Here is a 72,089-nt window from a genome sequence, read left to right as displayed (position 1 = left end):
GTTTCCAACAAGTTACTCGTAAAATAAATTTGTAAGATAGCTCAAGAATAATAAGAATTTATTTTATACACACTAGTATAAGTATAAGAATAATGAGATATAAATAATTATAGTATAAGCGTCGGTATGATATCTGAGATTGAGATTTTATCTGGTTTATAATAATGATATTTGTAATGATTTCTATCTGTCTGTCTGGTAGTTGTTTTCGTAGTAATAAGATAATATAATAATAATCTTGTAAGTGAGAATGAACTAATCATCCCTTGCTAGCGGCGTATATATACCTCTGGGCTACCCCCAGATTACGGAAAACAGGCGGTTACAATATCTCCACGTGTCTCCGAATGATAGGGTCTCGCTAGAGAGTTTGAATATAATAACCGTTTTAGTATATTTGCACAGCAACATTTGTATATCTATTTTTGGTCGAGATGTTATTATCGCTGTTTTTATAATGTATGTTCTTTTAATATTTGTACTTGTCAAATAATAGGTGTTTTTATATTGAGTAAATAAAGAATACATTGATTTCAAATTTTCCTGCGTTTTGATGTTGTTGTTTTAAATGCCCTTGATTTTATATAGTTTCAGAAAGATATATATATGTATATATGTAATTATTATTATAGAATTTAATATATATATATAATGTATATATATATGTATATATATAATGTATATATATATGTATATATATAATGTATATATATATGTATATATATAATGTATATATATATGTATATATATACATATATTGTGACGTGACAATTTTTTTATTTTAAAATTAGTCCGTCACAAGGGTCGGATGACCCGACCGGGAAGGATTTTTGGGGCCTCTGCTTTCTTTAGGATAAGAAAGAGAGAGAGAGAGCGATCAGAGCGCGGAATCGGACGCGATTCCGCCGCCTCGCGTTTTTGGTGCGTACGACCATAAATAGTAGAGATTTCTTTTGTAACAATATTTTTGTGAGAATATATCCTACGCACGGCAGCAAATTAAAGTATTAGCGGAGGTCACGGGAGGACAGCGACATCTCATCCGGAGGAGGATTCGCAGAGAGAAAGTTACAGGACAAGGGGAGGTCACGCCAGGAGTACGGAACACGCTGGGTGAGATAGCCTTTCAGTCGTAACGATCCTTATTACATCTCGGGACCGTAGATGCCGCGTAAAAGTTTAAAAAAAAATCCTCTTTCCCAGGAACCGAGAGCGGATGAAAGGGGATGGCCACTCCGCGCGAGAATTGCGCCGGAGCCTCGCCACGGAGTTACGGCAAGGAACCCGATAGCATGCCCGGACCCGGATGCGATCCACGATCGACTCAGGAATCGAGGCGGATGACATCCGGTGTCCTGGGAGGCCAGAGTCGGATCCCCCGTACGCTGCCGAGTACGAGTCAAGCCGGTACCCTGAGGGAACGGAAAAGGGACCCCGCTATCGGGAAGAAAAAGAGAAAATTATAAATAGCAACGGCCCAGGACCACCCAGGCCGCGTCACGGCCCTGATCTCATGAGCGCTCCGCGCGGCTTGTTTCGGCAATTCGGCGCCAGCGTGTCTCCAACTTTCGCTCGTCACTGTCGGACGAGCCTAGAACGAGAGCAGAGGTCCTACCTGCGAGCGAACGAGGATCAAAGACTTGTAGAAGCGAGAGTTTGAGATCACGAAGGACGGGAGCCCGGTGAGACGTCGTCGTCATACCTGACCAAAAATTAGAGGTAGTCGGTTCGAATGAGTCGCTCCGAGAGAATAAGGGCCATAAATAAAAATTAGCTGCCGATATGATGGCAGACGTAACGTCATAGCATTCCGCGATATCTTGTGGAGACCGAAGGTGCGCCTTCGAACCCTTTATTTTTCGCGAACAATCTCTCTCTCTATAATAGCCCGCAGTCCGAGCTCTATGTATTTAATATTGTCCGGTTCTTTTGTGTGTGTGACGCGATTTATTGCAAAGAACATAGCTGCCGCTATGACATAATTGATCGGTGTGCTCGTAATTCCGATATTGAGTGTTTTTTTTTCGAATAGTTTCCTTTGCGTATTTTTACGCGAAGGGCCTGATGAGAAATTGGCCCGAACCTTCGTTTTAATGTAATTACCGAGCGTAAGGATTCCTCAGTTCGATATTCTTACGTGTAGCGTGTTCCGTACGGATCACGTGCGCGGCGCGTGTAAGTTGATATCCCGGCGCGTGGAAGTTTTTTTCGTGGTATCGAATTCCGGGCGTTGCGCGCGGCTTACACGTGTCTCTATAATGGCGATATACACGACTATTTCGGTGTGATTCGATTACTGACTGCATAATTAAGATCTGTCGAAGGTCGTCTAACTCGTACGGTGTTACAGTGGCTAACGAGCGCCCGTCCTCTCTCGTGTCAGGGAAAATTGTCGCGGAGAAAACAAGGCGATTGCCGACGTTGAAACGTCGATCTTAGCTGCCGGGGCCCGGTTAAGCCTCGGGGGGCGAAAACTTTGTTGTCAAGGAATCGTCTTCGAAAACTACCGTTTTCGAATTCGTTGTTTTTCTGCCCCGACTTCGACCTTGGACACAAGTAGAGAAAACCGTCGTCAACTGCGAGCGACCGGCGAAACGACCGCCGAATTCTTGTCGTATCTATGATTATATCGCGATTTATATAATTTTTTTTTTTCTTTATTGTTATTCATATTCTAAACTCTTTTTTTTTGTTTGTCTGTTTAAATATATTCTTTAAAAATCTAAAACTATTGTCCCCGTTATTCTCGCTCTCCCTCTGTCGCAAAACAAACCCTTTCCTCCGGTCGAGCTGCCGTGCACTTAATCGTCGCGATCTCTTAGAGCGGGTAATCGATCGAGCTGTTGCCAGATTCGAGACGTACGCGTCGATCTCGCCGCGGGTTAGACATATGTGGAGCGTTACGGTTCTCCGTACCTGGCCCAATAAAATTCAGTTAACGGTAGAGTCCCGATTCGAGATTTTGGACCTTCGATTATTAAAGGCCACTTAAGAGATCGTGCCGGAGAAAAAATAAGCGAAATTAATTATAAGTATCGGTTACAATATATTGTGACGTTGTCGTCACGACGCGCGTCCCCCCCCCCCCGCCGAAACCGCGGGCAAGGGGCAGAGCGGTCACGCCACGCGAGAGAGAGAGTACGAGAGCCATACCGATTTTCCCCGGAGAGATGGCTTGCGATCGCGTCAATATTCTAGATTTTAATTCGCGTTTATTTTATCTTTTTTTACATCGTACCGGGAGCCTTATCGAGAGGACGTAACCTAATGACAACAACGAGATAGAGAAAACAAAAACACCGTCGACCAACTTGGAGGAACCTAAAAACAGTCCGGAACAGCATTGTTTACAACGTTTGGAAATTCGGCCGATCCAAGGACGCAGCCGTTACCGCGCGGAACGCGCAAATCCTTGCGGCGACGCAATGACGCACTCAAAGGGGGCGGTAATGGTAACCCACCCGCACCGCCGAAAATAAAAATTATTTGGCGGCAATTCAGCGAAGCCGGAAAAACGAGATCAGCTACGTCCCTGGATGTCACGAAGCCCAAGAACCGGCAAGGCTACCGAAAACGTAGCATAATTAGCGCCTAGGACAATTGTCGCGGATTACCGATAAGGGCGCTGTTGCCCTAAGTACGGCCGTGCGTAGACTGCGCGACAACGATAAGTCGTGCTTGTCGGCGCGCAAATTGGCCGATCTTTTTAAATTAATTTCTTATTAATTATTCCGAATTTCGCAAAATGATACAGGACTTTTCTATTCGGTTTAACCCACTCTATCTGCCCACGACAGGTGAAACGCGAACCACCGGACATCCTGTATATATATGAAACCGATATTTTTCTTGCTTACATCTCAATAGGGGGGTCAGGGGAAAACACAGGAATTAAATAATCTCGAACCAAGAAATACAATTCCTACTAAAGCAAAAATTCGTGCCTTATGCACAACTGTTTGTTATAGCGAAAAATTAATTCTCGCTATAACCCATTGGATGCATTCATCCGCGTGTGGCCGATTTACATATTCTCTCGCCGTGCAAGATCATTCACTAATACTACGCTCCGACACAGCCCGTCGCAGAAGAGTGCTTCGACAATTGCTTTGATAATTACTTCAACATTTACTTCAACGATTATTTCGACACTTTCTTCAACATTTAAGTACAAATAACACAACAACTTTTACCAAAGAAATGTTTTTGCAGATATTTAAGGCAAAAACGAACATGATCTTGAAATTCTCAACAATTATATTATATATAATTTTAATAACATGTTTCGATGGTAAAAATACAAGGCACAATCAATTTAACTGTTTTTGTAATTTGTCGTCAAATTGTGAAATAATGCCACTTTACTATAGTATAGGTTTAAAATTAATGCACTTTAATAACTTCTATGATGAGATGAATGCGACGGTTTATATTAATTGTACAAACTATAACTTTAATAAAAACTATAACTTTACGTCTATCTACTAATTTAAATATAACGAATATAAAGTTAAAAACGGTTAATAGAGATATAATCTATACGCCAAAAAATATATATCTTTATGGAGAGGAAACTCTTATTCTCAATTTTGACGAGCAACTTGAGTGTGAAAATAATTTAAAATGTTAAATGTACACTCTGTACATACAATATGCCATATGGAATTTCACACTTGGATTACCTGAACATATAAATAAGATTTCACCAATTACATACGCAGATGAGAAAGGACATATCAAATAAGTAAATATAAGAATACATATATTAAAAATAAATATGATATATAAAGGATGTTTCAGGTCAGGTTATCAAAACTTCGAGATCTTATAGGAAATTGAATTTGGAACAAAAAGTTTTTATAAACATAGGTCCGGAAACGCTTATAAAGTTATAGAATAAACTTTAAACAATTCCAATTCTGAATGATCATGTTAGAAATGTAAAAAGTGCCTATGTGACCTACGAACGCTACAAATGTAGTATTTACATAAAGACCATCGACAGGTTGTTTTCTCAGTTTCTGCTTTTTTTTGTTGTTTTGAGCTTATTTTATTTTGAACGCCTTATCAAAATTACATAAATAAAAATGATGCAATTTAGTTTGTTATTTGAAATTATATATCAGATTTATTTCATTATGTACTTTTTTCAAATGAAAAAAGATTTTGAAGTTACTTTTAAAAATCAAATAAACGTGATTTTTTAAGTTTATTAGTTATAACTTTTTAACTTTTAACAAGAGTTTCCGGACCTATGTTTATCAGAACTTTTTTGTTCCAAATTCAATTTCCTATAAGATCCCGAAGTTTTGATAACCTGAAACACCTTGTATATGTACGTAATTATTATATGTGTGGCGTCTAAGCGCCACACACACGAGCACCTACGAGGCAGCATACCGCCAGGCAGGCTGTACTCTCCCGTGAGTACTTAGTTCCGCCCCACGCTCGTTCGCGCCTACTAGGCAGCACACCCCCAAGCAGGTCAGGTTCTCCCGTGAGTACTCGACTCCGTTCACGCTCGTTCCCGTCTTCGCCGCTACGCGGCGACTGTCTCCCGATGGCGAAATCCGCCTCAGGCGGGTATATAAGTCGGAGTGCATCGAGCCAAAAACTAGTCGCGGCTCACGTTACAGAGGGTACACCTATCCTCATCTTTTGACGAGAGTCAGTGACGACTGATGGTAGCCAACCCGCCAGCTTTACCGCTTGCCTTGTCGAGCGTATCCAATTGAGGAATAGACTATCCACGTCGGTTGCCGCCGCCCAGATCACCCGGGCTAGGATTGCGGCCAGGAGACGAGGGTTTTCCAGTTTGCTTGCGGAAGCGCGTCCAGTGGAGCCTCCTCGAGTAGAAACTGAGGCCACTTGATCTTGTCGCCGGTGCGTTTCACGAGGCCGCTCCCGCAGTCTCCTCACGACGTGGGACGTCCGGATAAGGAGATACACATCGCCCAGCGACTTCTGACAAATACCGCCGCTTTTGTCGCCGTTGCCAGAGTCGCCACAGCACCGCAGCTGCACCGCGGACACGCAGACCTACCCGGCAGCTGAGTGCACAGGGGCACCCAGTATCAACTAAAGTGCAGCGACGCTGCGACACAATACGTGGCAGTCTCTACCACAGACCAGGCAACACAGTCGGATCTTTCCGAATGGGAGACCACGTCGCAGCCATCTGATAAGATCGACGTTTCGCCGCTGTCTGAGGAAGAGTTACACTCCCCCGGGGACTCCGCCGGCACTCTGATCCAAGTGGGGACCTCCCCGCTACACAAAAACGGAACCGCGTATCCAGTGGCGTGAGCGGAGGCTTTAGCGTTTAACACGCAACGCACAATCGGCCCTTTTCAGAGCCACATAAATAAATCCAAAAATAATCCGTTGTATATATGTAAATACTTGTACAGAATAAACTAGTGTTAAGAGAAGAGCAGACTCGTGATTGGTGGAACCACCTCTCCACAGCGTACCACCTCTGCGATTACCTTGGTGTCTAGAATATAAGCACGCATGTATATCTCAGCGCTATACAGGGTGTTCTAAAAAGGTGCGGCGGAACTTTAGGGGGATATTTCTCACACCTAAAGGATGAAAAAATGTTACATAAACATGAGTGCGGAAATGCTTATTTCAGGAGTTATGTTGAAAATACTGTTGACTGTATTATTTACAAGAAACAATTTAGGATTAATCATTGTGGACGACAATCGTTTAATCAGTAGGTTTATTTATATTTTTTTTAAGTGACCTTGAGTTCGGTTACAACAAATGTTGAAAATGTCCACCATTCGCCTGAATACACGCTGGTATAAACGCTGCGCGTTCCGGCCACTACCATCTGCCAAGCCATAAATGAAATGCATGTCCGCAAGTTCCGCATTTGTGTACATAACCATGGCTGTGATTTTGTACAATTACAATAAACCTTCTTATATAGCACAAAACCAAAATATGTCTAAAATCGGGACATAAGACGTCTTTAAGATGTCTTTTAAACATTGTCATAAAATGTCTTAATAACGTTAAAGGTCAATATTTTTCTGATTTTTATCTGGTAGATAAGGTCATTACCTCATTAGCCGTAACGTTGCATATTCCGAAAAGAAGCTCTAATTCCTAAAATAAGCATTTCCGCACCTATGTTCATATAACATTTTTCATCCTTTAGGTGTGAGAAATATCTCCCTAAAGTTTGGCCGCACCTTTTTAGAACACCCTGTATATGTATATGTTACATAATAATATAAATATATTATATAATACACTCACTCCAAAAAAAGCGGTACACTTAAAATTTGGGAAAAAATTATCAAATTTCAAATGACAATAATTTCGTAAATAATAAAGATAGAAAGGTTTATAAAAAACGAAAATAAAGCTTGGAATCTCTACTTTAAGAATCAATTTATTTCAATGTTGCGAGATAAATTTATTGAAAATGGCGGATGACAAAACGAGAGCATGCAAAATTGAAAAATAATGGTCCGAGTTTGCCACGGCACATGGCGTGAGTCAGATGTCGCAACTTAATGGGATGAATAGCATATGATAGTACAGAGTCTCCTCTTTAAAATGTTTTTTTAATCATCTCGATACGATGATTTTTCGCTGAGATATTCACATTTGAATAAAAAAGCAACTTTTTACTTTAAATGTGAATAACTCTGCGAAAAATCATCGTATCGAGATGATTAAAAAACCATTTTAAAGAGGAGACTCTGTACTATCATATGCTTTTTATCCCATTAAGTTACGACATTTCATTCACGCCATGTGTCGTGGCGAACTCGGACTATTATTTTCCAATTTTGCATGCACTCATTTTGTCATCCGCCATTTTCAATAAATTCATCTCGCAACATTAAAATAAATAGATTCTTAAAGTAGAGATTCCAAGCTTTATTTTCGTTTTTTATAAACCTTTCTATCTTTATTATTTACGAAGTTATTATCATTTGAAATTTGATAATTTTTTCCCAAATTTTAAGTGTACCGCTTTTTTTTGGAGTGATTGTATATAATAATATAATATGACCTAAATACAGGTCGAAACGTTCGCTTTTTTACGGACAATTTTAGCAATTTTAAGTTTTTTTTTTTTTTTTAATGTTGCTAATAATAATGAGATTTTTGTAATATATTTTTGAAATAATTATATAATTTGCGCTTTAACAACTGCGTTGGCTCTTTCTAGCCTTCTATTGTTTTATTGATTTATTATCTTCGAGAGCCTTATTCAATTTGTTTTGAGTATAATAATATAAATTAATAATAAAATATGCCAAATATATTTTTCAAATATCTGTATATTGCATTGGTACAAATTCTGCAACCCTTAAAATTTCTGTACCATCAATGTTATTAAATAGTTGTGATTGTGTTAAGCATGTCGTTAAAATGTTGCAGATGATTATTTTCAAACATGAACCAGCCGAGAAGAAGCAGAAAATTATTTTCTTCCTTTGACGAGAAATTTCAAACCAATTTTGACATATCTGTATCACATGACACACATTACAAAGCTTTGTTGAATATGCCGGTTCGAGAATACGTACATATAAATAATTTCGAGACACGTACAGTGTTTCACACTTCACCTGCAATGTCGCCAAACGACATCGCATTTATCGTATTTGAAGAATTGTATCATGTTCTTAACTGTTCTTCGATAGAGAATATAATCAATATCTGGTACACAGATCGCACTTGATATCACATATGAAATTCGCTCAACATGTTGCTGGAAATGTGATGACGTATTTAAAAGATTTGCGCAGTCGTAATGTATCTTAATATTGAAATTTATTTGCTTTGAAAATCGAAATAATTTGTCTCTTATTATTATTTCTTCTTGATTTAGCACGATTCAGTGACTTTGCCCTAATATTTTTCTAGTCTGTGTTGGAAAAATCACTACACCCCTAAGCGACCTCTTTCATATTCGTTCTCGCTCCCACTCACCCGCTATCACTCGATCTCTCCTTCTCTCTCTCTCTCTCTCTCTCTCTCTCTCTCTCTCTCTCTCTCTCTCTCTCTCTCTCTCTCTCTCTCTCTCTCTCTCTGAACGCTACTGCCTTCTCACGCATTTTTTCTCCCCTTTTCTCACGGCCGTGACCCACAAATCACGGGCTATCTCCCTGAGGTAACTAGACCAATCAAGGAGCCAGTCCTCAATATTCATTGCGCGCACATGTCGCCTCGGAAAGGATCTCGCTATCATCGGCCAGTTCTTCGTTTCCGGTTACCACGAGCGGTTCTCTCTAGGATACACGTGTGAATACGAAAGCGAAACGAGCAAAAGGTGTGAAAATCAGGAACTGTAAGACGGACTGTGTGCAACTCTCGGACTCTCTCTATTTCCAAGGAACAGCTATCGGTTTTATCTTCTCAACTGCGGACTGCTACAAGTGAATCTTATGGACAACTTAAGTGCGGTGTGATACTCTGTGCGGCCATAACCGATCCCGTTGATCGGCACGTGTCTCAATATCCCTCGGGGATTCTCAAATACGACTTTCTCTTTACTAAGACCAAAGACAGTTATTGTTCTTACATTTATTATTTTTGTGTTTAATTGGCCGAAGGCCATTTTTATTAATTATTTAGTTAAAATAAATTAGTTTTTTTTGTGTTAATTGAATCGTCGCTTTTGATTTTTGTTGTCTCAGTACATCTTTCCGCCTCACTCCAACCACCAGAATCTCACCGGACTCTTATTCAAACACTATGCTTATTTAATAAGATATGGCAATATTAACAAAAAATATCAGATTTGAGATTATATTTAAGCGTTTGATATCGAACATAATAGAATTTGTTTTCTGAAAACAGAACTTTGTTTAAAAAAAATAATTTTGCACAGTTTACGTCTGGCTCTTAATGATTTGAAGAATAAATTGTGTTTCTCTTATAATCATATAAATTTTCTTTACTTTGTAAAAAGCTGAATTTTGCAGTCTTGTTCTCGTTGGTACAGGGTATTTCTGCGACATACACATCAGTATGTCGGGTTGTCTATCTGCTTACCGACAGGTGCATGCTTTACTGGGCTCGCAGAATAAAATCAAAATGCAAGTCCGGGAAGTGAGAAAAGGGAAATCGGTTTTTATGACTCTAGCATACAGTAAACAATTATAAAATTTAATAATATAGATAAAATACATATACTTACTAACAAAAGTTAAGAAACAAAGTAATTAGTTGTGGTAACTATTTTATATCTTTATTTTCTGAGATACATATGTTGAGAGCAAAAATACTATAAAGAAATAACATATACATCAACATACAAGTTTTTTCGATTATATTAACACAAAGTCAACAAATAAAATTGAGTTGAAAAAATCGAAAAAAGTTTCGTGACATTAAGAAACATAGTTTATTTTAATTATATTATCACTTTTTACAAAACTAACGGTTTGTAAACATCTTTAATTTTCATAATAATTTGGTAAAATGTTGGTTTACGTTGGACGTCAATTAGGAGGTCATTCTTTTACTAATAAAATAGAATTAATGCAAAAGATCACGAAAATATAGTTTGAAATACAGGCTGAGTTTTGTACTCAATTAATCAAATTAATGCCACGCAAATGTTATGCAGTCATCAAATTCAAGGGTTATCCAACATCTTACTAAATTATTATGAAAATTAAAGACGCTTACAACTCGTTATTTTTATTAAAAGTGATTATATTAATTTAAATAAACTATGTTTCTTAACTTTTGTTACGAAAATTTTTCCGATTTTTTCGACATAATTTAATTTATTGACTTTGTTAATATAATCGAAAAAGTTTGTAGTTTATTGATGTAGGATGTGTTATCTCTTTATAGTAGTTTTTCTCAAACTATGTACCTAAAAAAATAAAGAATATAAAATAGTTATCAAATGATTACTTTTTGTTTCTTAACTTTTGTTAGTAAGTGTATTTAATAATATAGCTGACATAACATAAATAATATACAAATTTGAACAAAAATATTTTTAATTTTTAAATTACAATAAATGTTCAATATGTCCACCATTTTCCTCTAAACATAATGCAATTCTACGCATAAAATTTTCTCTTACTCGTTTTAATATGAGAGGAGTAATTTCTGCACACGCGTTTTTAATTTTATTTTTTAACATTTCCGCATTTTTCGGCAGAGTTTTGTATACTTTATTTTTTAAGAAACCCCACACAAAAAAATCCAAGGGTGTGAGATCCGAAGAACGTGGTGGTCATTCCCGAGGACCATGAAGTCCGATCCATCTCTCGGGAAATTTTTGATTTAAAATTGTTCTTGCCAAAATAGAAGTGTGGGCAGGATGTCCGTCTTGTTGGAACATTATTTCCATTCTATTAGCCAGTGGCACATCCTCAAGAAGTTCATTTAGCCGATGGAGTAAAAAATTTGAATAATAATGTGCATCTACATTGCCTTGAATAAATTCGAGAGCGATGATATGATCCCCTATTATTCCTATCCACACGTTCACAGTCCATCTGCCTTGAACATTTGTTTGTTTCATGCAATGTGGATTGTGCTCCGCATAATGATGCTCGTTATGCCTGTTTATGGATCCATCGCTTCCAAAAACTGCTTTATCAGACCAAAGAATTTTTTTGTTAAATATGTCGTTTCCGGCATCATTGAAATTCACCTGCATAAATTAGTATGACGACAATTAACAAATAAATGACAACGTCTGGTATGTTGCTAAAGAATAGAAATAAATTTTTAAATAAACTTACGTGTTCAATAAGCCATTCACAAAAATTTGAACGACGTGGCATATCACCAAGTATCAGCCTTTGTGTTGTATGCCGTTTAAATGGATGCCAACCCAAAGAATGTTTAATAAGTCTATGCACAGTAACATGGTTCATGTTTAAATATGTGGCAATTGCTCTTGTACTTGTATAAGGATTTTCCATAAGAGCCTCTTGAACAGCATCAATTTCCTCCTGTTTTCTTTGCGGAACATGGATAGGTCTGGTGGATTTATAAAACCGTCCATTTCTTTTTAATCTTTCGCAAGGACGGTGAAAGAAACCATGATCCACATGTCGTCTATCCGGAAATCTTTGAGCGTAAAGTGCAGCCGCTTGCCTTTGATTCTTTCGACACTCGTCATATGTAAATAAGAATCATGTCTGTTAATTCTTCAAACGAATAATGATTTCTTTCAGGTTCCATCGTAATCACTCAATATGACTTTCACGCCATTAACTTTTGTTAAACAGAAGATCGGGAAACTATAGAAACAGAAGCGCATTCCAGATACTCTAACAGTGTTCTGTTTTTCTTTTTTCATCATCTTTGCAAAAGATTGAAAAGAAATAGACAATTTTATAAATCCACTAGATTCATTCACGTTTCGCAAAGGAAACAGGAGATAATTGATGTTGTTGATGAGGCTCATATGGAAAATCTTCATACAAGCACAAGAGAAATTGCCGCAGATTTGAACATGAGATCCGTTCATAAAATTATTAAACATTCTCTGGATTGGCATTCATTTAAACAGTATACAGGGTGTAACTAAACAAACGTATACGAAGTATACCATCAGGTGCAGGACAACAAACTAAATCGAAAAGCTCTGAGCCATTTTTTTATCTGAGCTTTATTTTTTACGCTATAAATTGTTAAAGTTTGCCAATCAGCGCGTGGCTACAACGGAAGGCAGCGTAGGCGCCGCCTACTGGGTGGGGAGCGCGGGATCGGAGAGTAGCGAGACAAAGTGGGGCGAAGCGAATGTAGCATGTCTCTGCTCTTTTTTGTACGTTTTGCGTAGCTCTTAAAATTTGATTATTCTCGATACTCTCGACAGTGTGGAATATTTAATTTTTCCATCTCGTTAGCTGTCTCCATATTTGTGTTTAGAAATACTTTTTCTTTGAATAGAAAGATTACATGAGTTGTAGTCCGGAGATCGAGCAGGTCACGGACTAGTACTGAATCCTTCCCATCCTTGAGGAAAATTTTTATCGAAGTAATGGCGGATGATACTTTTGAATAAGATTCATTGAAATTAATATTAAAAGTGGTTCCGATAATTGGACTTAAATATTACATTTATTTTAAGCGCAAAGTATGTTTTTATTTTTGACATATTTAACAAAAAAAAACTTTCTTGATGTATGAAAACATTATAATACATATGTATGTAGTAATGATTACTTTTATTAAGATTTTTAGTCTTGATGTGTGAACATGATATAAAAATTAAGCCCTGAGAGTAGAATACAGTATTGAAACTGAGATAGCGATCTTCACAATTTCGATAGATTCTATTAAACTACGCAATAAAATAATAATTATAAACATTTTTATAATACTAAATAAAAATAAATAATAATATAAATATAATAATAAAATAAGAGTAAAGATATATTATACATATTAAAAATAAATATTTTTATATAATAATAAAAATAATTCTTACGTGCAGAATGGGCAAGTGCGTCATCGTGCATGAATATCGTAGTTCATCTATTTAATGTTATCTCTTCTAAATTATTCTCTGCCGGAACTAACAAATCTGGCAGATCATTTTGTAAGAAATCGAGACTACTTTTGAGAGTTCAAGCGTGATAATATAAAAAGTTCGATCTAAGTCCTGTCAATAAGTTTATATCAATAGGAAAAATAATTCAATAGGAACAATACTAGTAATAAAAGTAAACAGTAATATAACGATTACACATTATTTTTCTAGAAAGAAAATGTTTATTGCATTGATTAAATAAAAAAATAATTCAAATCGATAGACAGACGAAAGATAATAAAATAAGTTATATTAGAGAAATGATTAAAAAGGAAACAAAAATAGTTTCAATTTAATTAATTTAAATTACAATTAAATTTTAATTTTATTTCAGTTTAAAATACCTACTTACGATTTGATTTCTCGGCAATCCATACCAAATATTTACGGAATTCGATGTTGAAAAGATCTCTCTCGAGTAAGAAATAGATTTCCAAATGGCTGCAGTAATGATAATGATAAGAGAATGTGGATATTAAACATTCCTAAAATGTTTCTTGTAAATGTACATTTATCGATATACAAAATCCGACTTCTATAATTTGGTTTTTACTAGATTTAAATAATATTCAGCGAAAATCATGCGAGGCTAATAATATCGTGGAACTAAATGTTGTACTTTTGTATAATAATACGAATGCTGCTCATTTTCTTTAAGCATTCAGTAAACATTCATATACGATATACTAAACTGACGAGCAATAGATCTTGTATTTAATGTGGGATTATTGCGGAAGACAATTATAATAGCATCTTCCATCACAAGATTGTGTACCTCTATCTCTATTATTCGGTAAAACGCTACCAGTTTCTCGTAGTCGTCGAACAGCACCAACTATTACGTTCAAATTTGGATGATGTCAATTCGGATATAAATTAACATTTTCTACTGCAGAGAGAGAGAGAGAGAGAGAGAGAGAGAGAGAGAGAGAGAGAGAGAGAGAGAGAGAGAGAGAGAGAGAGAGAGAGAGAGAGAGAGAGAGAGAGAGAGAGCGCAGGGGCAGCCTGTTCTCCACTTGTCAAATATAAACGAATCATATCGCAATAATCTTATGTATAATAAACGAGCATGAGATTATTAAATAATCTTATAAAGGCGTAACAACGAATAGTTGAAATGTTAAAAAAAAAGATCAGATTTATATTTTTTCTTTCTTTAATATTTTTGTTATTTATAAAGAATCTTCGGTAGTGCTTTGTTTTCATACGTATGTATGTATGTATGTATGTTCATCTTTATGTATTATGTATGTATGAAAACAAAGCACAAGCGCGAAGGTTCTTATAAACAAAATCTTCTGATCATTTCAATTATTCATTGTTATGCTTTTATAAGTGAACAATCTTTTATAAGTGACAGACCATTTAATAATCCTCATCATGCCCGTTTATTACGCACAAGATTATTACGAAATGATTCGTTTGTATTTTATAAACGGAGAACAGGCTGCACCTGCCGCAGTGCAATATGCTAATTTATACCCGAATCGACATCATCCAAGTCCAAATGTAATAGCTGATGCTGTTCGACGACTACGAGAAACTGGCAATGTTTTACCGAATAATAGAAACGGAGGTCGTCCACGTCAAATACGCAATCTTGTGATGGAAGATGCTGTTATGGCTGTCTTTCGCAATGATCCCACATTAAGTACAAGATCTGTTGCTCGTCAGTTGCATAAACACTCATATGCGATATATCAAAATATATCGCATATGAGTGTTTATAGAGTGCTTAAAGAAAATGAGCGGCACCCGTATCACTATACAAAAGTACAACATTTACTTCCACGAAATTATCCATTTCGTGTGAATTTTGCTGAATATTATTTAAATCAAATGAATTTGAGACCTAATTACGGAAGTCGGATTTTGTATACTGATGAATGTACATTTACGAGAAACGGAATGTTTAATACCCACAATTATCATTACTGCAGGTCGATTCTGTAACTCGTTAAATGTAGTTAACGATAGATGTCGTTTCGTTAATTTATCGAAGCGATGCCATAACGAAAAAAGATATTCTGTAAGATCCATTAACGATTTTTCTTGTTAAAATAATCGTAAACTTAACGACATTCAACGGTTTCGATTAAAATAAAGACGAGAGTCCGGGACCCCTCGTTAACGCATAACGTCTATCGTTAGCTATGAGCAGACTCGAGACTCAAGTGGTGCTTCATATTTATTATCAGTTTTCTGGTGATCAACTGTCCTAATTTTTTGGGACATCTCAATTTTATTTTATTTTGTATATATTTTTTTATTTACATACGTTAATATCACAAACTATTTTAATTGGTAAGTATTTTCAGTATTTTGTAATAGATACGTATTTATAGTAAAATCCCGATTTTCTTTGATTGCGTCTCACTCTTATAAAAAATTAATTTTCCGAATTGGCTGATCAACTTTTTTGTCATTAAAACATTTATTATTTATAGAATAATATGTTAAAAGTGACAATTTTTTCTATACACGCATTTAAAAGATTAAATTAGAGGTTATGTTATATTTATTTAATTATTTTTAATGATAGTTTTATATTTACAGAGTTCTATGTAAAGTTTTCACTTTTTTAATTCAAAGACATCGGTATTATGGCAGTGGGATTTCTGGCTTGGGAATTTATGGTTTTACAAGAACGAATACATCATCAAGAAAGGCGTTTAGAACGAATAATATTAAGAGATGTATTAAATCCATTTCATCTTCCACATAATGAATTCATAAAGTGCTTTCGAGTTAGTCCTCATTTGACAATGGATCTGATTAATTTATTACGACCCGACTTGCAACAGCAGCGTTTAACTGCAATTTCGCCTGAAATAAAAGTAATGCCATTTTAATAATATTTTCTTTATACACAGTTATTTAAAAAAAGTTCAATCGATTATGTCAACATAGTTATATATATATGTGTTTACTGTGTTTACCTTTAAACGAAAAATATATTTAAATTGTTTTAAAAGAAACTGTATATATTTATTTCTAATTTAGGTTTTAGCGACAATAGAATTTTATGCACATGGCAGTTATCAGAGACCAACAGGAAATCAATTTAATCTGAATATAAGTCAATCAACACTGAGTCGATGTCTCCATGAAGTTACCGATTTGATTAATCAACGATTACTACGGCAGTGGTTACAGTTTCCTATGACACTAGAAGAACGTCAGATAGCCCGTGCAAAATTTATGAATGCACCACAGCCATTTGAAGGAGCAATTGGGGCAATCGATTGCACATTTGTGAATATTTTAGGCCCTAAAAGACACGAGGAAGCATTTGTCAACCACCATGGGATGCATTCATTAAATGTACAAGCTGTTAGTAACTTAATATTTTAATATTTAGTTTGAGTTTTTTAAATAATTTTATATAAGGATATATAAACATATTTCTACATGATTTTAGATAGTAGATCCAGATATGAAAATATTAAACATTAATGCGCGTTATCCCGGAGCCAGAAATGATGCTTTTATATGGAGCGGTTCCCCAATACGTCGCGCTATGGAATATCACTATAATAGGGGTGAACGTCATACTTGGCTTATTGGTAAATCTGAATTTATTATTCTAAGAATTCTTATTGTTTTGCGCGTACATATGTTTAGTTATTATGAGATAATATTATTAATGGTATTATAGGTGATGCTGGATATCCTTTGGAGCCTTGGCTCATGACGCCATTACCGCATTACCCAGAAGGAATACGGCAATTCCAGTACACAGAACAGTTATGTAAGGCACGAAATGTCGTAGAACGTTTTTTCGGAGTTTTCAAGGCAGTATGGAGATGTCTCTCATATCAACGAATATTGATGTATGAACCAGCTTTTGCTGGACGAATAGTAAATGCATGTGCAGTTTTGCACAATATGCGAATTCATCACCATCTTCTTATACCTGATTATGATGAAGCAGATAATCAAATCATTGCCAATGATCATGACAATAGGCATGAAAGAGACGTGCTTGTGAGACAAGGTCCTCGTGCTGTAGCTCGACGCATACAGCAGCAAATAATGAGGGAACGCTTTCCACAATTCCGTGATGTAGACGAAGATTAATCACGAAGATTATTTAATAATTTTAGGAGTCTATTTCACGCTCCTACATCATTATCTTATACATTTATATATAGGTATATATTGCTGTGTGTATATATATACTATTATGCATATATTTTTTAATTAAAATATTAGGTAAATATTGACAAAAGGGGACCCAGCCCTTTTTAAATTACCTTGACCTTGACATATGTTGTCAAGGTCATAGGCCTGAGTAACTTCCAACAAATTTGTCCCCTTTTGTCAATATTTACCTTTTATAACATATTATCTTCCAATTATACAATATAACAATGTACTTTCCAAATATATATATATTAACATATGCTTACTGTTCTATTGTGTTTGCACTTTATCATATAAGTCCCTTTCTCTCATATTGTTTATATTATCCTCTTATTTAGAACCTTTGGTTTGTATTTTTTTATTTAAACTTAAAAAACTTATAATACTATTTTCAAACTTAAGGGTGAAAGTTCTTAGCAAAGATTTCTAAAATTCTAGTTAGATTCAACAAAATAATATTTCTCTCCTTGTCGTTTTCTGTCATTTTATTCAAAATATCGTTTCTTCGATTATCGGTTTCAGCCATAATCATAGCCACATCTGCAAGCTTAGACGTTGCATCAGCCTGTTGTTGAACACTGCGTGCGAAAATCTGAAAAATAAAAAAGATAAAATTATAGGTTTGAAATTTTACTCAGGTGTGCTTCAATTTTAGTATAGTATCTCTACCAATTTTATTTACAAAAGACAACTTTCAAATTCCTAATATATTACTCACTTCCATGACTTTGCTATTTTGTTCTTCTATTTTTGTGAATGTGTCCCGGGCCTCTAAAAACTGATTTCCGAGTCGCTTTACATTCATTCCTTGAATTCGAAAAAATATATACATTAACACGTACATTTAAAATTATATCATTTATTTTATTTATTTTATTTATTTATTTGTGCTCAATGTTTGATTGTGCTCACTTTTTTGTCGATTTGTTGCCTGCCTTGTTTCTGCTCCACTCGATGATGATGCCAAGGGGACTGAAAGTTCCGTATTGATATTTTCTTCTTGCAGTACATGTATGATCGGTTCTGCGTTATTGTTCTCTGGATAATATAAAAAATATTATTTATTATCAATATCATGCATTTAAAACATTATTTAAGATTATATTATATTTTATTAACAATTATAAGAGACATTTTTTAGAAAAATTAATAAACAAATGCGCTATATAGAAAATTCTAAGAACAATTACTGACCTATAATGTTTGTGTTCAGATCTACTAATGCGTTAGGCATATTGTTTATGTTCTCCAAAAAATCAACAGCATCAGAATTTCTAGACAGTGGTCGACAAGATATAGGCACTGGTACTGCGTTTAAAATTGATTTATCACCAGCAGCTAATAATTCCACTGCATCCATCTGTTATAATAATAAATTTAATTACATAGAAAGTCACAATCCATAAAATATGTGTATTAAAATTATATAAAACATATTAGCTGAAAAATAAATTACAGCAATACCTGCTCTTCTGGAAAACTATCCGGACACTCAGTGAGTCCTTCGGCATAATCATAACCCAGGATTCCCATAATTTTCTTATCTGTTTCCGTTAATTGGATATCGATTGCCTCATTTCCTGTTTTTGCACGAGCTGCACGAAGTTTAACTATCTTCTCTGTAGTTCTAGTTTTATTATCCCTCCAAGTCTACGATAAAAAATATATACATTTCAATCAAGATTCTGTTCATTGAGATTACACTGTTATACCACATTTTTGTTACAAAGCACTTACAGTTTTCCATGAATTCACATCTTTTATTTTTCCATTTTTTGACATTGCATTAAGTTGAGCAGCAAGCTCTTCCCAGCTTCCCTGTAAGTTTTCTTTCCCATGTAACGAGATGAATTTCCCACTCGCTACATGGGGATGTGCAACTAAATAATCAATCATCGCTTCGGTTTGCTGCTTGTTTGCTCTTCCTTGTCTTATTTTTTTTGCTGGTATTTCCCTACATACAAAACATTATATTTATATATATATATATTATATCTATAGAGGCAAACACCAAAATCTAATTTTAGGTTATGTTTTATAAGCATATCATTCATTAATTAGTAATAATAATATACTCACATATTCATTCAATAATTAGTAATAATAATGTACTCACATGTTTATATATAAATTTATAACAGTATATACACAAATAACACTTGAACCTTAACTTGTCACAACACGACTTTCACCTTATCTCACACGAGAATTTCTATAGCTCGAAGGGAAAGCTTTGATTCTCATTGGTTGAGAATCAGATTTTCATGAGAACAGACCCTTCTATCGTTATCGTTACGTTACGTCTCATGTAACGAAAAACAATCGTTAACATGATTTACAGAATACTATTTTCCCTAGACTGTCGCTAGAACAAGCTACGAAACTCGTTAACGAATATTTATCGATGGTTGTCGTTATCTGTTTTAACGAGTTACAGAATCGCTTTGCTGGAGCCATGGAAATCCATTTCTCACTAGGTTATTCTTTTCAATACCGATATTCCGTAAATGTTTGGTGTGGATTGCTGGGAGATCAAATCGTAAGTATTTTAAGATTATAATTTAATTGAAATTTAAATTAATTGAATTAAAACTATTTTTATTCAGTCCTTTTTAATCTTTTTTTTCAATGAAACTTATTTTTTAATATCTCTGACATATCTTGACATATCTTTTTTATTTATAATCAATACAATAAACATTTTCTTTATAGAATTCTAATTTGTAATCGTTAATTATACTACTGTTTTGTTACTAATATTGTTCCTATTATTAAATAACTTTATTAATTGAGCTTAGATTGGACCTTTTATACTACCAGAACGTTTAAATGCTCAAGAATATCTCAATTTCTTGCGAAATAATCTGCCAGATTTATTAATTCCGGCAGAGAATAATTTGGAAGATGTAGCATTAAATAGACGAGCTATGATATTCATGCATGATGGCGCACCTGCCCATTCTGCACGTAAGAAATTTTTACTATAAAAATGTTTATTGAATACAGTTTAGAAGAATCTATCAAAATTAGTTAAGATTGCTATCTCAGATTCAATATTATAGTCTACCCTTAAAGGTTAATTTTTATATCGTGCTTTATCAACACTAAAAATTTTAATAACAGTATTTATTACATACATGTGTATTGTGTATAATTTGTTTTCATAAAGAAAGTTTTATTAAATATGTTAAAAGTAAAAACATACACTTTGCACTTAGAAGTTAGCATTTAAGTCTAATTATCTATTGAACCACTTTTAGTATTCATATCAATGAATCTTATTCAAAGGTATCGTCCGCCGTTATCTTAATGAAAATTTTCCACAAGGATGGTTTGGAAAAGGTTCAATAACTCCGTGGCCTGCTCAATCTCCGGACTTCAACCCATGTGATTTTTATCTTTGGGGAGCGATTAAAGAAAAAGTGTTTTTAAATAATAACAACATCGAAACCACAGACGAAATGGAAGAATTGGTATTCCACACTGTTCAAAGAATTGAAAATCATCATATACAAAAAGCTACGTACAAAAAAGAGCAGAAATATGAATCGAAGTGGGAGGAACTCATTTCGAACAATTTCTTTAATTTTAGTTAAATAATTATTTTGTTAACACATAAGAATTATTTTTATTATGAAAATATTTATTTTTATTATAAATTAATTTTTTATTATAAATTTATATTTATTATAAATTAAATATTTATTTTTAAATCTTTATTTTTATTTTATTACATTTATATTATTATTTATTTCTATTTTATTGGGCTTCCGGTTCCGGAAAGTGTGAGAGTGACAGGTGTGAGAACGTGTGGTCAGAATTTTGTGAGAGGGTGACGGTTAGAGTGAGAGGAGAGTGAGAGAGTTGTGTGTGGGCTGTAAGAGAGGAAGAGGGGAGTAGATATTGATAAGGGGGAGAGGTGAGAAGTGGAGGCTACGGAGTTAGAAGAGGGAGTTTCAGTGGAGGTTAAGTGCCAGAGAGGCACGTGGCGGTGGGAGTGTAGCGGAAAAGTGTAGTAGGTAGCAGACAGGTGTAAAGTCACTAGGCTAGGGACATAGTGACAGCGCGGAAGAAGTTTAAGGCATAGAACACAGGGGAAGATAGACGGGATAAAGAGTAAAGAATCGGAAAAACAGAGAGTAGGTAGATATGAGTGAGGTAGACAGGGAGGAAAAGCTAATGGAGGGTGAGGAGATGAAGAAGCGCAGGGAAGAGGGTAGGAAAAAAGTAGGAAGGCCGAAAAAAGTAGAAGAATTGGGCAAAGAGAGGAGGAGTAGCATGGGGTGCATAGAGGACTATGTGAAGAGGAAGAGGGAAGGGGCAGGGGAGGAGGAAGGAGAGGAGGAGGAATGGGCTCTGAGAAGAAGTAAAAAGGTAGATAGGTTACAAGAAGGGGGGCAGGGGAGGAAAGGGAGGGGCTCTATATCATGATAAGGGGGATGGGGGAACAAATCATGGAGAGGCTCAGTGAGGAGCTAGGGAAGATGAGAGTAGAGATAAGGCAGAGGGATGAGAAATGGAAAGAGGAAAAGAGAGAGATAGATCAAAGAATTCAAAGTTTAGAAAAGAGATTGTTAGAGATGGAAGCCAAGTTAGAAAAGGTGGAAGAGAAAAGAGGGGGGGAGGAGGTAGAGAGAAAGGGTGGGGGAGGATATAGAGAGTTGGAAGAGGCGGTAGTGGACACAATGAAGGGGTTAGGTAGAAAGATGGAGCTAAAAGAGAGAGAAGAAAGAAGGAACATTGTGATCTGTAGGTTGGAGGGAGGGGAAGGGGGGTTAAGAGAGAGAATAGATAGAGTAATGAAAGAGATAGGAGTGAAAGTAGATTTAGAGTGGGTTAGAAGAGTGGGAGGAAGAGAGGGGAGAGAGGGGGAAATGGTGATAGCGAGACTAGGAAATAGAGAACAGAAAAGACAAGTAATGGAGAGAAAGAAAGGTCTGAGGGGAAAGATGACTAGAATAGAGGATGACCTAACGTGGGGAGAAAGAAGGATGAGGTAGAAAATAGGAGAAATTGCGGAAGAGGAAAGAGGGAAAGGAAATAGAGTGTGGATGGGATATGGAAGAATTAGGATAAATGGGATATGGTGGAAATGGGATGAGGAGGAAGGCTAAAGAATTGGAAAGGAGAATGTAGGGGAGGAACGGTAGAAAAGGGGGAAGAAGAGACCGGAAAAGTGAGAGCCTAGAGAAAGCAATTAAGGGAAAAAAGATAAAAGGAACAAAAGGAGGGAAGGGAGAGAAAAATGGAAGGAGAGGGAGAGTAGAGGAGAAGATAGAGGTGGGTAATAGAGAGAGGGGTTGGAAAGGGAGAGAAGAGTGGAGGGGGTGGAAAGTGGGTTTCTGGAATGTGGCGGGGATCAGGAATAAAGGAGAAGGTTTCTGGAGAGAGGTGAAAAAATGGGAGGTAGTTATTATGGTGGAAACCTGGGTGGATGAGAAGGGCTGGGATAAAGTTAAGAGGGTTCTGCCGAGAGGATACAGGTGGGAGAAGCAGTATGCGAAGAGGAGGAATAAAAAAGGAAGAGCGATGGGGGGGATGATTATTGGAATTAAGAATGAGGGAAAGGTTGACGAAGTAATGAGGGTAGAAGAGAGAGGAGAAGGGGTAATGGCGGTAGAGGTGAGGGTGGGAGGAGAGAGGTGGAGAATAGTGGGGGTATACGTGAATGGGGATATGGAGAGGAAAATGGAGATAATGAAAGATTGGTTAGAAGATCAGGAGGAAGAAGGACGGACAATGATAGGTGGAGATTTTAACGCGAGTACGGGCACACTAGGAGGTAGGAGGGAAGGGGGTGAGGAGGAGGAGGAGGAGGAAAGGAAGTCAAAAGACAGGAAATGGAATAAGGAGGGAAAGATGCTAGTGGAAGGGCTGGAGAAGGTAGGGTGAGGAATCCTAAATGGAAGCATAAGGGGGGATGAAGGTGGCGAGTTCACCTATACGGGTGGGAGGGGAGAATCAGTGATGGACTACGTGATAGGGGAGGAAAAGGTGAGGGATAGAGTGTTAAAAATGGAAGTAGGGGAAGGTGTGGAATCGGATCACCATCCGCTGATTGTGACGCTAAAAAGGAAAGAGAAAGGTAGGAAAAAGAGAGAAAGAGGAAAGAGGGGGGAAATGGACAGAAAGAGGAGGGGAAAGAATTAGGAGTAGGATGGATTGGGGGAAAAGGGGGGACGAGGATATGGATGAAGAGTTGGAGAAAAGAGGGAGACAGATAAGAGAGGATTTAAAGGAGGGAGAAAAGGAGAATGGGGAAAGGAGGAAGAGGGGGTGGTGAGGAGTGTGAGGAAAAAAGAAAAGAGGTAAGAAGAATCCTGAGAAGATGGAGAAGTTTAGGAGGGGGTGGAGAAAACTACAGGAAGATAAGGGCGGAATACAAGCTGTTGTGTAGAAAGAAAAGATTAGAGGAAAATGAGGTGTGGGTTAGGGAGGCGAAGAAGGCGAGGACGGAGGGAGAGATATGGAAGATAGTGAATAGGGAAAGGAAGAGGTAGAAGAAGGTGAATGAAGGAATAGAGGAGGTGGAATGGAGGGAGTATTTTATGAGGTTGTTGGGAGGAGTAGATGGTAGAATAGTGAAAGGAATGAAAGGTAGGGTGAGGGAAGATGAGGAGAGGGATATAAGGAGGGAGGAGGTAAGGAAGGTGGTGGAGAAGTTGAAAAAAGGAAAGGCAACAGGGGCAGACGGGATTCCGAATGAGGTGTGGAAGTATGATGGGGATAGGGTGGAGGAATGGATGTGGGAGTTCTGCAACAAGGTTTGGAGGGGGGAAGGGTGGCCAGAGAAGTGGAAGGAAGGAATAATAGTGCCGTTGGTTAAAAAGGGAGCGGGGGATAAAGTGGAGGATTATAAGGGAATAACCTTGATGCCGACGCTGTATAAGGTCTATGTAGGAGTACTAACGGAGAGGCTGAAGGAGGAGGTAGAAGAGAAGGGAATGATTCCACCGAGTCAGACAGGATTTAGAAAGGGGATGGGGGTGATTGACAATATATATGTGCTAAATTATTTAGTGAATAGGCAAATAAGTAGGAAAGGAGGAATGGTAGTAGCAACATTCGTGGACTTGAGAACGGCTTTTGACTCGGTAGACAGGGAAGTGCTAATGGGAGCGATGAGGGAGAGACGGGTTAGGGAAGGGTTGAGAAACAGGATAGAAGAGGTGTATAGGGAAACAAAAAGCAGAATGAGGGTAGAAGAGAAAATAGGGGAGAATTTCTGGACGGCGAGAGGGGTGAGGCAAGGGTGTCCAATGAGCCCGCACCTGTTTAACTTAGTGTTGGCGGATGTAGAGGAGGTATTGAGGAAGGGGGGATGGGGTGGGGTAAAGCTGGGGGAGGAGAAGGTCTATTGTTTAGCGTATGCAGATGACATGGTGCTGTTGGCGGAAAATGAGGAAGGGATGATACACATGTTGGGGAAGCTAGAGGGGTATATCGATAAGAAGAAGCTGGAAATTAATGTGGGAAAGACAAAGGTGATGAGGTTTAGAAAAGGGGGGGGAGAATGAAGAAGGTGAAATGGAGGTGGAAGGGGAAGATAATGGAGGAGGTGAGGGAGTTTACGTATCTAGGATATAAATTGAAATATAATGGGGGGCAGGAGGCACATGTGAAAGAAAGAGTGAGGAAGGCGGGGGCGGTAATAAGGCAGGTCTGGGGGATTGGTAAGAGAAGGTTTGGAAGTGACTGGGAAAAGAGAATATGGCTGTGTGAAAGATTGGTAGGAACGGTGCTGGAATTTGGCGCGGAAATATGGGGATGGAAAGAAAGAAGGGAGGTGGAGGCGATGCAGGAAAGGTGGATTAGATGGACGCTAGGGGTGGATTGGTGTACACCGGGATACATGGTAAGAGATGAAATAGGGAAAGACAAGATTAGTGGCAGGAAAGAGGGCGGTGAAGCTCGAGAAGAAACTGTAAGAGGGGAGGGGGGGACTGCTGGCTAGGAAATGTTTTGAGGAAATGAAAAGGAGGACTAGGGAAGGAAAAGAGATATCGGGATGGGAGCGAGAAAGAAGGGAGTTTTTTGAAGAGAAAGGGAAGGAAGTAAGAGAAATGGAGGAAGGAAGAGAAAGGGGGGAAGAGGTGTATGAGGGATGGGAGCAGCGGGATAGGGAGCTGCAGAGAGAGGAAAGGTGGGGGAAGATTACAGAGTCGAGATATAATAAATGGTATGGAGAGATTAAAGAGGAGGGGGTGCCTGAATATCTAAGGAAGGGTTGGGGGGAAAGTAGGTGGAAGAGGATGATCAGATTTAGGATGAATAATGAGATGAAAGGGGCGAGGTACTGGGAAGAGGAAGAGAAGAAGAGGTGTAGGGTGTGTGGGGGGGGGAAGAGGAGACGTGGGAACATGTGCTGGGGGAATGTGAGGGATGTAATGGGGAGGGGAACTAGTGGGAGAGGATGAGGGAAATCTTGGAACAGGGAGGAGAGGGGGAGTGGTGGTTGAGGGAGTTAGAAGCGAAAAGAGGTGAAGGGAGGGAGGATAAAGATAAGGGAGGGAGGGAGATGGAAGGGAGAATGGAAGGATGAATGTGGAATGTGGAGAAAATGAAAAGGAACTGGAAGCCGATGCGTTAATTAGTTAGGGACAGCGCTGTCTCTCTCTCTTTGAAGAAAGATAGATAGGGTAGGCTAAGTCGTAGATGCGAGCGAGAAGTAGAAATAAGTAATTGCGGCGTGTGGTTGTGACAGGTGATATGAGCGGCGTATGTAGAAATGTAAAGATGAGTGGAAAGAGAGTAGGAGGAATGTAAGAGTTTTGTAAGAGGTTCGGGAACGCTCCTCACAAAAGCGCCTTCAATCCCCAAGGGGGAGAATAAATCTATCTATCTATCTATCTATCTATTTCTATTTTATTATTATAAATATGTTTAATTTTATTATAATTTATATTATTATTTATTTTTATTTTATTATTATAAAAATGTTTATAATTATTATTTTATTGCGTAGTTTAATAGAATCTATCGAAATTGTGAAGATCGCTATCTCAGTTTCAATACTGTATTCTACTCTCAGGGCTTAATTTTTATATCATGTTCACACATCAAGACTAAAAATCTTAATAAAAGTAGTCATTACTACATACATATGTATTATAATGTTTTCATACATCAAGAAAGTTTTTTTTTGTTAAATATGTTAAAAATAAAAACATACTTTGCGCTTAAAATAAATTTAATATTTAGTCCAATTATCGGAACCACTTTTAATATTAATTTCAATGAATCTTATTCAAAAGTATCATCCGCCATTACTTTGATAAAAATTTTCCTCAAGGATGGGAAGGATTCAGTATTAGTCCGTGGCCTGCTCGATCTCCGGACTACAACTCATGTGACCTTTCTCTTCAAAGAAAAAGTATTTCTAAACACAAATATGGAGACAGCTAACGACATGGAAAAATTAAATATTCCACACTGCCGAGAGTATCGAGAATAATCAAATTTTAAGAGCTACGCAAAACGTACAAAAAAGAGCAGAGACATGCTACATTCGCTTCGCCCCACTTTGTCTCGCTACTCTCCGATCCCGCGCTCCCCACCCAGTAGGCGGCGCCTACGCTGCCTTCCGTTGTAGCCACGCGCTGATTGGCAAACTTTAACAATTTATAGCGTAAAAAATAAAGCTCAGATAAAAAAATGGTTCAGGACTTTTCGATTTAGTTTGTTGTCCTGCACCTGATGGTGTGCTTCGTATACGTTTGTTTAGTTACACCCTGTATAACACAAAGACTCATACCTGGTAATATGCCACGACGTTTAAATTTTTATAAATGGCTTATTGCACATAAAAGTTTCTTTAAAAATATATTTTTATTTTTTTATTACAACATACCAGACGTTGTTGTCGTTTGCTTGTTAATTGTGTCGTTATAGTAACTTACTCAGTTTATACAGGTAAATTTCAATGATGCCGGAAATGATATATTTTTGAAAAATATTTTCCGGTTTGACGAAGCAGTTTTTGGAAGTGATGGATCCACAAACAGGTATGAGCATTACTATGCAAAGCATAATTTGCATAATTTGCAAAATCCACATTGCGTGAAACAAACAAGATGGACTGTGAACGTGTGAATAGGAATAATAGAGGATCATATCATCGGTTCTGAATTTATTCAGGACAATGTAAATGCACATTATGCAAATTTTTTACTCTATCGGCTCCACGAACTTCTCGAGAATGAGCCACTGGCTAATAGAATGGAAATAATGTTTAACAGGCTAGACATCTCGCCCACATATCTCTCTTAGCGAGAATCATTTTAAATCAAAAATTTTCCGAGACATGAATCGGACGTCATGGTCTTCAGGAATGGCCACCATGCTTCCGGATCTCATGCTAATGGATTTTTTCGTGTGAGACTTCTTAGAAAATAAATATATATGAAACCCTGCCGGAAAATGCGGAAATTTAAAAAAATAGAATACAAAACGCATGTGCAGATATTACTCCTCTCATATTAAAATGAGTGAAAGAAAATTTCATGCGCAGAATTGCTCTATGTTTAGAATAAAATTGTGGCTACATCGAACATTTATTATAATTTATTATATTTAAAAATAAAAAATATTTTTGTTCAAATTTGTTTATTAAATTTTATTTATGTTATATTATATATATTATTTTATTTATATTATTAAATTTCACTACTGTTCACTATGCTAGAGTCATAAAAACCGATTTCTCTTTTCTCACTTCCCGTCGGACTTGCATTCTGATTTTATTCTGCGAGTCCAGTAAAGCGTGCCAATGTCGGAAAGCAGATAGGCAATCCGACATACTGATGTGTATGTCGCGGAAACACCCCATTAGAAAAGAATTTTTTATTCTTCTATCATTATATCAGAATAAAAATTCGATAAGAAAATAAAAAAAAATGTGAAATTTGTTTATTAATTTTACACGTAATCCAGTAAATTATGACAAGAAAAAAATAATTGTTTAAAAAAATCAAACAAGAATTTAAAAAAATATTAATTTATTATATTATATTTATATGCAACATGTGATTTCCTGATTTCTCGAAAATTATTTTAAATATAATAAATAAAATGTTAAGAAATGCGATATGAAAAAACGCTCGATGGTCAAAACGACGCGAAACATGTCGATTATTTCGGCTCGGGTTCCGGATCTCGATACTTCGCTGAGTCGCGCCCCAAGAGGAATCGATTATAGATCCTTCGGTGATCCTTACATCGTCGCGCAGGATTAAAAGTGCACGCGTCGCGCGTAAATTGGATCTCGCAACGCGAGACACGCGCAGAACTCGACATCGCGATTATTTCGCTCATCGCGCAACGCGATGATAATCGCGAATCAATCCACGAGCTCCACGTGCATGAACTACCCCCATCCGAAGGTCGCGATCGCGGAAACGAAGGACCTGGTGGTCAAATAATCGGTCTCTTTTGTGTCGAATCCAGAGCAATTAAGATCAGAGATGCCACTTTCAGGTCCCGCACACTGGCGCGTGTGGAGGGGGTACCTCGTCCGGCGCACACGTGAATACCAACGGGCGGGCATCATAATAACAGAGGGCCTCCGACGTACAATGAGAGTCCACGCTCGGCGTGCGTTGATCCGGCAATGGAAAGATAGCCTCGAAGATCCGGGGCTGCCGGGTCGGCGCACAGTCGAGGCCGTCCGGCCCTGTCTAGAAGTGTGGCTAGGCAGGGCCAAAGGAGGGGTGTCCTTTCACATGCTCACCGGTCATGGATGCTTTGGTGAGTACCTGGGTCGAATTGGAAAGGAGTGCACAACGCGGTGCTGGCACTGCGACAGCGAGCTCGATACCGCCCAGCACACGCTGGCCGAATGTCCAGCTTGGACCGGCGAGAGTGCGGGGCTCGTGGCCGCAGTGGGGATGGACCTATCGCTGCCCGCGATAGTTAGGGCAGTGATAGAGGAGGAGGAATTGTGGAGGGCTTTCTCCTCCTCCTGCAGCAAAGTTATGCTGCAGAAGGAGGAGGCGGAAAGAAAGAGGGAGCGGGAGGGTAGAAGGGGGATGAGACGGGGAAGAGGGGGGAGACCCGCTCTCTCTCCTGAATCCCGGGAGGAAAGGGATGACCTCCTGACTGCCCGGGCGAAGAAGTCGCCGTGGTGGGGGCCGGGGGAGGGTTGGGCCCCGTCCCGCTCCAGACAGCAGGGGTGGGATGAGGTCTCCGGGGGGGACGCTGGACGGTTAGTCTGACGTTCTTCTCCCGGAGACTTCGCGGGAGGGATAGGGGCGGCTCGCGCCGGCGCAACCCGAGGTGATCTGCCCGAACCTCGAGGAGGGCCCCTCGGCTGATGGTCGAATCCGCTGCCCCTTCGGGGGGCGGAGGGAACCACAGCCGGGGCGGGGGGGCCGACCCGGCGCGGCCACCCGCTCGTCGCCCGACAACTCGTAAGAGTTGCGCGGGTGGGGGGCGGGCGGCCCCCCCGCCTCCCGGCCCGGCCGAGGTCTCCCCCCCTGAGGGAGGTCTCGGCGAAGCTCCGGGTCCGAACCCTAACCCCTTTGGGGAAAGGGGGGACACATCCCGCGGGGCATGGGGGGACCAAGGGATTCAAGCCACGGCTTGATTCCCATTGCACTCGGTCCTCTCACGGGGGGGATGCAGCCACATGCCTCCCCCTCGCCGAGCGCCCTGTCGCCGGCGGGGGGGACAGTGGTTGTCGAGGGAGTCAATCCCCCTTCTGGGGATGGCTCCCTGGAGAGAGCCTCCAGGACTGGTTGCCGAATCCCCGTTCCCTTCGGGAAGGGGAGGGAGCACCACCCTGGAGGCGGGGGTGGCGGCTCGAGCGGGAAATCTCGAGCCGTGACCCCGCCCCCCAAACTTTTTGGGAGGGCGCGACGCGGGGTTGGTGTCACCCTGCGTCGCAACCGCGACCGATCCATACGATGCGTGGAGGAGGAGTGCCGCCCTAAAAAAGGGACGACATTCCTCCTGGGAGGTAAAGGCGGGGGGGGTACGGAGACGGCATGGGATTCCAGCATCCTCCGCATCCCCTAGCTAACGCCCGAGTAGGACACCCGCTGTGGTTTTAGTGGGTAGGTCTTGGGCCCCTTGGCCGAACCATTCGTGGTTCGGTCAAGGGAAACAAGGAGTCCCACATAACCCAATAGTCTCTACCCGGAGACTTGGGTATCCAGGAGGATTTCCACAGCGAGAAAAAAAAAAAAAAAGGTGGTACCTCGTGCGCTTGGACTTTCCTAAGTTTGCTAAGCGAACTGGGCGTCGGACTACAAGTGGGAAAATTGCGAGTTCGCGCCCCATTCTTTTCATAACTTTTTTCTTTTTTTTCCAGTACTTTCTATATTATTATATATTATATATAATAAATTTATTATTATTATTTTTACGTAAAAAAATTTTCTTTATTGTTATAATTTTTTTTGTATAAAAATAATAATAATAACAATAATAAATTTATTATATATAAAATATATAATAATATAGAAAATACTGGAAAAAAAAAGTTATGAGATGAATGGGGCACGAACTCGCAATCTTAATAGTAACATCATCGAACAATGAATATTTTATCAAAATATTTTATAGTGTATGTAAAATTACTTTAAATTAAAATAAAAAATAACAACTATTCACTTTTTGGTCATTGTATCCTTTTTATGCAGAATATTCCATAAAATCAATTTATATAAAAAAAATTATGGCGATTCCATTTAAAAAAACAAAGATAATCCTGAAATTTCCAAGACTCCTCCACCTTTCGAATTTTATTTGCGATATTCTAACAATTCCTTCAATCTCGTTCAACATCTATATGTTCAATTTTTTAAATTCAAATTCGTTTAGAAGATATATTGACTTACAGATTAAAATGGGTCACTCTGTATGTATATATTAATATATATATATATATATATATAATATATGTCTCTCTCTCTCTCTCTCTCTCTCTCTCTCTCTCTCTCTCTGTGTGTGTGTGTGTGTGTGTAAACTTTAATGTTATGAAGCAAAAGAACATGTGACAATACTGTGAAGTTGTGTAGCACAGGTTTTTTGACCGGGCGCGCGCCAATTTTAATCTTGTAAGTAAGTAGAGTCCTAGTATGCTGACTTACTACTATTGGACACTTAAAAGACTTTCCTGAAGCAAAATACTCCAGAAAATTATAAAATTATAGCCTTAAATTAGTTTATTTATTCGATAAATTTTTTTACTTACTTAATAAAGCACCCCGAGTAGTGAGAGGCGAGAGAAATCATTTTATGCTGAAACCCGTAATTTAATTACGGGGCTATAATTTTATGATTTTCTGGAGTATTTTGCTTCAGCAAAATCTCTTCCAAGTGTCCAACAATAGTCAACAAGCATATTAGGACTCCACTTACTTACGAAATCAAAATTGGCCCGCGGCCAGTCAAAAAACTTGTGCTACACAACTTCACAGTATTGTCACATGTTTCTTTGCTTCATAACATTAAAGTTTAAGGTTCAAGCTTTAATTTGAACCTACAGAAAGTATTCTATCACGTCCCGTTTCTTTGTGACAAAGGTTCAAAAAGTGCCAAAAACTTTTTTTTTGACACTTTGACCCCATTTTTCTCAAAAACGTGTCGTGATGGATTTTGCATTTCAAATTCGTAAACTACGGGAAAAATCCTATCGAAATCCCCTGTCATTCTTTTTGTGACATAAAAAAAGTCGAAAAATGTTGACCAGTTATCTATTGAATCATTTTTAGTATTAATATCAACGAATCTTATTCAAAGATATCATCCGCCGTTATCTTAATGAAAATTTTCCACAAGGATGGTTTGGAAAAGGTTCAATAACTCCGTGGCCTGCTCGATCTCCGGACTTCAACCCATGTGATTTTTATCTTTGGGGAGCGATTAAAGAAAAAGTGTTTTTAAATAACAACATCGAAACCGCAGACGAAATGGAAGAATTGGTATTACACACTGTTCAAAGAATTGAAAATCATCATATACAAAAAGCTACGCAAGATGTACAAAAAAGAGCAGAAATGTGTATCGAAGTGGGACGAACTCATTTCGAACAATTTCTTTAATTTTAGTTAAATAATTATTTTGTTAACACATAAGAATTATTTTTATTATGAAAAAAATTTATTTTTATTATAAATTTATTTTTATTATAAATTTATATTATTATTTATTTTTTATTTTATTATTATAAATATGTTTAATTTTATTATAATTTATATTATTATTTATTTTTATTTTATTATAAAAATTTTTATAATTATTATTTTATTGCGTAGTTTAATAAAATCTATCGAAATTGTGAAGATCGCTATCTCAGTTTCAATACTGTATTCTACGTCAACAACCGCGAAACTTTCATCAGAAAATAAATAGTGTAACAAAATTCTCATTGACCAACCGTGTCCTATTCAAACACAGAAGCTTTAGATATGATGCTTATTTTAGGTGAATGTGGTGGTCAATTTAGAGTAGCTGCGAGGTTGTGGCAAGAACGATACCCAGATCGCACTCCTAATTCGCACAATGTTTTTTATTCAACCTGATCATAATAAAGGTAGACAAATTCGACGTCAAATTAGGGACGAAAGGACGCCAGAAATTCTTGCATTCGCTCAATTGCATCCCCATGAATCCTTAAAGCGTGTAGAACAAGAATCTGGTGTTAGTCGTAGTACAATTTGGCGAATTTATCATGAAATCAAGCTGCATTCGTACAGAATGACTCTGCATCAAGCATTGACGATTGCCGATTTTAGAAACAGACTCGAATTTTGCAACTGGATACGCCAACAACCGCGAAACTTTCATTAGAAAATAAAATTTTCTAATGAAAGCACATTTACGAGTGACGGCTCTGTAAATACTTGGAACTGTCGTTACTGGGCACAAGGGAATCCTCATTGGTTTCGAGAAATAGACCATCAACATATTTGGAAAATCAACGTTTGGTGCGGAATTGTTGAAAAACATATTGTTGGACCGTTTTTCTTTGAAGGAAATCTAAACGGTGTTCGGTACGCTAATTTCCTCGAAAATGATCTTCCACCTTTATTTGAAGATATTCCTCTACAATTACGCCTAAACATGTTTTTTCAGCAAGATGGGTGCCCAGCGCATACATCTAGAGTTGCCCGTGAACGACTAAACGACATGTTTCCAGATAAATGGATAGGCAAATATGCCCACATAATTGGCCACCACGATCACCGGATCTAACTGTTCTCGACTACTATTTGTGGGGAAGAGTAAAAGATCTGGTATACCGCGAACGCCCTACGACAAGAGATGATATGATTCGTAGAATACGTGACGCAATCGGTTCTCTAGATGCTGATGAAATTTTTCATGCTACAAATGATTTCCAAAAGAGAGTACTTAATTGCATTCAAGCAAACGGTGGACATTTCGAACATCAGGCCTAATCACATCTAGCCATATCAGCGCACGCACACACCCACTCACCCACACACACACCCACACACACACACACACACACACACACACACACAACACACACACACCGTAGGGAGGGTTTGGAGTCGTTAACTACTGTGGAAGCGACGAACCACAGGGTCCTTATCCCTACGAGGTGCGCGCGCGCATACACACACCCACACACACACACACACACACACCCACACACACACACACAAACACACGGGATTTGATATCTGCCACGTCCTCGTCGTAGATCCTGGGTTATGCCGAGAGCAGATAATGCAAAAACGTTATTTTTGCCAACACACATTTTGAAGGTTGTCTGAAGGACATAAATGACATTTTTCGAAAAAATGTTTTGTACAAAAGTTTGATATTTTTTCGCATAGAATCCGAATCTGCAATAAAAAATACCATGTTCCATTTAAAAAAATGCACTTCCGGTCTGAATCGCCTATTTCCGGCCGGAACAAGAAGTTGAAAATATCACCATTCGATAGAGCGCACCCGATTTATAAAGAAAATGTTTTTACTTTTTTGAAATAACCACTTCTCTAGTTTTTAAATGGGTGGTACGGGTGGTCTGAAACACCCTGTATATGTAATCTTGAGAAAAAAAAATTTCTAAAGGATAATAACGCAGTCTTTTGTTTATATTTATATCTTATTAAAAATTTACTGTATATAGTATGTAACGATGCACCCCCATCGTTCCCGACCGTCCACCCGTCGAAAGGCTGCGCCCGGTGACCACCCGCCGAGCAAGGCAGCAGGCGCTGAGCGCCCCGTTTAAAACTTTACTGTTAAACACTGTACCGAACTCGGGGAACGATCCCGGCTACGAAGGCGTTCGACGTATGCCGAAAAATACCGAACGCGACTACCCCCACCATCTTTTTTGTTTCGCGAATTTCCGATCTCCCGATCCGATATATAAAAACCCGAGCGCGAACACGAGATGAGATTCCTTTCCGGCTCCGCTACCGATAAGGTATTGCAGAGCCTTTCCGACCGGAAATCACCGACCGAGGTAGACGGGTTTCGCTGCCTCTACGGAGACTATCTCCGTCCACCGAATTGCGGCTTCTGAAATCCCACGCCTGTGTTTCGGAGGTAGACGTGTACGCTACCTCTCCCGAGATTATCGCGGGAGACACAGAGTCCGGCCCTGACCACCACCAAACGCGCGACGGTCTCAGTTACGTGGAGCTCCGCCACCTTCGTCGAGTTTTCTCGACAACCGCCGTGTTCCCGTATCACAAGCATTATCCACCAACTGCATCGTGGACTCGCACGCGGTCCCCGCTATCCGAACACGCGCGCCGAAATATCGCGCCGCGCGCTCTCTTCGATATATCGAAGAGATTGGCCGCTCTCGCGCGGCCCGCTGTCAGCTATATCAACCGCGCGCCGATCGCCAACCCCTCACCGCTCTGACCCCACGCCCAGCAACACGAGTAAACAGCGACGCATCGATACACAATACACGCACACACCGACACAAACATTTTATACACACATTCCGGCGAATTTAAAGTCCGCGTGCGGCAACTCTATAACGAAGGCCTTTTAACTCAATGTAACGCGACTTTCTCTCACATACATACTTACGCACACTCACACATACGCACCGTTTTTTTATGTAACCACATTTACAATAAACAGTTCTTTTTATTACACAAACCACGCGTTCGTGTCTTACGCCTTTCTCGAGCCCTGATCCCGACTGCGTTATCCCGCGTTCGCGAAAGCGACCCGTTACAAGTAGTTAGTGCCAGAGGCGATCTATTCGTGAGCTGATTATTTAAAAATCCAGAGGCGATCTATTCGTGAGCTGGCTGTAACACCAGATGCGGTTTGCATGTGCGCTCTGGTTATTACTTTATATCAGAGGCGATCTATTCGTGAGTTCATTATTTAAGAATCCAGAGGCGATCTATTCGTGAGCTAATTATTTAAAAATCCAGAGGCGATCTATTCGTGAGCTGGCTGTAACACCAGATGCGGTTTGCATGTGCGCTCTGGTTATTACTTTATATCAGAGGCAATCTATTCGTGAGCTGATTATTTAAGAATCCAGAGGCGATCTATTCGTGAGCTGATTATTTAAAAATCCAGAGGCGATCTATTCGTGAGCTGACTGTAATACCAGATGCGATTTGCATGTGCGCTTATTACTTTATATCAGAGGCGATCTATTCGTGTGCTGGAAATTTAAAAAAATCCAGAGGCGATTAATTCGTGTGCTGGTCATAGAAGTCCAGAGGCGATCAATTCGTGTGCTGATTATATTATTTTTATCAGAAGCAGTTTGCATGTATGCTCTGTTTACTATAAAATATAGACATTTATTTTCAAAACATTATTTATTGTAGTATATAATAGTTAATTTTCTGTATTAGATAAAAATTTATAAACAAAAGACTGCAGTTTTTCAAGATTATAAAATAATAAAATTATATTTTATTTCTGTAGCAATATTTTATAAAATATTAATTCATTAATTTTTCTTTGCAGGCAACAGTTGAAGCTTAGCAATACGCAACAGTCAAATGACTCCAGGAGTACTAGCATTACTATGGGTACTAGTAACGAATCTATCGATTATCAAAAATCGGTGGAATTAAATCCCGACTCGATGGATTCGATAACTTGTATCCAAACAATGCAATGCCCGGAGTCAACTCCAAATACAGGTACGTGTTATACAAATGTCGATAAATGCGAAGCTAACAATTATTTTGTTATCGATAATGGCCCTCTGGATCCAAATCGTATCCAAGAATGCATGCTTGAAAGCCGTCGCATTATCGACATTTTTCTTATGTGAAATGAAATCCACAGAGTATTTGATAATCATATAAAAGGTATAGAGTGCCAATTTAAAGATTGGAAACTCATAGAGACTCGTGACCGTGGATTATTGACGCAGTTGTGTTTCAAGTGCCAAATGTGCAACCATGAAGCCATCATATGGTCAGAACCCACAAAAGAACCTAAAAAGTTGGATCTTAATAAAGCTGCTGTACTTACAACTATAACAATTGGAATTGATTATGCCAAGTGGAAGAGTTCTGTGCGGGTATAAATGTTCCCTGCATGACTGAAAAGAGGTATATAGAAAATCGAGAAAATATAGTCGATGATTTTTAAAAAACCGCCATGGAAAGTATGAAGATGACGGGTGAACTCGAAAAGCAACTCGCCTTCGAAAGGAATGAAGTTATAAATGGCATTCCATATATTACCGTTGTAGCGGAGGGTAGTTAGATGAAGAGGTCGTACGGAAACGCCTACGATTCACTTTCCGATGTTGGTGCTATAATTGGTTACCGCACAAGGAAAGTTCTCTTTATTGGTATCCGCAACAAATTTTGTATAGTATGTGACATTTTGTATAGTATGGGCGGAGCGAAATGGTCTGGAGCCAAATAATCATAAATGCTATAAAAATTTTGATCGCAACGCTAGTTCTACAAAAATGGAAAGCGACGCCATAGTAGAAGGTTTTAAAAGCAGCCTTGAAATGCATGGACTGATATATAAAACAGTTATTGCAGATGGCGACAGCAATGTATATCAGTCTATAAAAAATAATGCACCGTATCGCAAATAAATGATAAATGTAAAAAAAATTGAATGCACTAATCATTTGCTTCGCAATTTATGCAAAAAGCTGAAAACTGTTGCAGAGACAGTTCAGCCAAAACAGAATAGAAAACGTGGTTTTGTACAGCTACGAAATGTTGTAAAAACAACATTTTAAAAATACGAAAAGAAGTGCTAGAGGCCGCCGCTTTACGACAGAAAGAAAATCTACCTCAGCATAGCAAAGCTACGGAATTACAAAAAGATATTTTGAATATTCCTAGCCATATTTTTGGTGAGCATAAAAGATGCAAAGAACGCGGTCATATATGCAAAGAAAGCTGTGAGAAAAATTATGTGCCATATTTGAAATTACACGGTTTATATCAAAAAATTGAAAGTGCTGTCATGTACTTGAGCGCTTATTCCGACAGTTTGTTATTAAATTTAACAAACAATCCTGCAGAATTAAATCGATAATCTGCAAAGAAATAGTTGGAAAGCGCATAAATTTCGGCCTACGAGGTTCTTACAATGCTAGAATTGCGGGATCTGTTGTGCAACATAATAATCAACAAGTTCTTTCGCAAATATATAAAAGCATGAACAAGTATGTTCCTCCGATTGTCGAGAATTTGGAAAATCGACGGAAAAAAAAGGTTTTGAGAACTAAAGAATCTCGAGAAATGCATGGCAGGAGTAGAAAATTCAAAAGAGAGATCGGAACAGATCTTCATTATGGTCCACAATCACAAAAGCCTGATCTTCCATGAGATGCATACAAACAACTTGAAATAAATCACTTAGAAAGATTGGCGAAAAATGCAGTAAACAGGCAAAAAATTAAACACGAGACAAGAGGCCAAAATGAATGTGAGTTGTGGCATTCACTGAGAAGAGAAATGCTAACGGCATCCCATTTCGGAACCGTATGTCGCATGAGACCAACAACGTCTTGTGCAGCGACTGTGAAAAGCATTTTGTATCCTCCACACATTGACACTGCAGCCATTAAATATGGTCGCGATAAGGAGGAAGTTGCCAGGATAGAGTTGGCTGCAAAAATAAATAAAATAATTAAACCATGTGGCTTGTTTATTGATAATGACAATCCATGCTTGGGTGCTTCTCCCGATGGGCTTATTGATGAAGATGGTCTGGTGGAGATAAAATGTCCTCTATCAGCTGAGAATTTTACAGCTGATGAGGCAGTACAACAATTGCCTTTACTAAAAGGTATATTTGACAAAAAAAGTAATAATAAAATGAATCAAAATCGTCGATTCTTTTATCAAATTCAAGGGCAGTTGAATATAACGCAGCGAAATTATTGCATATTTGCTATATGGACCCCCGAAAGCTTAAAAACTATAACAATCAATAGAGACAAAGACTTTTGGGAAGATCAAATGCTGCCTTTCCTAATACGTTTCTATTATGACTGCATGCTTCCAGAAATCTTGGATAGGCGTCATAATAGGCATATGTCTATTAGAAACCCAGAATATATAATAGATGCTCAAGAAAAAGCGTCTAAAAAGAAAATTAGCAAGCTGCAAACTATACAAAAAAGTGGTATAGAAAAAAACGATATTGAAAGCGAACAATTAAAAAAAAAATGTTTGCTAACAGACGTGACAAATACTGCTATTTTGACTGATACAGAGCAAGATAGCGATTGCGTCTTAGTCAGTTATTCAAAGAATAAACGAAGATTGACTAAAAATGAAATAGCGAAACGTCGAAAAGTTTTGAATTATACAATTGCTCCTCTTTATTCGGTGAAAGAGAATGTTTTGCCTGCACAGAACAAACTCAACGATGAATCGTTAGATAGATTCTTACGCATCGTTAGAGAAATTTCTTGTTTCGAAACGCAAAGCGTTCAATACATAGAATTCCCAGAACTGATTACAGCCAATGATACTGGCAAAAGCTTACAAATCATTGGAGGGAATTGTACTGATCACTAGCGATGTATTTTCTTCGACGGCATAAAACTTCGCGTGTATGACAGCATACCCAACTATACATACAGAAAATTGGCAATAAAGGAAAAAAATTATATTCACAAACGTTTTCCTAAAATAAACATATGTTGTAACCATAAAGTCCTTTTTTTTTGACGCAGTAGAAACCTTTTATAGATACCCACAGTCCTCGGGAAAGGAACTGCGAGTTATGCGGGACTCCTTCTCCTCATCCCAGGGAGGACCGAGGTCCTCCCCGTGATGGGGCGAAGTATACCACGGTAAAACCACTGCGAGTGTCCTACGCGGGCGTTAGATGGGGAGAGCAGAGGATGCTGGGAACCCATGCCTACTCCCCCCCCCGCGCTGCCTTCCCGGGGAGAGGGTCGTTCAGGAACGGCTCTCTCTCGCCGCCATCGTGCGGCTCATCGCGGTTGCGACGCAGAGGGGACACCACCCTCTACGCCGCGCCCTCCCGGTGTTATTCGGGGGGCGGGATCGGGGCTCGAGTTACCCGCTCGAGCCCCGGCCCGCTCGACCCCTCCGGATGTGGCTCCCTTCAGCCCCCTGAAGGTGGCTGAAATCGGCCGTCATCCAGAGGGGTCCTCTTTCCTCATTCGAGGTTCAGACGGCTGACTCTTAACGTCGAAGCTAGCCGTCGTTATCCCTCCTGCGAGACTGTCGGGGGGGGAGTCCAGGATTTAAGCGTCCCGGGTCCACCCCCGACAGCCTCATCCCGCGTCTATAGTCGACGCGGGTATTGGGGAGTCCTGTCCCCCCGGCCCCCGCACCCAGCAGAATTTCCCACTGGTACATGCGGGGGCGGGGGAGACCGGACCCCGTCCACCATCACCTCATCACCATCCACCATCGCCTCATCATCATCATCCTCATCCACTATCATCACCACTTCCTCACCTTCATTTACCATCACCACCTCCTCTTCTGAAACGGGAGAGCGGGCCCTTCTGCCACCTCTCTCTCGGTCCCTTTCTGCTTCCTCCTTTTGTGCGATCACTGTCTCACAAAAAGAGGAGAATGCCCCCCATTTATTGTTATCTTCTCCGTCAACCACCGCCGCCATGATGGCCGGCAGGGAAAGGCCCTCCCCACTGCAACCACGAGCTCTGCCCTCTCAGTCACCCACGGGGGACAATCCGCGAAGGTGTGCTGTGCACTATCGCGCTCGTGGTCGCAGTGATAATAGCTAGTCGTGCGCTCCTTCTTTATCTGACCCAGGTACTTTCCGAAGCAGCCATGCCCGGTGAGCACCTGGGTCGAAATGTTATACCCCCTCGTGCACTGCTCAGCCATTCTTCCAAACAGGGCAGGATGGCTTTGACGGTCCTTCTGCCCGGCAGCCTCGGATCCAGGAGGCCGCCGGCCCATCTCTCTATCAGGACCCGTCGATTGTGGACTTTTAAAACCTGCCGGATACGGTCCGTAATTTGCGTTCCCTCCTGTTGAAGCTCGCGTGTACGCCGATAAACTTCGGCGTACATGCGAGCCAGTAGTTCCGCAGGGGGCACTCCAGCGAGTACCCCTACCGCAGTCCAGCTGACTGTACGGTAGCCCCTACAGATATGGTTTGCCACCCGCTTTTGCACCTTGTGCAGACTCTCCTTGAGTTTGCGGGTGGCATTGACCTTCTCTGCCCATACGGGGGCCCCGTACAGCAGCATGGAATGAACCGTCCCGGCATAAAGTCGGCGAACCCTCTCGTCCGGTCCCCCGAGATTTGGCAGCAAACGGCCCAAGGCCATTGCCGCCTTCTCAACTTTCGGGGTTAAGCGGCGAAAGTGTTCGCCGAAAGTCCACCTGCTATCCAGGTAGAGACCCAGGTATTTTATATGGGTCCCCACCTCGATGGGAGTATCTTCCACCCTTATACGGGCTCTCGGTGGTGCCCCGTGAGAGCCGTTGTGGAAAAAAACGGCCTCAGTTTTCTGGGGCGCTACTTTGAGCCTTAACTCTTTCATGGAGTGCACGACTCGCGCCGTTGCAAGGTTTGCCCTTGCAAGCGCATCTCCCCAGCTATTTCCCCTGGCCATAATGAGCGTATCATCGGCATAGCACACTGCATTACAGTCAGGGGGGAGAGCAACCCGGAGGATGACATCATAGGTTATGTTCCACATGAGGGGGCCCAAGACTGACCCCTGTGGAACACCGCATGCCATCCTCCTCTGCCGCACCTTGGCGTCCCGGTCCATATACGATAAACTTCTGTCCCGGAAATAGTCCCTCACCATTGACACCAGGTAGGGTGGTACCCTGTGATAATCAAGGGCACCCCCCACCCGATGCCATGCAGGGTGTTGAACGCATTAGAAATGTCCAATGAAACCGCGATCGACACCCCGCCCTCCCCGATGGCCTCCCTCGCAATTGAGCAGACACGGTTGATTGCATCAACCGTAGACCGCCCAACGCGGAAGCCAAACTGGCCATCGCTTAAGTTAGGATCATCCCGGGACAAGTGCCGGACGAGGCGGTTGGCTATGATTCTTTCTAAAATCTTACCCGCCTCGTCCAACAAACATATCGGCCGGTACGCCGAGGGCGACTCTTTGGGTTTGCCCTCCTTTGGAAGGAGTACTAGATTTGCTCGCTTCCATGCCGGAGGGAAGGAACCCATCTTGAGGCAGTTATTATAAAACTGCCTCATGGGTTCAGCCAAATCCCTGTAGGCAAGGATCCAGGCTCTGCCGTGGATGCCGTCAGGGCCCGGTGCTTTCCGGTTCTTCACTTTTCTGACGGCATCCCTGAGCTCTCCTCCGGTGATCCCCCATTCCTCTTCATTCCACTCAAATTCCCTCTGCGGGATTGGATCGTTGTGTTCCTCCCGCATCGGGAATAGAGTGTCCACAATTTCTATTATGAATGGGGGATCAAGAGTCTCAGTTATTGGGGACGCTCCTCCCTTTAGTTTGTTAAGAACTAATCTATATGGGCGCCCCCATGGATCCTCATCAAGGGAGAAAAGCAGCTCTCCTCAGGACCTTGCCTTGGCCTTCCTTATGGCGAAGCGTAGGTCATTTCGGGCGGCTCGGTACGTTGCCCACGCTTCGCCGTACAATTCGGGGTCTCCACCCCTCCGTCTTCCAACTATCCTTCTTGCGCGGTCAGAGGACCGCCTAAGTTCTGCGATATCCTCCGACCACCAATATGCTTTTTTGGGAGGCCGGGACCTAACTATGGGGATGGCCGCGTTACAGGCTTGTACGACCATGTCTGTCAGCCACGCTTGTTGCTCCGTCAGGTCCCTTTCGGCCTCCCTATCTTCCACCATCAGTGCAGCGTTTATGGCTGCCAGGAACAGATCTGCGTCCAGTTTTTTGAGGGCCCATCTTCTCTCTGTAATATCCCGGAGTCGGCGGCGCTCTAACACCTCGCGGGGGAAGGCAGCGGCGGAAAATTCCATATATCTGTGGTCAGACAGTGTCTCCTTCTCCACCGCTACCCTCCATCCGCTAATCAACCTCGCTGCGGGGGGGGGGGTTGCCCATGTTAGGTCAATAATTGACCCCCCCGCATTCTCACGCATGTATTCTCCCCTCCCGTGTTCAGGAGGGTGAGACCGTGCTGCGCCGCCCACTCCAGAACTTCTTCTCCTCGCCCGTCAGTGTGCGGGGAACCTCAAACGTCAGACTTGGCGTTAAAGTCCCCCGCCACTATGGTTGGGCGAGGGTGGTACCTCCCGATGTATCTCCCCAAGATCTGTAACCTTTTTGTGAAGATTCTTCTGTTGATACTTGGTGGAAGGTACACGCTGATTATTACCATAGGCCCCCATGAAACAGCAACAAACCCCCTCCCCGCTACTAGTTGTTCTAAAGGCGGGGAGTTTGTTGCGTTCCTTCTGATGATAGCGGCCAAGCCGTCTGTGCTTTGGACCCAATTGGGTCTATCTGGTACTCTGTACGGCTCAGCCACTATCCCCAGACCGTAGTCCTGTTCCGCCATTTGCTGCATAAGTAAATCTTGTGCCTCCCGGGTGATTGACATTAGCCTGAATGATTTTTTGATGTCATTACAAGCTTTCGTCGTCACTGCCCCTGTTCCCGTCTGCTATCTCCATAGCAGAGCGATCCTCGTCCTTTTGTTTCTCCCGGAGTTTGCGCTTCTTTCTGCCTCCCTCCGGTTCTCCCTCCTCTTCTATGACCTTCTTCTTCTTCTCCCTGCTGCGTTGCTCTTTTGGAGCTTCTTCTACTGCCCGGCTAGTGCTGGGCAAGTTTCCCTCCTCCTGTCTTGGGCTCTCCGTTGCTGCCGCCTGTTGAGGCGTATTCTTGGGAGCTGGGGGCTTTGGGTTGAGGATCTGATCTAACCTCAATCCCTTTTTTCCTTTCTGCACCGGTGTGCATGACTTGCTCCCTGCTCTGTGATTAGAGGGGAGATTTCTGTCACTGCACACCGGGCATTTGATCTCTTGTGCAGTCCCTTGCAATGTGTCCCTCATTGCCGCAGCGGTAACATTTACTACTGCGGTCTGCTGGATTGGGACAGCGCTGGCGAACGTGTCCCCCTTCTAGGCATTTATAACACTGAAGGGGGCGGTTCGCCAGCAGCTCCACTCGCGAGAAAGCGCAGCCAAGTTTGACGTTCACTCCCTCTGCCAGTCTATTTGTTGCAGTAAGCGGGGATCGCGCCCAGATCACCTCCATACCATTGGGTGTTCCTCTTGATCCCCCCAGTTTTACCTCCTCCTCATGACATCCCCCCTTTTCGGCTAGAGCTCTAGATATTTCGGGGATCGTTACTGATTCGTCGAATCCCCGTATCCTGATCTCTGCCATCTTAATGGGTCGGTCAACTCTGACCCCTTCCTTACCAGTGAGGGCATTCTTAAGCCCTATTGCGAGCTTATCAGCAAGCTTGTGTGCTCCCTCTCCCGGTATTTCAAAAACAAGAGCCCCCGTTATGGCCCTCCTTATCTGGACCCCACCAATTCCAATCTTTTCGAGGCTTACTTTATTGCGGGCCTCTCTCATTACCGCCTGATATTGGCCCGGTGGACATGTGACCGTTACCGCGGCCGTCTTCGGTTCCCTCCTGGGGATCGGCGCTTGTGTCGGAGTTTTCTTGGTAACATTAGCGTTAGCCTTCTTCGTATCCTTATTGTTCGAGTTTCCTCCTTTTCCTCTTGCTTCTCCTTGTTGTGCAACAGGCCTCTTCTTCGCTATTTTCTTTGTAACCACGGTCACCCATGTCTCCTTATTACTAGCTTGCGCACTCTGCGCTCTGGTAACTGGGGGTTGCTGTGGTTTCTCCCCCGTCTTTCGTTGCGCTGCCTTTTTAATGGGCTGTTTGTCGGCCCTTGTAGGTACTACGGTGGGGCGGCCTACGTTTCTCTTAGCAGCCTCAGCTGGTCGGACAGGCGGATTTAGGGTGGTCGCCGGTGTTGCCCTCTCTCCGCCCTTCTTCGGCTTCTTCTTTTCGTTCTTCGCTGTGGAAGAAGAAGTCGCTGAAGTCTCCATCCTTAATGCTGTTGTCGGTGCTTTCCAGACTCCTTCCTCTCTCTTCTTTTCAGCGTATGACTTGGTTGGATCACCAAATCGCTGAGTTAATACCCTCTCCACGATCCCCTCGAACTTAGCAATGAGCCGTTCTTCTGCATCGCTCACTGCAGGATGTGGCGGGTGCGAGCGGTTGTGTGTTTTTCTGGGTGTCAATCCCCAGGAACACATTTCTCGTTGTCGTCCTTTTCGATCCCAATTCCGGGAAGTCTTCTTTACAGAAGATGGAGGTTTCCGTCATATTGTCAACGTCTACCTCCATTTCCTCTTCTCTATCCTCTCCTATCGGAGTCTGCGAGGCCCCACCTCTTGGTGGAAGGGAGGCTTCGCTGACTTCATCCTTTCTGCTTCTTCTAATAATTCCCCTTCCTGTGATGTCCGGGGCTTCCCCATCACTGGATGGAAGTGGAGTCCCGGACATCATTTCCCACTCCCTAGAGGTAGGCGTCCCTTTCCTGTTCTGTGTCTTCATCTTCCGGATTATTTTGCGAAGATGAAGATTCTCCAACCTTATTTTCGCCATCTCTGCACGCAACTCGTCCATTTGGTGGTATATGGGTTTACTCTCTGGGTTTTGTGCTTTAATGGCCAGAACCGTGGCCGCCGCACACATCGTGGCAGCTGCATCCTTTGTTTGTTTCACAAAGGTTCCTTTAAGGTTGTCGGAATCAATAGCAACCTTATACATAGAAGTAGTGCTTTCCGCCACTAGTGCCTCCAATTCTAGGATCGGAGTTTCCTCATACTCCACTTCCTTGTCTTTGATGGTTGCGAGGAATTTCATGTAAGACCTGGTTTCCCTTGGCTTGACCATCGGGTCAAGGATGCATTTCTCTTTCTCTAACTCCTTTATTTCAGCCTCCCTCCGCAATCTCTCCAGCATTCGCTGGTAGTCGCCCGTTATAACTGATCGTCCCGGTCCTCTCTTCTCCGGTGCATATACGACAACTGCATCCGTTATAGATATGGTGGTTGTATCCTCGCTGTCGTACTCCTTCTCGCTCGTAGATTCTGGGGGCAAGTCCATGGCCCTTTTGTTTCTTTCGCTTCTCGTTTGAAGCTTCTTCCCGGTATTCTTTGGAGACTTATTTCCTTTGTCAACCTCCTTGGATTGTGTCGAGCGGACCGACGCAATGCTCTCGACCGAACTGGCCTTAGGAATGCACGAACTGACCTTAGGAATGCATGTCCTGACATCGCGTGTGATAACCTCGTGTTTTAATACCTTAGGTTGCGAGCTATTCGCACCCGTCCTTGTAGGTCCTCCTACCAGGGTCATATTGGCCTCCGTATCGGATGCCGCCCTTTGCCTCGTGTAAACCGGCGACCTTTCCCTTCCCAACCGTAAAGTTCTAACACAACCACGACCTAAAAAAAAAAAAAACCCACAAAAGAAAACGCAGAATTAGCATTTCGAAAGATACAGCGCGCGCCTTGAAATCGAAAAACGCAACCGATTGCATACACGCGTTAAGACATCGCGACACATTCGAGATCGCAAAACGCAGACGATGCAAAACCGATTGCATACATGCGACACATTAACCGAAAAACAAAACCTACTTTCGGTTAATATAAGCGCGCCTGATTAACTCCTCGGGGCCGTATTCCGAAACGAGGAAGACAAGTAATTACATCTAATCTACTGCGAGGACGCGCTGCGATTCGATATACCGAAGCATTGTACAGGTGAGTTTGGAATAAACTCTTCTCTTGTTACCAAAGTGTTCTGTTCACCACCCTCGACACTCGGATTCCTAACTCCTAAGACGAACGGACCCCTCAAAGTATGCTACAAATCCCGTTGTACCTTGAGGGGCACAACACATAAATGATATTATATAATTTTTGAAAAAGTGCAAACAACCGGATAATTTGTGTTGTGGAATTTATGCTGCGGCCTTTGCCACAGATGTAGTTTTGGGAAAAAATCCTTGTGAAGAAACATATTCTTGTGACATAGAGTGCATGAGACGTCATTTTCTCACTATTATAGAAATTGATAAATCGTCGCTTTTCCCAAGACAATAAATGATTGTTATCACACCATAAACAAATCACAATTATAAGATTTTTCAAATCATAATTGATGTGTAGTGTGATAAATTTGAGAGATAAAATACAATACACTTATTACTGCATGTATACGAAAAATAGCATTTTTTTCTAAAGAAAAAGATGCATTTACATGCGTAGTGTACAAACTAAAATACCTACGGAGAGACGAAAATTGAATTTGTTGGTTGCGTCTCACGAGAATGGGCGGCGGACGGGGCTCATTCTATCATTCTCTCTCTAAATATATTATAAAATATAAATAAAACCAGAGTGAGAGCAAGAGAGTGAAGAAAAATAAGTGCGAGCGTCATTTCTTTGCATGCGCACCTATCGACAGACCACGCGTCTGTTAGGCCCTACGCACAACAGAAAAAATATTAGAAACAAAAACAATATTAGGAATAGGAATTATTTTAAAATAATAAAATCAAAAAAACATATAAATACAAATTCGAGTATAAAGGGTTTACTAGCTTAAAAGCCTTTACTAATCCTTTATACCCGAATTTGTATTTTTATATTAGAGTCTTTTTGATTTTATTATTTTAAAGTAATTCTTATTCTAATATTTATTTCTAATATTTATTTCTCATATTTTTTCTATCATTTTTCTATTTATTGCACATGGCACAACGATATAGTAATATGTAAATTATATAGATTGCTGTCGATAAGAACGGTATTAAAATTGTCGATAATTACCGACAATTTTAATTCCGCTAAGATGAGGGCGCTAATCCGTTGGAGTTCGGCTGTATGGCACGCCGTTTTACTTTTTATATAACAGCAAACATTTTAAGTACAAAACTAAAATTGAATTTCTGATTTTAAATTAATAAAGAAATTATTCGGAAACATTATTATTATGTAGAGACATAAAAAAATTATTTAAAATGATATTGAACGTAAATTTTATCTTAACAGCATAGCAATTTTAATTCCGCTAAGATGAGGGCGCTAATCCGTTGGAGTTCGGCTGTATGGCACGCCGTTTTACTTTTTATATAATAGCAAACATTTTAAGTACAAAACTAAAATTGAATTTCTGATTTTAAATTAATAAAGAAATTATTCGGAAACATTATTATTATGTAGAGACATAAAAAAATTATTTAAAATGATATTGAACGTAAATTTTATCTTAACAGCATAGGTAAAGATAGGAGTTTTAGGGCATTATTATTATGTGCTGACATAAATATAATTCATTTTTATTATATAGAAACAAAATATTTTTATTTTGTAAATAAATTATTAAAAATTAGAACAAATTTTTTTATACGCACATTAAAAATATACATTATCAAAATATTGCAAGTATATCTTATTTTTATATTTTATAATTTATATTATATTGCATTTAAAATGTGCACATTTTTATTAACTTTAGAAGTAATATACAAATTACTTTTTTATATCATCTAGAATTGTGTGTATTTAAAATTATTATGTGAAATTATTTTTATGCAAAAAAAGATAATTTAATACATTTCTACAGATTGCAATTTTATTTTATTTTATTTTCAATATTTTCAAGAATTATGAAGGAATGTATAAAAATAATTTATGAAAATAAAATTTTATTGGGACATTATAATAATTCAATTAATTAAAATTATATTGCGACATAATAATAATTGGCTTAATTAAAATCATGTTTGGACATAACAATAATTCCGAATTTTTATTATGTCATGACATAATTTTAATTCATCGATTTTTATTATGTCGTGACATAATTTTAATTCGAACTGGTGATTTTTTATTCTACAATATTGGCAGCACTGAGTAGTATGGCACGCCGTTTTACTTTTTAATAGCCAGTGCTGCCAATATTATAGAATTAAAAATTATCAGCTCGAATTAAAATTATGTCGTGACATAATAAAAATTCGATGAATTAAAATTATGTCGCAACATAATAATTCCGAATTATTTTTATGTCCTTATATAATTTTAATTCATCGAATTTTCATTTTTTCGCGATGTATAATACATAACAATTTACGAATTAAAATTATGTCGCGACATAATAATAATTCGATGAATTAAAATTGTCGAAATATAATAATAATACGATAAATTAAAATTATGTCACGACATAATAAAAATTCGATGAATTAAAATTATGTCGCGACATAATAATAATTCCATGAATTAAAATTGTTTGGACATGAATACAATTCCGAATTTTTATTATGCCCCGACATAATTTTAATTTATTAATAAGAATCACAATTTTTCTTAAGACAATTATTTTTTGAAACTTTTATATTGAATGGAATATTATTTATGCTATTAAAAAGTAAAACGGCGTGCCATACGGCTGTGACTTCAGCATCCCCTTAAGTAAACTTAAAATAAATATTGTATAAAATTAACATTATTTTTTATCTTTACGTATTTTATTTCTTGCTTCAGATATATGTTATTTTATAAAATACTATATGTTGGAATTTGTTATTAAATTTCCTTTGCAATCTTATTTCTACGATCCCGTTTTTAAATCTTTATTTAATGGCGCATGTTTGAGCAAAAGTCCGGTGAGAATCTGGTGGTTGGAGTGAGGCGGAAAAGATGTACAGAGAAAGAAAATCAAAAGTGACGATTCAATTCACACTTAAAAAAAACTCTAATTTATTCACCAACAAAAAAAATGAAAAAAAATGAATATGGCCTTCTGCCAATTAAACATAAAAATAATAACAATAGTAGAATGAAAGAAAATTAACTTAGTCTTTGGTATTAATAAAGAGAGAAGCGTATTTTGAGCAGTCTGAGGGATATTGAGACACGTGTCTACCAACGGGACCGGTAATGGCCGCACAGAGTATCACGCCGCACTTGAGTTGTCCATGAGATTCACTTGTAGCAGTCCGCAGTTGAGATGATAAAACCGATAATTGTTCCTTGGAGATAGAGAGAGTCACACTGATCCATTGTAGAGTTCCTGATATTCACCTTTTGATCCGTTTCACTTTCTTGTTCACACGTGTGTATCTGCTAGAGAACCGCTCGTTGTTGCCGGAAACGAAGTACAGGCCGATGATAGCGAGAGATCCTTCACGAGGCGACATGTGCGCACGATGATTATTGATGTGTTGCTCCTTGATTGGCCTAGTTACCTCAGGGAGATAGCTCGTGATTTGTGGGTCACGGCCGTGGGAAAGGGGAGAAAAAATGCGTGAGAAGGCAGTACAGTTCAGAGAGAGAGAGAAAGAGAGATCGAGTGAGAACGAATGAGTGGGAGCGAGAACGAATGTAAAAGAGGTCGCTTAGGGGTTTCGTGATTTTTCCAATAGCGCAATATTCACCGATTTATATCTATTTTTACTAAAATCACAAATTTTATTTTCCGTTAGCGAAGAATCTATATTTTATAAAATCGTAATTGAATGACGTCTTTATTTATTTTAGCGTTTGCAGAAATATTGTAGCATTCTGAAATTGTAAAAGCTAAGTTTAATTTATAAAAAGTAAAGATAAACTTATTATTATTTTCTAATTATAATATAAGAATATTTCAGCATATATATATATATATATATGTATACTCTAATTTATTGTTTTGTAAAGATTAATGACAAAATTTTATACTGTTGAATCGGCTGTATCAATTTTGTTTTAATTCGGTATCCAATAAAACGACGAAAAATACTTGGTATGTGTTAAATTTTACTTTTAATACAGCTTTTATCTACTCTATTCTGTTATACGATTATATTTTTCTATTATACGTTTATAACATTAATAAATACAGTCAAAAATGTGTTTATAATATTGTAAATAATATTGTGATATAATTAAATTATTGAAATAATTATCTATATCTATATTTATAATTACCTAATCTATATGTATATATTGTTAATGTACAATATAATGTTGATTATTATTTGAAATATCGTTTATTAAAAGGTAAGGTACAAAGGACTTATTGTTAGTCTATATGTCACAGACAGGTTTCTATTTAGGATTTCTCTCTCCGGATATTATTATTATTATTAAGAGTAATATAATTTTCTATATTAATTATAATAAATTTGTGTTACTATAAAGCATTACGAAACAATTTTATTGTTTACTTTGATATTTTGTTATTATTAATTGTGTTTTTCTTTGTTTTGCATACTAATAAGTTCTTAATAATAGAGAAATAGAACGCATATATATATATACATATATATATAATATTATATATATACATTATATATAATATAATATAATATACATATATTATACGAGGGTAAATCAAAAAGTAAAGGGACAAATAAAGAAAAACACATTTATTTTAATCTATGTGGAAAATTTACATATCATTTTTCGACATAATCCCCACCAACATCGATACATTTGATCCACTACTTAATAAGCTTCTGTATTTCATCCTGGAAGAAAGATTTGGGTTGGATGCGTAGTCAGTTATGCACCCTCTCATCCAAAGAAAATTTTTTTTCTCGTAGTATTTCTTTTCTTTTATTTTTCTCGCAGTATTTCTTTTCTTTTTTTTCTTTTTTCTTTTCATCTTTTCGATTTATTAAAAGAAGCACTACGAGGAAATCGCACGAAAGATATTTAATCTTTCCTATATTAAGATCATATAAAAGTCATTAAAACCTGATGCGTTTGATAATGATATATCAAAATTTTGCTTCAGATAAAATGTTATTATCGAATGTTTCACTTATTGTTAGATAGAATTCTTTCTAACTGTTATTTACAGTAATCATTTGATGTTTGCACGCGGAAACGATTGTACTGTGAAAATGAAGAAGGTATATCTTGCTGCTATAGCAGGTACCTATACATACATTAAAATAATTAAATACGGAACTATTTTAATATAATAGAGCCTTCTCTCTATCATAATTCAAAATAAAATAATCTGAAATTTTTTTATTTATATTTCTTATTGCTTATTTATTTCATATTTTTAGCTTAAAATGTCGTTTATATTCAATAATAAAAAAGAAATTGATCACAGGGTGATTAATTTGGGTGATTATAGTATATGCATTATAATATTCTCCCCTATATATAAATAAAACTTATATATAAATATATTATATTATATATTATATATTATTATATATAAAATATATATATATATATTATATATAATATAATATAAAAAATATTATATATAATTAAAATTATATATAAATAAAACGTATTATTTATATATACAAATATTTCTAAAATTAGCATTACCGATTAATCAATCCCCTTCGAAACGTATTATTTTATCTGGAAGGAAACCTGGGCATGCTGACAATCGGTCAATTTTTGGGTTGGACATCGCCATCCTTATCAATACTGATGAAAGATAGCGATGCCAAATATTCCTTTCGTTTAACTGTGGACGAGGCTTCTTGGGTAACATCTCTTCTTTCGCTCGGTGCGGTTGCAGGTATTTGTGGATTTATGGTCATTGGCAGAAAAAATACCATGTTATTCACAGCTTTGCCTTCGATAATCAGCTGGATGATAGCTTTCGCAACATCACCGTGAGTAATTTAATAATTTCTAAATTTATTAATTTCTTGCTAGCTATATTTATCAAAAAAATATTTTTTAGAAAATCATATCTATATAACATTATTTTTAAATTAAAAATTAAAATCAGGGAGATTTTGTTTTTTTATTTTCTAAGTTATAAATATTGATATAAGTGATAGGCCTTAAGAGCCGAACGCGGATGTTGATGCGTATTCCAACGAAATTTAATTTTTCGCTGGAATTAAATTAATTGTGCACAGGGCACGAATTTTACTACTTGGTATACTGCCAAGTCTTGTATGGAATAATCTCGTACTTGAGATTTTTATTCCATACATCCCCTCTAACCCCCCTAAAGAATTAGATGCGAGAGAAAAATATAGATCCGAAAGTCGCTGAATCGGGAATCGAACCCGAGACCTTTCGCTTGCCGGGCGACTGCTCTTCCATCTGAACTATTCAGATCCTTTCGATTCTATATTTTTCTCTGCTTTTTAAATAAATACTTTAAATAACGCCTTTTCGGCCGGCGTAAATAAACAATAAGAATTACTATTAAGGCTCTTCCGTATTAAATACAAATATATAAGTGATAGGCCTTAAGAGCCGAACGCGGATGTTGATGCGTATTCCAACGAAATTTAATTTTTCGCTGGAATTATCTTCTATCGCATTTAATTCTTTAGGGGGGTTAGAGGGGATGTATGGAATAAAAATCTCAAGTATGAGATTATTCCATACAAGACTTGGCAGTATACCAAGTAGTAAAATTCGTGCCCTGTGCACAATTAATTTAATTCCAGCGAAAAATTAAATTTTAGTAGGTGTCAAATTTACAGGAGAAAATAAAAATACTTGTATTAGTTGTCTCGAAGGAAAGCAAGCTAGACGCCTGTTTAAAAGTATTAATTATAAGTGAGCCACTATAAAATTAGGATTAATTCACTCAGATGTATGCGGTCCAATGAGTGTAAAATCTATTGATGGTAAAAGATATTTACTTATTTTTATAGACGATTATTCTAGAAAAATTATTGGATATTTTTTAGAATCAAAAACAGAAGTTCTAGCGAAGTTTATCGAGTATAAGGCACTTGTAGAAAATCAAACAGGCTTTAAAATTAAAGCACTTAGATCTGATAACGGTACTGAATACGTTAATGAGAAGTTTCAGAAATATTTAGTACAACATGGTATCAAACATGAAACCACTGTACCTTATTCGCCTCAGCAAAATGGAATGGCTGAGAGAACCAACCGTTCCATCATTGAAAAAACAAGATGCCTACTTCAAAATGCCAAATTATCTAAGAGTTATTGGACAGATGTGTGTAGGACAGCAATCTACTTAAAAATAGATCTCCCCACAGATCAATAATTAATAAAACACCAGAAGAAGTGTGGACAGGTCAACGACCTGATCTCAGTTATCTAAAAGTCTTTGGATGTCGAGCTTACGCTCATATCCCTAAACAAGAAAGGAAGAAACTAGATGCTAAAAGTAAAGAATGGTTTTTTGTTGGGTACTCACAAAATCCCACAGCGTACAAACTAAGAGACCGTACCTATCCTAAGAAACTTATTGAGTCAAGGGATGTTTTTTTAGAAAACAGTTTTTTTGACAGTACAGATAAGTTGATACCTGTCATTCCTCTAAATCAACTGTTATCTAATCCTCACAAAGAATAAAAAATACGAGAGGAATTAGATTCAGAAGATGAAGACAATATTTCCTATCATTCAGCAAGTAGCGATACAACACAAAAGGAAGAACTTAGTCAAGATGATAACTTGAATAATCAAGAAGAAAAAAGATATCCGGAAAGACAACGAAAGAAGAAGGAATTTCCGGAATACATGCTATATGAAACTACGTGCATTATAAATGAAGAACCCCAAACAACAAAAGAAGTAATGGAAAGTATAGATAAGGACAAGTGGAAATTGGCAATGGAGCAAGAACTTCAATCACTAAGAGATAATAATACATGGAATCTAGTAGATAAACCACAGAATCGAACAATAATTCCTTGCAAGTGGGTCTTCAAAATTAAAAGAAATAAAGATGGTCAAATTAGTAAATACAAAGCACGACTAGTAGCTAAACGCTTTAACCAAGTCATGGGCATTGACTATGAGGATACTTTCTCACCAGTTGTAAGAAGCTCAACATTACGTTCTTTAATTGCATTAGCGGTTGAACATGAAATGGATATGGATCATCTTGATGTAGATACAGCTTTTTTAAACGGAGAACTTGATGAACAGATATACATGACTCAACCTGAAGGATTCAAGATTCCTGGACAAGAGGACAAAGTGTGCCTGTTAAACAAAGCCATTTATGGATTAAAGCAAGCATCACGTTCCTGGAATAAAAAGGTACACGCTGTACTACAAGAAATAGGATATAAGCAATCACATCATGAGCCATGTGTTTATTTTAAAACAATTGGCAGTAAAATAGTAATAGTAGCTCTCTAAGTAGATGATTTTTTAATTTTCTCCGATGATTCGCAAAAGAAATTAAAATTAAAAAATTATCTCAAAAATAAATTTAAAATTAAAGATCTAGGTGAAGTTAGACAGTTTTTGGGACTCTCGATAGAGCGAAATGAAAGATCGGGTAAAGTATTTGTTCATCAGAAGCAGTACATAACAGAAATATTAAGAAAATCTGGAATGGTTAATTGCAAGCCAGTAACAATCCTGTTGATCTGGGTATGAAAGGAACAGAGGATAACAGTGAAAAAATTACAAATGTTCCTTATCAAAATATTATAGAATCACTTATGTACTTGGCAGTAAATACTAGACCGGATCTGGCATATACATATAGTAAGCTTCCTCAGTCAATACAATATTGAACATACGGAAATAAAGTGGAAAATGCTAAAAAGAGTACTTCGTTATTTAAATAATACCAAAACCCTAGGTATAACATTTAAACTTACTAGAAAAGAAATAATAGGATTTGTAGATGCAGACTATGCAAATTGTCAAGAAGATGGAAAATCGTATACAGGCTACATATTTAAATATGCAGGTGGACCAATCTCCTGAGAAAGTAGAAAACAGAAATGCACCTCAATGTCATCGACAGAAGACTGAATATGTAGCCATGTCAGAGACAGTTAAGGAGGCAGCTCATCTACAAGGTTTTTTCTCGAAAATGTTAAGAAATAAGAAAACTATTCTTATTTATAATGATAACCAGAGCGCACAAAATTAGCTCATAACCCGGTATTTCACAAACGCGTAAAACACATTAAGCCGAAATATCATTATATTAGAGAACAAGTACAAGAAGGTAACATTACCATCGATTGTATGTGTACAGAAGACATGATAGCTGACGTACTAACTAAGGGACTTGGTCGAATTAAACATCAAAAATGCTTAGAAGGCATTGGGATGAAATATATTTCCTAAGATATGTAAACGTAATAATTATATTGTATTACAATTTTTTTATGTCCTCGATTAAGGGGGAGTGTTGTACATAGGGTAATCTCGATGCCATCTATATCGTTTCTTTTCTTATATCTCTAGCGTTGCGTGCCCTCTATGTTTTTTGCTTTCTTTATGATACTTCTTCTTCTCTCCTTATTCTTTGTAAAAGGCAGACGTTTTTATTTTTAACACACAATAAATATTAAAGTTTATAAAGTATATATTGTATATTCCATGCCCCCAGAAATATTACAACAATTATAAATTAAACAGTGTCTCGACAAAACTAATCAGTTGATCGACGTCATTTGCATCGAAAAAATGCCTATCAACAAATTTGGATTATTCGGACAGAGAAATGATGCAACCGGCACAAGCGATCATTGGGATAGATTGGTGAGAAGTTACGTGCGCGGAAAAGCTCTGTGTCGCGTCGCTACAGACTATGACGCGAGGTCGCGCAAGATTCGCCGTGTAGCGCAACCTGAAGCTGACACCGATGCCGTCAACAAATTGTACGTGGAACAGTGCGTTTAAACGTTAATGAATCAACCGAAAGAGTCAGACGAGAAGTTGACTGCGTTCGAGAAGGATGTACGAGCGTTACAGACTGCGATAAATGAGCTTCGACGTGCGCCTAACGTTAACTCGGAAATAGCTACTAAACTGTAATGAGCGACAGTGAACGGATCAGAAACGGTTGCGAACGGCTCACAAACGTCTATCAAACAGTTATCGAACGGCTAGAAGAGATTATCGACTGGTTACGAACAACTATCGAATGGCTACGAACAGTTGTCGAACGGCTACAAACGGTTATCGTACGGCTATCAAACTACAATGAACGGCAGTGAACGGCCCAGACACGGCTACGAACGGTTAGATAGCGACAACGAACGACAACGAATAGTTCAGGAACGGCTGTCGGACGGTTATTTAACAGCTCGAGAACAAGTCAGGAACAGTTGCGATCGGGTCAGGAACGGCTACGAACGGGTCAAAAACAGCTACGAATGGATCAAGAACAGCTATCGAACGGGAGGGGACGATAAAGAACGGCTATTGAAGGACGACAAACAGAGATGAATGATAAAACGAACAACAAACGACGATCGAGAATAAGCGACGAAGCGAAGAAACAACATAGTTTGGAGAGACGGCAGTTGGTTAACGAACTGCACGCGCCGGCGAGAAAAAATTTTTCCCGAAGAAATGTCATAGTGCGAGGATACGATGATCTGTGGCAAGCTGATATCGTCGAGATGCGTCCGTACTCCCGTTTCAACAGAGGTTACTACTACATACTCACCGTCATCGATGTGTTGAGCAAGTACGCGTGGGCCGTATCACTCAAGAGTAAAGGTGGAAGCGAGACGGCTGACGCTATCACCGAAATAATTCGAGATAGCAAGAGATGCCCGATAAACATTCAAACTGATATGAGGAAGGAATATTACAACGCCGACGTGCAACGGCTTATGCGGAAACATGATATCAATCATTATTCTACATATTCGGTATTGAAGGCATCGGTTGTCGAGCGATTCAATCGTACGCTGAAGAATGACATGTGGAAGATGTTTACGCTGAATGGAACTTACAAGTGGATCGACGCGTTGCCGCGAATTGTATCGAATTACAACGCGCGCAAGCACCGAACAATCGGCATGCGACCCGCCGACGTCACCCCCGCGATCGCTGATAAACTTTTAAAAACGGTATACAGGGTGATTCAAAACAACCTGATGTCCTTAAAATGTCATATTCTTGAACGTATTCTGAGACGATTTTTTCTTTTGCAAAATTTTGTCCGAAGCTTAGTTTTTGAGTTATAATTGAAAAAAGTTAGCGAATTACGAGTCCGATACAACGGACAGGCAAGGACGGCGCAACGCGTCGCGAGACTAATATGGCCTCACACTTTCCTAGACAGTCAATATTATTGACACAAAATATTTGATATTGATTTTTTAAAGTTTATTGAATTATTATTGTAGTTTCTAAACAATATTTTACGATATTTTACAATATTATTTATCATCTAAGAGAGCTATAACGTAACGCTTTAGACTAAAATATTCAAACGCAAGTTTTACATTAAGTAGCAAATAAGCTAGAAATAGACGAATGAAAAACGAAGTAGTAATCGTAATTTGATTAAATATTCTTATCTTTAAGAAAATCGACGCATTTTTATTCCTCTATGGAGATCGTTCATCACGTAATACAAATGCGTCCATTTTTCTAAAGATAAGAATATTTAATCAAATTACGATTACTACTTCGTTTTTCATTCGTCTATTTCTAATTTATTTTCCACTTAATGTAAAACTCGCGTTTGAATATTTTAGTCTCAAGCGTTACGTTATAGCTCTCCTAGATAATGAATAATATTGTAAAATATTGTAAAATATTGTTTAGAAACTGCAATAATAATTCAATAAACTTCAAACAATTAATATCAAATATTGTGTCAATAATATTGACTGTCTAGGGAAGTGTGAGGCTATATTAGTCTCGTGACGCGTTGCACCGTTCCTGCCTGCCCGTTGTATCGGACTCGTAATTCGCTAACTTTTTTCAATTATAACTCAAAAACTAAGCTTCGGACAAAATTTTGCAAAAGGAAAAATCGTCTCAGAATTCGTTCAAGAATATGACATTTCAAGGACTTCAGGTTGTTTTGAATCACCCTGTATAGTAACATTAAGATTGCCATTCCGGCGAAATTCAAAATATGTGACTCGATACGCGTTAGCAAGTACAAGAAACTTTTCGAAAAAGGTTACACGCCAAAATGGACGACGGAGGTGTTTAAAATTATCAAAGTGCAGCGTACTAATGCTGTAAGCTATCTACTCGAGGACTATCGCAAAAAATCTGTCGCTGAAGCGTTTTACGAGTACGAGTTGCATCGCGCGAATTATCCGGACGTGTATCTCATGGAGAAAGTATTACGCAGGAGGGGTGACGAGGTGTACGTGAAATGGCTGGGATTTGACAATTCGCACAACTCTTGGATACATAAGGACAATGTGATTTAATTCGTACAAACTGTATTTATTAATTCCTCAAAATTAAAAATAAAATGTGTACAACATATAAAATATATGAAATATACATGAAATATTATATATGAAATGCAAAATCTTTATTAATATATCCTTTCCAATATATAAAATGCATACACATATAAAAAAAATTTTTGATTAATATTTCTTTTAATAGTATAATATAATATCCCAGATAGCCAAATCTGTCAAGAGCATGTATTAAAACTGTGTGCTATATATTTTTGCCAGCAAAAAAACTGCAGATTTTATACAAAACTTGTTATATCAGATAATGATAGCAGAACGTTGGCAGAAATGTTATAAAATCTGCTGACATAATTTGGCAGCAAGTCAGTAGCAGAAATCAAGCAGGATTTGTATAGAATTATCATAGCAGATTGGTAGTAGAAACCGAGCATGATTTGCGCAACGCAGTTTGGTGTCAGATTGACGGCAGAAATCGAGCAAGATTTGCGCGCGCACAATCTGATGGCAAATTGACAACAGGATCTGCATTTTGCAGTTATTTAATAGTTCCTTCACCTACCGCTATGTGATGTATTTTCTCGCAATCAAATTTCTGTTAAAAATAGATATAAAGTCTGCAAGTCGTGGCTATTAATAAAAGATCAAAAGTATATTTTTCTATCAGTTTAATTTTTGATATCTGACAAGTCTAACATGAGAATATTAAACTTATTAGAATCAATAGGATATACATGAAAAATTATCCATTTACTTTCTATTTAAAGCATAAAGCAGAATTTAATTCTCATATAAATTATATCTTAAATTTTATAAATTATATAAATTTAATTATTTTTACAATTTATTTTATTAATTTAATTAATAGATTAAATTGAACATTTAAAATTGCTATGTGAGATATAACTACATACAATATAATATGTTATACATTAAATATCATATTTATGAAAAAAAAATTATAAGTAGCGGATAACACGTCTTATGCATCTGTTATATTCATCGAAAAATATTGAATTTTATTATACTCATATATTCAAATGGCAAGGAATTGTGCAGATCCTGCTCGATTTCTGCCGCCAATCTGCTATTAGATTGCGTTTGACAGATCTGTTCGGTTTCTGCTGCCAATCTGCCATCAAACTATATGTGCAGATCTGCTCGGTTTCTGCCGCCAATCTGCTGTCAGATTTTGCTTACTAACTATGCTAGCAGAATATCATCAATTGCGGACACAGTGGATAGGAATCTGCTGTAAAGTCATGATTAGATCTGCTGTCATACTGCCGACATGCTGCTAACATTTTGCTATCTGGGATGTTATAACACACAGGGGTGAAAAGTGGCCCTGCATGCTCAGTAACTGGCTGGCATGCGGAAGGTCCCGGGTTCGAATCCAATTCGAACCAACACACCCCATATGCCTGCTTGGAACTGATGGAAGAAAGGAAATCCGGAGTCGTTGAAGGAGGGGGAAAAGCAGGATTAGACAGGGAGAGGAAAAGGAGGAGGGAGGAAGGAAGAAGTTGTTGGAGGAGGGGGAGAGGAACCGGAATAGAGGAGCTTAGAGGAATGGTGGGGATGGTGGAAACGGTTGGAAAGAAACAGTTGGAAATTGGAGACGGAGTGGGGAGGAATTGAATATGTTGTATGTATATTGTAAGGTCGATATGGTCAGGTTGAAGAGAGGTGGTGAGTTGTAAAAAGGTTCGGGAACGCTCCTTGTGAAAAGCGCCTTGTAAACCCCGAGGGGATAGACAATAAAATGATGTATGTATGTTATAACACACATACACACACATTAAAATATGTTACATTTTATAAGGGTATTCGGTAATGTCCCTATGGTAACGTGTCGGTTGAATCAGGTTTGACATACCGCTTGTCGTCGTACGGACTCAAAGCAATTCTCGTCTCGCGGACGGTGTACACTTTCTGTAATTTCGATCTTATACAAGATTGCTGTCGCGTTATTTCAATTTCGTCATGCAAACATCGCGTGTAATCGTCGAATGTTATAGTACGCGCTACGACGTTATTTTTGACACCTTTTACTTTTTTCGTATCCTTCTTACCATCCACTCGCAAAGCATACATTTTTGCTCTAAGCCCTACAAATTCGTCATTATCGCGCCGTTATTTCATCCTTCATTAGACCCGGCACCTTTTTATTCACAAGCGGTATACCGTACGCATATTGTCCGCAGCGTAATCGCTCGTATCGAATCTAGCGATATCGCGTTTCATATTTTCATACACGTCTTCGCATTCAATGTGATATATTTGACAGTCTGTGTCGGTGTACATTATCCTGCCTCTGTCACGATAGAGCGGTGACATGTACTCGTGATGAAATTCATACAGACACGTTTTCGAGATGTCGAGTGTATACTCGACGAGTGTATACTTAGGAAATATATGTGTATACATGCCGACATAGATTGGTTTGTAAAATTTTATCTTGAGTTTACGTAATTCTATGGCAATTAAATTTTCCGAAAAGACGCTTCTGCTATGAAAATTTGGTTTCGCGATCATTGCCTCTGCGCCATATCTCCCTTCCCACTTTGTCAATAATTTTACATCGATACAATTACGCACATTTCCCATCGTTTTGCCGAATACTGCATTATTCATTAATTTATATAAATTTTTTTCAAAATTATTTTTCGCTCGTGTTCTAAATTGTGTATTGAGTTCGATATAATTACGAAGCCATGGTGATTGCGCGACGTGTAGTATGCGATGTATTTTTGTAACGCGAAGGCCGTGACGCGTACATTGCTGCAGGTTGCGGTAGTATATCACGTAACGCTTCTTATCGTATAGCGTTGCGAGAAGTATATCTTCCTGCTTGCCTGGTGGCTTGGCGCGTGTCGGGCAAAACGGTAGGTCAGTGTGCGTATCGTGAAGATGTTGTGGATATTCTAAATCAACTTCGAGAATATAACCTGTAGATGAATCGAGCGCGATAGATAATGTGTCGAAATTAAATATGTCGTCAACCCATCGAAAATCGGCATAAGGTAATGATTGACACATTGCCCATCCGTATAAATTGTTTACATCGAAATTCATGAGATATGATGTTGGTTTCGAATAATCGTACGACTGCATGTACTTATTATTAGCATGTGCGTATCTGTTGGAGCATTGGCTTAACCCACCGCGTATACCCCGTTCGATAAACATTACCATGTCGATGTCTGTAAGCAATTCGAACGTAATATTTGTATGTTTTAACATGGCGTCCCATGTATATCCGGGAAGAGTATAGTAATACGCGGGGTCGAGCCCATAACTTTTGATGCAGCTATCGCGGAAATTTTCAAAAATGTCTGCTAATAACAAGACATCAATTTTTAAATATAAATCGCTATATTCGCCCAGCGTTCAAAAGGAAAAGTGCTTCGAGACATTCTCGGCGTGCGCGTAATCGCTCTCGGATACTATGTTACCGGTCAAGGAACTGTAAAATGATTCGCGCGGCGGTAAACGCGTATCTTGCAATTTGTCGACACAGTCAATGTATTCATATGGAAAGACACCCTTCCGTGTCAATAAATTTAAATTTTCTGTCGGTAAATTTTGAAATTCCGATTGTAAAATTTTGAGTTTATCTTTATTCAAAAAAGATGCTAATTTGTCGAGACTTGTTGCGAGAAATTTATACGAATCGATAAAACGTAATTTCATATAGTTTTTCGAATTGTTTTGTGTCAATTTAACAGTTTTAGTGAATGAAATATATTTTTCCTTTGTTATCGGAAGTAATTCGATTTCCCCTTCGAATGCTGTAGCTATATCCTTGATAATAAAGTGCGCGTCGTAACCTGATAAATTGTGAAAAACTACGGGGATACAAAATAATTCTTTATAATTTAAATTACAGTTTGAATGCGCGGGACCTCTGTACCGCCCGGTAAGATGGCAATGATCGCGTACACATTGTATCGTCTTGTACGAACGGTTTTTCGCATATGTGACAATGAGTCTCGCTGTGAAAATTTTCCCATTCGTCCGATGTTACCATGGGGACATTTGTTGTTAAAATAGTCTTTACACGTAACGCTAAATTTTTAAGTTCTTCGGCGAACCACGAAACGCAATCGGGGCTACGACGAGAATTATACGCGGATAATGAATTATCAAACGAGCAATATATATAATAAACGATACTAAATACTTGATGGTGTTCATAATTTTTGGCTTTTTCAGTCTTTGTCAGCACGCATTCCAAGTCGGCGTACACTATAAATGGAAGCCGCTCTTTCCTGTTGTAGTTGGTCAACGAGAGCCACTTGTCTTTATCACTTGGTAACCAGATAGCGCAGTCGTTCATCTGGCCGCAGTCTACTGTATGTGACTGCAACTTGTCCTCCGATCCGAAATAGTGCAAGCATCTGTAAAATAAAAATTACATTTTTATTTTATAATTATTATATAATTTTACAATTATTTTATATGTAGTTTTATTGCAATAAATATACATACCGATCGCAGATATATTTCTTGTGATCATGTTTGCTCAATTGCGTGCTGACAAGCCGGGATAAGTTCTTAATGTATGTGAAATGTCCAACGTTGTCGTCCTCCTCCTCTTCCTCCTCCTCCACATACAGCAAATTCACAAGCTTCTCTCTTTTCCGATCGGCGAGTTGTATTGGAAGAATTGATAGTTTCTTCTTCCTGTCGATGCCGTAGACGTTGATTGAGATGTTATTTGCCAGTTCAAACTTTTTTATTTGGTTTAACGTCATCGGAAACTCAATGTCTTGTAAATTTAGCACCGTCGTATAGTGCGGATATGAAAATTCCCGTTCCACATATCTTTCAGCGGGGTACAGAGCGGCCACCACTGACCACGCGAAACACGCATTGTCCGTTTATTGCACATTAATTATCACTCTCTTCGTCATAATTTCTCGTGGCAATTTAATATGGCATCCCGCGCGCATAGGATTGTACTTGTTGACGTTGACCGTAAGATCGAGGATTCGTGACAACGCCCAACCACTATCACGTTCCTGGAATTCTTCCAAAGACGCCAATGTGAATTCGATGACGTGCCGCTCGTACCACTCGCGTAAATCGGACGTCTAAAAGAGTTCATAATTTCTCGTGTTAATACTTTTGTTGGCGCGTTTATCACCCGTCACAAACTCACCGTTGAACACGGTATTTACTTTTACACAGTTGTGTATTTTTATAACATCTTGCACTTGCTCGAGTACTACACTACGATGTAATTACTGTTTATTACCGTACCAGTCAGTATACGATTTTCTAACGCGGTATCGATCTCTCACCAAACGAGTCTTTCCACGTTATTGTCGCCACTGTAATCACCATCACTAGGTAAAAACTGTCTCTGCAATCCAGTTTTTGCACCGTCGAGTCGCGCGATTCTAGCCTCCAAAGATTGTCTATTTCCAATCGAAAGTTGCGGATGCTTGATACGGCTGCGTTCTTCCAGCTGTTCGATAAATTCCTCGCAACACTGCGCCCATGTAAAATATTCGCCCAAGGTGGCGACTTGATGGGACCGCTCCAACAGATAGCGTTCAATCTGTTCGGTGTTTTCCATGTTTTTTCACACTTTAAATCACGTCACATTCTTCTACGGAGCACCTGCATGTGACTTGTTTACACGATAAACAATATTGTTTGCTATCTTGAACGCAATGACGGTCGAAGCATGGGGTACTTTTTATGAGTACATATTGTTCAAGTTCATATTTATCATCATCACACATTTTTCGGAACATTGTTAGATGGCTAGGATTTTGCCAACAGTCATACTTCGAATCACGCAAATTATTCATCACCAGCAATTCTACACACCTCTCAATATCTGTAATTTTAATGTACAGAGCTCTGTGAAAGTTAAACTGGATCTTCTTGCCGATTTTTGTCGCATAATGGTCTATTTCATTATATTGTGACATCTCATGGATCGCATATTCTTCTTCCTCTTTCTTGCATTTATCCCATGTCCGTCTATATATTTTCCGTCTCATGTAGTAAGACCAATCAGAGGGAGGTTCAGTATCGATAATGATTCTTTGTCTGACGAAGCGTTTACTGGTTCCGCGTAGACCGAGTTCGCGATCGCGTTGAAAATGCACTGGTGATATTCGTTGCACATCCGGATATTTTTCTTCGTTCTTCAGAACATGGATGATATCAAGTTCATCATATTTATAATCCTCATAATTATACGTGTACTCGTCGTTGAAATACATTTTCTTCACGATAATGTCTTTTTTCACAAATGCGTACAAATTGGACACATATCATAGGGAAATATCTGATACAATGCATCTTGACAATTGCTACAGTATCGACCATCCACTGCGTCGTGTAATTGAATCACATGGTTTCTAACAGCATACATGTGCCCGACATCTTGAATAGAGATCATACACGAAATACATAAAGCAAGAGCACCACCCGTAGAATAATAAAAGTATATAGCACAAATTTTCGTACGTCCGTTTAATGCAAAGATTTGCGAATTAAACACTATCCTGTCGTCAATATCTGTAAGGTCTTCACTTTGATCACTACTATGTTTACTACTATAATTACTGTCATTCGACAACGCGTGATCTTTATCAGACGACTCGTCTAATATTGCCTCAAAATTATTATTTTCCATTTTTTACACATTACTACGCAATTTTGACACAAGAAAGTAACTGCTACACTTTTTCAACCGAGCTATGCGCTTTCAAATCACGTACTATGATTTGATCCGCTTCTATTCTCCTTATATATTTTGTTTAATTCCTTTTCTTCTTGTTTAACGTATGGCCGATTGTTTAATTACGTCTCAGAAAGATGATCTCTTTTCATTGCGTTATCGCTTATGTCACAAAGCCGGACGTCGGCGCTCATTTCTGTTTAAAAAATTCGAGCGGTCGAACATCGGCATTAATTCTTCCTAAACAGTGAGGAAGAATCATCGCTTATTGATGAGGGGAGGGGGAGGTACCGCGAGAGCAGCCGAATATCGGCGCTCATTTCTGTTTCGTCTATACGCGCGAAAAACATGTCCCGACGCGTGAGGCTCCCAAATTCCCCATCCCTCATATCAACCGACATCGACGCTCATTTCTGTTTATAAAATTCGAGTGGCCGGATATCGGCGTGTGGAAGAATCGTCGCTTATGGCGGAGGGGAGGGGGAGGTACCACGAGGCAGCCGAATATCGGCGCTTACTTCTATTTTGTTTATACGCGCGAAAAACAAAACGTGACACGCGTCTTTCGCACAGCGTTATTCGTACAGCGTTAAGCGCCCCCGCCCCGCGTGACGTCAGACCCCCTCGCCAAGGAGATCCCCTCCCCCCTCGGAGGACTCTGGTTAAAACCGGCCTTATATCATTACTAAAATTCAATTAGCAAATAAACGCTTTTATCAACTAATTTCTGTGAAAAAATATTAATCGAGTTTAAACAAACTTTATATTATTTTTTTTAATATCATTTTTTTACATAAAAACGAAGAATGGCAGGCGCGTAACGCGCACTTGTGTTATTGTAAGTTATTTAAAAAATGCATTTACATGCTAAATAAAATGTAATATTTTTTCTGAAAACAGTTGATATATTTATATAGATTATTTTATTATAACAATTTTAGAAAAGTTAATTATAAAATATTTATTTTATTTTATATAATTAGGTTTAAAATTTGAAAAAATACTTAGTTGCACAATAAAAGATAAAATGCCACAAAATTTTATTGTTATTACTGTAATATTAATTCAACATTTCAAAAATTTTGTACATATATGCTGCTGATTATATTAATATACATTTTTTAAAACTTTCTATTTATATTTACATGTATCTATTATACATAAATTCTTTATAAAAATGGTATTCCGTTAGATAGAATTGTAATCCATATTGTAATCAATTTATTTTATGTATATTAATTAAAAAGTGTTTGGCTCCTATATTTTTGCTACAAATGTAATCTCCACACAATAAACTATCGAAATATGTACATAACAAAATATTTTGCTCGTTTTAAATATTTGGTATAATCAAATTATCGCCGCCGACTCTATACGGAACATACTTTTTGTATGTAAATCTATTAAAAAAGTTTGTAGGCTCCTATATTTTTGATACTACAGTACTCTGCAAACTATATACAATCAAAATATGTATAGAAGTAGATATACCAGGCGGGTTCTAACTCTGGTCCTCTGAGGGATGGCGAGGGGCGAGGGGAACCCATGGCGCGGGGGAATGACGTCACGCGGGGAGGGGGAAGCGTCCACTTAGGTCCGCGAGGGGTCCGCGGGGAGGGGGGATACGTCCGCGAGGTTGTGGTCCGCGAGTGGGGCGCGGGGAGGGGGAAGCGTCTGCCAGGGTCCGCGAGGGGGCCGCGGAGAGGGGGAGGTGTCTGCGAGATGGTCCGCGAGGGGGCCGCGGGGAGGTGGAGGACCGCGTGGATGTTTGTTTGCGAGGGGTCCGCGGGGGAGGGGAACGCGAAGGAGAGCGCGAGGCGCACGTGAGAGAGATGTCGCGAGAGAGATGACGCGAGCGAGAGAGAGAGATAGCGCAGCGACAAGATGACGCGAACGAGCGAGAAAGGCGTACGCAAGAGAGACTTTTTTTTATAATAATATTTTTTAAATAATAATAAGATTTTAATGTTAATATGAGGAAAGGAGAGAGGACCTATTCTAAAATAAATACATATGATTTAATATTAATAATAATTTTAATTAATATATACATATTTACAAAATGTGTGTGTGTGCTTAAAAAATAGTATAAAATAATATAAAATGAATATAATCATATAATAATATAATAATATAATATTAATATAAAATATGAAATATAAAATTTAAAATATAAATGATATGAAATATGAATATAATATGAAATACATATAAAAGAAAATTTAAAGGTGATGGTGGCGACTGCGAGGTGCTGCGAGGTGATGGCGATGTTGGGCGGCGGCATGGTGAGGTGGATGCGGTTTCAGCATAACAAAAATTTTTTAAATCTATTTTATTATATATTTATTAATTATTTTATTCATTATAAAATTAAAGAGACTTACATGATTCGCTTCTCCATTATCCTTTATGTATCAGACTCCCAACCCCTGCTGCAAAATCTACTAACTCTCGAGTTGTAAAGATAATTCTGAAGCTCTATTTCTGGATCAACCATATAATTCTGAATACATAGCTGTTTATATATCTCATCAGAATGAAGTTTTTTCAAACCGATTTCACGCCCATGTATCGCCTGCATGATTGAAGTTACCCGAGTGTTTTTCGATAGTGCCGGAACATTGGTATCTGCACCGAAGAAACGTTTGCGTAGCGCTTTTCTTATTTCTTCAAGTCGCATGATTCGAGCTGTCCGTGACTGCAGATCACCAATTAATAATCCTGGTTTTATTTGTACTCCCCGGAGTTTTCGCGGGTCTGTTGAACAGTGTCCTTCTAACCAATCGATACATATGTCACAACTTGCCACCCACGAAGCGTAATATATTTTAGCATATTTATCACGCTTTCCTCCCATAAAATTTTCTTTTTCCATCTCAGCAGCCTTCTCCAACACATGTTTTTCATAATCCGCAACATATTCCTCATGAGACACATAATAAGAGGACATTATAACTCTTCACACCACTTGCAGAATTATATATTTTACGTTTAATGCTTTCACACAACACTTGAGTACAAGTCTGCTACTCTATGACACGACACATATATTATAATGTTGCTCCCCTCTTGATTTTTAATTCTACATCTCTCTTGTTCTAACTGGAGTATCACGTCTCAGCTAGCTCATCATTTTTCTCGAGATCGTAAGTTTTGCTATGCACTATACTTATCGGACAGGGAAAAATAATTAAACATAGATTCACAGTAAAAAATACTTTATTTGTTACAAGCATCGTGAAGAATATCATTTACAGCACAAGTTATCAATTTGCAATCAATAAGTGATTCGTTGTCAAACATATGACTTTCACGTATCACCTTTGCGACATTGCTCGCATAGAAGATATTATCACGTAAAACATTTACAAATTGTTTAAACTTTTCAGTAACAATATGCGTATTTTCACACAGCCAGAAATACATATGATCAACACATTTTTCAAAATCGAATAAATGTAATAAAGTTGATGGTTTCATGTACAAAGTATTATCAGATAATGTAATCTTTATAATTTTTGAAGTATGCATATTAACCACTTCGAGTGTCAGATCTCGAATCCATAGTGGAGTTTCAGTTAACCGCTCAATGTCTGCTCGTTTCTGCATTAGCAATTTTCATGTTTCAATAGACAATACTATTTGATTGCCTCGATTATCTCCGAGAGCTAATTCCACGTAAGATATATTTCCAACGCTGATTCCAATTTCCAAATATTTGTACGATGTTGATGTTAGGGCATATCTTCTTCCAAGAATACGAACCGCACTATGAGCGCTATAAATTTGAGATTATTTATAAATCATTATTTAACAAAAAAAAGTATTAAAACTTACATGTCACATTTCTTCTTGCACAAAACATCGCTCTCCTGAATTCTTGGAACGTAATAATTCATGCTGCTTAAAAGAACCTTTCACTCAAGTAATCAACGCAATACTAAATAATTATTATTACAATTTTACATTGTTGCATTGCAACTGCAATTATTGCTGACGCGATAATATTTTCAACCAATCAAAGCGCCGATGCACGGCTGCTGTCATCCCCAGGTATTCAAAACCTACGTGACAAAATCAGCTGATTAGCAAAATGTATCAAAGCGCCAATGTACAGCTGCTATGATATCATCCTCAATGAAATCATCGTAAAAATGCAACATATCTAAAATTTCAAGCTCCGCTGTACGGCTGCTATGACATCTCCTCAGATGAACTATTAGACATAAAAAATGCAACATATTCACAATTTCAAGCGCCGATGTACGGCTGCTATGACATCACCCCCCAGGTGTTCAAAACGTACGCGACAAAATCATAATTATCCGATTTGCAAAATCACAATTTTCAAGCGCCAACGTACGCCTGCTATGATATCATTCTCAATGAAATATTAGACGCAAAAATGTATCAATTTCAAAGCCGATGAGCTGCACGTGACAAAATTGCAAAGTTCAACTTTTTCAAGTGTCAGTGATCAAATAAAAAGGATAGTAAAGAGGCATACTATGTCAGTATCTTTGTCAGAGGTTCAAGAAGTGCATCTCGAGTAAAGAAATATGGCACAATTGGAAGCAAGTTTGTTGGAGCAATCCGCAAGGGTGAAATCGGTGGAAGAATTCATTCCGTGGGAGCAGCGATGTGATGAATACATCGAATCATTGCAAGAACAAAGCCGAATCAAACGTCCACGATTAGCGATTGGAGTTCGGCAATCACTTGTCGCCCAAATTGCTCGTCTCGAAGGGTTGAAAAATTCGGTACGCAGACGTTTCATACACGCAGGTGCCGGATACAGTACGCAAGAAAACAGATTATTTTGGCGAGAGATTGATACAGCGTTCGAGAGCCGCATCTTGACTGGTGCAGTAATAAACTGTAATCACATCGAACCTCGTCAATTTCTCGAGGATGCCAAAGACATTGTGATCGGACATATGCAAAAAGTGTTGCAAAAACATTTTAATGTAAAAGTGAACACTGTGTTTAATGGCAAGTTTGTGTCGGGTGATAAGCGTGCCAATAAAACTATCAATACGAAAAACTGTGAAATCTTTCGCACGTCCGATTTACGCGATTTGTACGAGCGCCGCATTATCGATCCCACGCTAGCATCGCTAGAAGAATTTCAAGAATGCGATAGTGGTTGGGCATTGTCGCGAATGAACAATTTGACTATAAATGTAAACAAATACAATGCAATGCGTGCGGGATGCCGCATTAAATTACCGCGAGAAATAATGATGAAAAGAGCAGTGGTGAATGTGCAATCAAAAGACAATGCATGTTTTGCGTGGGCGGTGGTCGCTGCTTTGTACCCCACAGAAAGAAATGTGGAACGGGAATCATCATATCCTCCATTATACGACAGTGTTGAATCTCCAAGACATTGAGTTTCCAGTGACTGTCAATCAAATCAAAAAGTTTGAACTTGCTAACAACATCACCATCAACGTTTACTGTATCGAGAACGGTATCATCCCGATGTGTCTCTCGGAGCAAAAGAAAGACCGACACGTCAACTTGTTGTACGTGGAAGATGGCAACAGCGTTGGACATTTCACATGCATCAAGAATCTCTCCCGGCTTGTCAGCTCGCAATTGAGCAAAGACAAATGTAGAAAATATATCTGCGATCGGTATATATATTTATTGCAAATTATATAAATAAATGTGCAATTGTTTATAATTGTAATTTTTAGATGCTTGCATTATTTCGGATCGGATGAGAAGTTGCAGTCACATACGGTAGACTGCGGAGAGTTGAATGACTGCGCTATCCGGTTACCAAGCAATAAGGACAAGTGGCTATCGTTCAACAACTACACCAGGAAAGAGCGGCTTCCATTTGTGGTGTACGCCGACTTGGAATGCGTTTTGGCAAAGACGGAAGAAGAAAAAAACTTTCAACATCATCAAGTATTTAGTATCGGATACTATGTACACTGCTCGTACAACAATTCGTTATCCGCGTACAATTCTCGTCGCAGCACCGATTGCGTTTCATGGTTCGCCAAACAACTCAAAAATTTGGCGCAACGCGTAAAGACTATTTTAACCACAAATGTTCCTATGGTAAATTTAACATCTGACGAGTGGGAAAAGTTTCACAGCGCAACGCATTGTCACATTTGCGAAATATCGTTTGCGCAA

At 38.7% G+C, this 72,089-nt stretch overlaps 1 protein-coding gene and 2 pseudogenes across 1 annotated transcript; all 3 read left to right on the top strand.

Annotated features, from left to right (window-relative positions):
• Nucleotides 1–29,262: 29,262 nt before the first annotated feature.
• LOC145943420 (uncharacterized) lies at nt 29,263–33,213 on the top strand. The gene is made up of 2 exons (XM_083050925.1): nt 29,263–29,704; nt 33,116–33,213. The coding sequence occupies exons 1-2, from the start codon at nt 29,263–29,265 to the stop codon at nt 33,211–33,213; spliced, it is 540 nt and encodes a 179-aa protein (XP_082907051.1).
• Nucleotides 33,214–33,388: 175 nt separating this feature from the next.
• Nucleotides 33,389–34,092, top strand: LOC145943419 (uncharacterized; annotated as a pseudogene).
• A 974-nt stretch (nt 34,093–35,066) lies between these two features.
• On the top strand, nt 35,067–39,669 carry LOC145943418 (uncharacterized; annotated as a pseudogene).
• Nucleotides 39,670–72,089: the final 32,420 nt, after the last annotated feature.

Source organism: Prenolepis imparis, unplaced genomic scaffold (genome assembly GCF_030444845.1).
Source record: "Prenolepis imparis isolate NDT839.2.m4 unplaced genomic scaffold, iyPreImpa1.0 SCAF_12, whole genome shotgun sequence".
Taxonomy (NCBI): domain Eukaryota; kingdom Metazoa; phylum Arthropoda; class Insecta; order Hymenoptera; family Formicidae; genus Prenolepis; species Prenolepis imparis.
The sequence above is the reverse complement of the archived record's forward strand: the minus strand, read 5'-3'. Positions and strand labels throughout refer to the sequence as shown.

What these genes read in the sequence shown, in the direction of transcription:
- LOC145943420 (XM_083050925.1), top strand. Translation starts at nt 29,263, where the DNA reads ATGAGAGTCCACGCTCGGCGTGCGTTGATCCGGCAATGGAAAGATAGC. An exon ending in AAGAAAGAGGGAGCGGGAGG is followed by an intron (nt 29,705 to 33,115) that starts GTAGAAGGGGGA and finishes TGCTTATTTTAG; the next exon opens with GTGAATGTGGTGGTCAATTT.